Genomic DNA, 64493 nt, shown 5'->3' on the forward strand with positions numbered 1-64493 from the left:
TCTAAGCCTTTTATTTTGCCAGATTCTGACTGAGCAAACAATGATCCCTGTCACTTGCAAAGTAAGAATGTAATGTTGCATTTCCAGTTGAATGATTCAGTACCATGCCAAATTGAGACCACAGTAATGTCACACATTAACACCTACAGGGAACTTGACTACAGTAATTTGTTTCACTTTTTTACCAAGGACAGTTTGGGACAGTTAGATTTATGAAGCCATAATAAAATATTGACCACATCAGTGGTAGAATTACATTCATTTCACTTTCATGCTCTTTCTTTTTTTTTAGTGCTGTTCAAAACGTCTTCTTATATATTTCCACATAGCTGTAAAAGAAACTTACTGTCTTAAATTAATGATTTATAATGTAGTTTATAATATTCTCATAATTTCATATTATAGTAATATGTTTCCTCAGAGTTTTTACTCTGGATACTTACTCTCAGGATAAATAAAGGTTACATTTTGTTTTTCCCTCTCCTACCTGAAACTTATAAGTAATTCACTTCCAAAAGCCCATCTATAGCATCCAGGGAAATGTTCACTCCATGGTGACCCTATCCCCTGCTGGATTCTCTTCACTGCTTTTTCACTTTGTTGCAATGTTTGCCCTCCAGGGACAGGAATTTGTTGTTTGCTCTCTGCTGAACGTTGACACACAGGCATTCAGCAGGCATTCAGAACAACATCCGTAGTGGTGGTAGTGGACTTTCTGCAGCAAGGTGATGACTCTACCAGCACCCCACAAAAATGTCAGTCCTGACTTTTACGTGAAAGACACTTTAATTTACACTTTTTTTGTTGTTTGTTTGTTTGTTTTTTAAGGCTGGCTGCAAGACCACTGGCTGTGACCCATGTCCCCAGTGCATACCACTGTTTTCCCACCTGGACTGTGAGCTAAGCTGAAGATGGTGGTGGTGGCTTTTCCAGCCATGGGGTGCACCTCACTGTACAAAAGCTCAGCTGTGTGTCAGTACTTGACCCGGGGACCTGATATTAGCAGGAAAAGAGGAAGTAATTCCTATGTGAGGGTTGTTTATATCACTTCTGTGGCATGAAACTGAAATCCATTTTTCTCAAGGCTTCCTTGATGCATCCTCCTCTTCCTAACACTAAACCAACTTGTCAGCAAACCATATTTTTAGGTACATTCTGGGTGGGAAAGGATGCTCCAGGTCCAAATACAAGAGTATTTTGTGTATAAAAAAAGAAAGGCTGAAGAGGTTCATCATGGAAGAGAAAAACGTAGCTTCTTTCTGGTGAGAGAGAACACATTTCTTTCACACAAAGAAAAATTGAACAAATCTGTTTGTCTTCAGAATGAATTCAAAGAGAGACACAAACACGCAGAGAATGTTTCAAATGTCTTCATTATTATAGAAGACTAATAAACATGCTGTCTTAGCCTCAGACCTGGCATGAGGGTGGACTGTGGTTAGGAAAATGTACAAGCATTACTTTACAAAGTGCAAATACCGAGAAAGCTGTGGGTTTTTTTTCTGCTTTCTATTAGTGCTTTGGGGAAAGAGATATAGGTTCTGTAGCTCTATAATAATGTGCAGAATAGTTTCATTCAACTTTTTATTTTATGCCGGTTGTTTATGAGATATGTGCTGGAAGACATTATTTTCCCTATCATCACCTAGTGCTTCTGAGTGCCTTGCTTTTGAGGAGAAAGAAGACCCCTGTTTGTTCTGTGCAAATCCTTCAGTTTGAAGGAAAGCAGTCTCAGCCTGCATCACTTTGTATTTGACCTGTCTGTGAACCAGCCACAATGTACCTTAATTTTTGTGCCTGTTTTTGAAGTGTGCTGTGAATATTTGCTTTTACTGTACCTGCACTTATTATCATGTTGCCTCTCAACATGCAAGTCAAGTTCAAACCTTTGGAGCAGACCTTAGGGCAAGCCAGCCGCTGATGCTCACACATTTCCCCAGCTGAATGAATCTTCAGTTCTGTTCACCATAAAGCATTTTCAGCTCATTGAAATGCATAATGCAGGAAAGTTCAGCAATGAACAGAGTTTGAGGGGGAAAATGGTGTTGAGGTTTTATATAATTGCTGGGTTGAGAAATAACTATCTTCCCTAACATCAGCCTTGTCCCTACTCTGGACAGACCCTTGCCCTCAGCTGTGTGGACAGAACAGAGCAGAACAACTTAGTGGGACCTCACCCCAGCTCCATCACCAGGAGACCCACTGGAGTTTTCTGTACATGTAACTGTGAGTCTGCCCCTTTCCTTGGAGCCATACCATACCTTGATAGAAATAAATTACATGTGTTACTTCTAGAAACACTACTTGTGTTATTAGGTAAACTACTCTGAAAATATGGAGATGAGTGCTGGCAGTGAGATGAAGATTTGACTGAGTATGAATACATCACTTTTGCTTCATCTAACTGCAAAAAAAATATACATTAAATTTAAATGTAAGATACAGGGATTCAATTTGTCACAGAAACAGGGGAGGTCAGAAAAGAATGGCAAATGTGATGACCTACAACCTCACACACAAAATAGGGTTGGGTTTCCATCAAAATGAAGTGTCCTGCACTGGAAAATAGTATCCAGCATGCATGCTCAGACATGGTTTTATTTATATATATATTAATATATACATATATATTATTATTATTTTGGGGGGGGGGAGTATTTCTGGGCATAATTCATTTTACATATAAATCAACAGATTATTCACTAGTTTCATCTCTGATCAGCTTTTAGAAATATCTTTTGTGAAGTGTCATGCTGAAGGCTTGAAAAGGTCTCTTCAAACTACACCTGACAGATTTTAGGCATCCAAATAAGAGCCTCTCTGAATCTTGTGGATTCAGAGAGCTGCACAGCTCCATCCCTTCAGGCAGGTGTTTCTGCTCTTTCCAGCTGAAATGAAGACAGATGGAATTTGACAGTGTTTCCCCTTCAGTCGCGTCCTAAGGAAAATTAGCTAGCCTTCTTTTAGTTGATGCATGCACAAATGACAAACAATCGCCAGCTAGGGGTATTTTCCCATGCTAAATCCAGAGATCTGACAGAAAACACTTCTAAAACAAAAGCAATAATAAGGAAGCAAATTTTCATCGGCCTGTGAAATTGGAATGTTTTGTAAGAATGTCTGCAATTTTTATCTTCCTTATTAATGGCAGATGCAAAGTTAATCATGCTATTGATACAAATGATGAAGTTAATAACAGGGAGCCCATAGGGCCTTATTGCTAATATTGCTGTGCCTCAGCTATGTTTGAGCTAGACAATAAAAGAGCTTAATTGCAACTGCATAAATGGTGAGTGAGTTCACAAAGCTGTAGCATGTGGATGAAATGAGTGAGTTATTCAAGGACCTTCCTAGAGCAAGTCCAACTGTCTCAAGGATTCCAGGAGTTTATAGGAAGAGTGCTACAGGGGAAAATGTCACAGAAATCAATCAGAAAAATCAGGGAGCAAAGTTTGTCGGTAATACTTCTATGCCCAAGAAATCCACCACTTGTAATATTTATATTACATATATTTAATATTTAAATTAGTGTAGTGTAATGGAAAATGTATATTCAGACTGGCTTAAGAGACTGCTAATATAACTTTCATGCCAGTCCTTCCACTGCCACAGTACCTAGTAACACCATCTTCTTCTAGCTGCACTTAAAGAATAATATACCCCCCACAGAGTTTCTCTCCTGACCTCCAGCAGTGAATAAAGGAGTTTATATTCCTTTCCATACTCCCGAGTTTGGGAGCATTTGTAGCACATCTCTTTGCTTTTACTCTTGTCCTCATGTATTTCTCTCTCCAATTTCTTTAGCCCACGTCAAAGGAAAACAGCAACTCAGCCCTATTATCGCAAATGTCTATTGATATAAGGTCCTTGGGGATGAACCTTGCAAGCACAATGATGCTATCTCCTTTCAGCTCTGCTTTCTGAGGTCTAAGGGCAGACCTCAGATTGAGGGCAGAATGCAGCTTTGCACAAGTATTTTAGTGTGACAGTTTATCACCATATGACTATTAAAAAGAAAACAGTCTAAAGCCAACCCCCAACAAAATAAAACCCATCAAGGATATTTGTCTTTCTTTTTTTCATTCTAGTTTGCCACATTTTATTTATTTATTTATTTCTATTTAAATGCCTTTAAGTTCAAAACAAGATTAAAAAAAAAAATCATACAGGTACATTTCACAAGTCCACCAATATCAGTACTGAGGGTAGACTCCCTATGCATCAAAAAATTGAGTCAGAACAAGACTAATAGTTTACTGCTTGCATGGATTTCAGACACCCCACTGAATGTCCTGAATTCACAGCAGTATTTTCAGGCCTTCAAAAAACTAAAATACCATCTACAGTTGTACAGATCTTTCTCTTCATTAGAAGTTGAGTTGTTAATAACTTGCAAGATCCAAATGTCATTAGAAATCCATTGAATGGATGGTTTCTTACCACATTGTATAAAAATCACTCCTTTAAGAGAGAAGACTTTCAGCTTGCCCACCCCCTTCCACATAATTTTAGTGCAGTATATGCTGGAACCATTGGTTATGGAGTGAGATCGTTACAAAGGTAATTTCTTTCTGCAGCATGACTCAAAGCTATAATAAAACTTTTATTGGATCAATACCTGCTCAAGTATTGAAAGTAGTCGTAAATTTTCATGGCATTAACAGAATTCAGTAATTTGTCACTCAAATGGTTCCAGACGAACAGGGCCTATGAAACTCTATTTGACAGCTACTAAAGCTATTGAAATAACACAGGTAATTTGAAAAAAATGGTTGGGTAGTTATGTTTCAAACTGTAATTTGTACATCAGTAAGATCAGAGAATAACTTTCTGCAAAAGACTGACAGGCTCGTTTCCTGACTGCCACATTGCCCCATAGTCCTGTTCCTCTGTGGATTAAATTCAAGCAAAAACGCTCTGCTGCTGGACGAAATACAATGTTCTCTGCTTTCTTTGAAACTTTTATGGCTGTTAGCCTTCCAAAAAGTGGAAGTTTTGACCATCAATGAGATTGTCTCTCCTTCTCAGGAAAAAGCTAAGGGAGAGAAAATATCAAGCAGGTTTTCCCTCAGTTTGCTTTGTGAGTGTTGTGGTGCGCTACTCTTGAGCTTCTCATCTGCTTTTGTCTTAGGCCTTTACATAAAATTGTGATTTAACAATCAACAACGAAACAGTATAAAAACAAACAAGTTTTATTTACTTTAAAATGCTTGCCTTTAGATCTACAACATTTTCTTTTATGAGTCTTCTTTCTTTAGGTTTTGTTGCTGTTTTTGTGGTTGTTTCTGTTGTTGTCATTGTTGTTTATTTGTAATAAGAAAAATAGAGATGATGCCATGGAAGGAAGAATTATCAAAAAAACCTTCCACCAGTATCTAATTAACTTATTCAAGTAAGCGGGTTTTTTTGTTTGTTTGTTTGTTTTGTTTTGTTTTGTTTTGCTTTACCTGAGTAAATACATTTCTTTAATTGCAGGCAATTGTAAAATTTTTTCATTTTAAAAAATACTGATAATTATTTCTGGATTATTTGATATCTTTTTTTTTTCATAAATTTTAAAAAAAAGTCTTTTTTGGTTTTTTTTGTTTGTTTGTTTGTTTTGTTTTGTTTTGCTTTAAATGATCATGTTACTTCAGGCTTCTGTTACGCTTTAAGCCTTTCTCTGGCAGAATAGACACCAGAGGGAAACACGACTGAACACATAATCTGTTACCAGAAGGTTTTGTGATACTGTCATTTGTCTTCATGTCGAAGCAGGAAGACCAGCACGAGAGCCCATTTTGTAACATGGCTTCTATTAGCACCATTGGTGTGAACACGGCCAATAATCAAATTCATCCTTGAACACGCACAAACAGAAAAAAGACAATATGACCTTGGCTCTCCAGCTCAGCAAGCCTGATCTGCATCAGCCCTCCAGAGCATCACATTGAACTCTTGTACCACATCACACAGGCTGCATCCCCTGATGCCAGTCTGTCATCAATTTTCCTCACCCTTGATATCTACAGAGCAGAAGGTTAATCAAGGCATTGTCCCAGCAACACCATCTGCCACAATGGCTCTGGAAGCCATCGATCCATCACTGTGCTCTGGACCAACACCCATTTGCCCCAGTATCGTGGGGCTTTATAGAGAGTTTATGCCACTGTTACTTGCTACTAATGCCTCAGTCCTCATGATAAAAGAAATACATGCTACCTTTATTCAGGTTGAATTTTTAATTATTTTCCACTCTAAAATACATGCATATGACAACAAAATCTTTACATGTGTGGGGGATCTCATGTTTCAAAATGGCAGGGAGACAGGAACATGATCTGTATAAGCTTTGCTCTGGTACTTGCGGACTAATATCAGGACCACAAAGCAAAAGATGTTCTCAAAAGTTATATTAGTTATCCGAGCCCAAAGACCCGTGGATGATCTCAAAGGGCTTTCTGTACAATCTAGATTGAAACAATATTCTAAATCTTACACATGACCTCAGATGAATGTGAAATTAACTGTGAAAGATGAATAATTTATGTTAGTATCTCTTTTTATTTATAGAAACAAAAAATCATAGAAGAATAAATTTGCTTGATTTACTAAGCAACTCTGCATGAATTAAAGCTACTCTGTCGGTAATATTAAGGAAACAAGTTTAACCAGAGAGAATGACCATTTTCCTACCACTAGCATAACAAATAATCTCCAGTAAAATAAGGGATGAGGTTTTCTCTCATCTTTTCAGATCTTTTCAAAATACCATTTCCTTTAACAGATATTTTTCCCACTCTGTTCTCCAAAGTACATTTCTACTGTTTTTGAAAATGTAATTCAATTATCATGAATCACTGTATTTGTTAAAATGATACTTGTATCAAGTGTATTTCTTTGCATCTAGCATTTTGAACACTGCTTTATTAAACTCTCTGGATCTACAAATAAAATTAATTTGAAAACATTAAAAATCAATATTTAAAAAGTTTCTGAGATTCATTCTAATATGTATGCTCAGGGAACATATTCTTATAGTTGCATCTGAGATGGGCGTCTTTAAATCTTTTCAATATATTTCATGATTTTTAATTAAATGAGAAGACAACCATTTAAGGACAGAACATTAGACTAATTCCTAATACAATGCACTGAAGCATATGAATATAAATATGCTGTACTGATTCTTGCCTTACATAACACGCCTCATATGAAAAGTCATGTCTAGCCTTTTGTGAACTTCAGTAATATAAATTATTTTCTAAAACTCAGAAAAATGGCTGAATCAAGTTAAAATAGTTTTGGTTTCTGAAAACAGATTTAGAGCTAGATATAAGAAATATAAATGTCCATTACTGAATGAAATCCTTTCCACTTTTTCTATTTTATTATGATATTTTCTTTAGCTAAGAGCTAAATTTATGATAAAATTTTCCTTTTATTTACTTTAATATTTAATCATTGCATTCTGCTAAAGACTTCAGCAGAGATTAATCTTAAGAATGCAATATGGAGGAACAACTCTTAGCAATAGAAATAAAAGTATTAAGCAAACATATAAGTAATACTCAGTTACTGAAAGTATCTCTCCTTCATCCCCATTTCTACTGCCCTTAAAAGAACAACATAACAGATATTTACAGAGCACCAAGAGTTAGTTTAACTAAGACTAAAAAACTATTAAGTGTACCTTCAAACAACTGTATAAAGATGAACTCCACAAATAAGCACACATCTGAAAACAAGTTATTTAATGCTTGAGAAGAACCAGGATCTTGCCTACCACGTTGATTCATGTGAAAACAATTAAGACTTCAAGTATTATCTTCAGGTTAACATAATATTACTCTAGCGAAAATAAAAAATAACATTCTCAAGTTAATCTCATATTCAGAGAAGGTACACAAAGTATTTTTCAAAGATAAGTTTAGGAGTTAAGATACCTCGTCATAGTGCTGTAAAAATCAATGACAGAAAAAAAAAAAAAAAAAAGTAAAAAAATATATATATATATTTACCAAATATTACAGTTCTTTTCTTTCTCTACCTATTCTAGACTTTAAAACCCAGAATATATGACATGCCTATGAGATCACACCAATGTATATGGAACTATACTGTAAAATACAGAATGAGTGGTTCCCCTCCTCCAGGCCAACCCCTTCCCTTAAGAACAGAAGATAGAGCACCAGTAAAGGACGCAGAGACATTTCTGGGTGTCATGTCAATTTGTAACATGCCCTGAAAAATTTTAGCTCTGTTTCAGTTCCAAAGTGGTCAAAGAAAAGTGTCTGTTTGTGGGTGTGTTTGTTTTCTTTTTCTTAAATGGTTATTGCTCAGTGTGATCAGCTTTTTTTTGAATACGAATTCCTTCCATAACAGATTTGTATTCTGATCCTCTGCTGTAAGATGTGTAAGCAGAGTTCAAGAGGTCCCTGCAGCTTCTGGTTTTGAGAAGGCTCATATTTATTTTTTGCTTTCTTGCAGTGAGATATATTAGAGCCAGGAGACTGTGACTACCTCAGAGTTGCCTACCAGGTTACCAGCTGCTGACAGGAAGATGCAGCGCATGGCTCTCCCCAAGCACAGGGTTCTCTCCCAGGCAAGATACCTGCAGCCCAGCTTTCCAGGAGCTGCCATCCCACAGGCTGTGCCAGGCACCAGCTAGCCAAGTGCTCTTTGGCCCAGTCCAAAGCCATTTCAGGGAGCATGACAGATGTTAAACTATGGACAGGCACAGGCCAGAACTGGTCCATGTGTTGGCCCAGTTTCATTACATTAGACACAGCATCTGTGCCATCCATACCCCCATGACAAAATATTTTTTGGTCTGTGTGTGTTAATAACCCTCCCCCTGCACCTAATGCTGGCGTGCTCACTGCTATACCTCCTACAGTCCAATACAGGATTTTCTTCTAGTTGCAGGATATTTGGTAGGACTGGGTGACTACATGCACCAGGGCTGCAGTGAAGCACAAGGGCTTGGGTGGGAGTGAGGAGATTATGACTGACAAGCAAAGGAAGGAAGAAAAGGGGACAATGCCCAAGAGCAAGGGTTGAGTGACTGTGAAAAAAAGCAAAAGGTCACAGAAAGGAAAGGAATGAATTGAAAAAGAAAGCAAAGAGGAACAAAAAGAATTTTAAAAAATGGGGAGAAGGCAGCTCAGGGGGAATGAGTCGTAAATAAGGCAAGCCTTAAAGCAGGACAGGATAAAAATAATACGTTCAAAAGACCTGGACCTGCAGAACTTTACTGAGCTGAATTTAGTATTTCCAGTCCCTGAGGTGGGAATAGCCCTGGTTAAGAGAGGAAGTGAGACGTGGTGAGTTCGCCTGTGCTGCTATTCAGATAGATGGTGCTGGCTACATCACTCTGTATTCCTTTTTAGGATTACTGCTGAGCCCTTAAATTCAGCAAAATGCCATTCTTCTCATCCATAGCCAGAAAAGGCCAACAGCAGTGTAAGCAGTGTGCTTTGCTGCATGAAGGCATCACACAAAAACTGAGATCCTGTGCTCAGAGGGAAGACATTACAGGGTGGCAGCATAGAACCCGCTTTTAAACCACTCGCTGTACTGCTCCCCTGGCCAACCCCATCGATGCAGACTGGTGTCCCTGGTGAACAAGCTGCAAGGACAACAGCCCACTGGTTTTCATAGGGCCACGTGATTTCTGCATGAAATTATGTGTTACTTACTCTTTCCTGAGCTTCAAGAAGTAGGTAACAATATGAAGTGGGGCTTTCCTTCTGATACACCATACACAGAGTTTCAGTACATGCAAATTCACAGGTTATTCCTCAGTTAGAACTAAATCAAGGATTTATTGCTGTTATGCCCTCATCTAATGCTTTCACTTCCTGCATTGCTCACTTGAGTTTCTGACTAATTACCAAAACTGGCTGCAGGCATGAGTGCTTTAACACAACCTGATTAACCAGTCAAAAAGGATATAATGATTTTTCACTAAAGTGAACTTTTCTAATTGGGCTCATGGTCTTTTTTCTCCACGTGATGTGTCATGAAAAAATATCTAATCAGTTTAAAACCCTTCCTTATTGAATAGCACACTTCTTCCTACCCTTATCATTATGAAAGTTACAGTACAGAAAAAGCAACTCACAGTGGTGCAGAGATCTTTTACATAAGTTTGTCTTAAATACAAATGTGCTTTTTGTCACTGCTGGATGGCATCACCTGCAACCTGAAGATCCAAGTAGAAACACCTTTGAGCCTTAGATAGGCCCTTGCCATTCTTTAACATGCTCTGTAGTCCTGACCACTTATGGAGACAAGATTTTGTTAAATCTTTGCTTTTTTGAATAAAATACACACATACATAGCTGCAGACTTTTCTACACTGATGGAACCAATGAAAATCAGCTCGGGCAGACATGAGAAGGTTTGGAGTAAAATCTGAAGCTTTCTTCAAAAGCAAGTTGTGTCCAAATATCATCTCTGGATTGAAAGAAAGGGCCTTATTAACCAGAAAACATGCATTCTACCTTTTCTGATGTGTTTATTAAAAAAGGAAACATATCTTCACCATACGGTTATTTTGAGATGCTGAGACAATGACTCCCTGTTTGACCACTGGTCCCTTACTGCATATGTATACATCATATTTAGGTTGTGTTAATGAAGTATTTAATGAAGTTTTGGTATTCCTGCTTGAACAGGTCAAATTGCATCTTTATTTGTTGAATACTTTGCTTTAAGGGAGACGTTTGCCTTTTCCTGAAGTACTGAGGATTGGTCACAGAGACAGAGTAGAGATAAAGAAGCGTACAGATGCTCCTCACAGTATTAAGGTCTTAGAAACTTTTGGCCAGTGTATCTTATTTATCACCACTGTCAGATTTGGGGTCAGGAGAGTTTTTCCCCCAAAGAGGATTGTCAGGAACTATTTTTGCCTTTCCCTAAAGACAAGGGCATGGCCTATTTCTATTTTTCCTATTTTCTATTGCATGATTTCACCCCACAAATGCCACATGATTTTTTTTTTTCCTGTAGCACAAAACAGCTGTGGCTTTCAACCTCATAGTTTAGGTCTAAGTCAGCCCCAGGCTACAGGGAGTGTTTTGTGGCCTGTGCTGAAAAGGGCTGTGAGGAAGAGATGTTCTGCAGGGCTTTTGATCTGAACATAGCTGCATGGCTGTCTGTGATATGAGGGGGAAATCAGGCCTTGCGTATGCTGGTTTGTGGTAAACTTTTTTCCTCCAAGTGCCTCGAGTGACGCGCTTCCATCGCACAGGAAGCAGAGGGGACACAGAACAGCACATGAGAAATTTGGCCATGTACAACTATTTTAACAACAACAACAATATAAATGAGTGGGGTCCAGCACTTGGGAAATCACACCTTTGGGAAGCACTTGAAGCACTTTGGCTATAAAAGAGCAAAATCCAACTCAGATGTCCAGGAGAACTGAAGGCATCTCACCTACTCGAAAGCTGTGACTTGCAAACCATCTGTTTTCCTGCCCTGGTCTCTGACCCCAAGACAGGTCCAAGGAGATCTCTTCTCTTCAAGTGGATGAAATGTTCAGCCTCCAATCCTTGGTGCTGCCTTCCCACCTCTGCAGCAGGAACCGGTAGCTGCAGTAAGAAGCTGGGCTGCTGCCTGGTGTGTGCAGACCAAGCAGCTGGCGGGAGGGCTGGGGGAGCCCCCCTCATGCTTGGAAAGCAGCAACATTACAGAGTTGTGGCATATTGTTTTTCTTTCTCTTTCTTCCCATTATTTCAGTGCAACTTACTACTTCTTGCATCAGAAAAGGCTCTTCTACCCACACACCTCTTCTTCAGAGACAGAATAAGAGTAAATAGGTGGTGAGGCAGGAGAAGGCAGCAGACAAATGCCAGCGATGTCCTGTGAGGGCCAAGAGGAGTCATGCTGAATCCTGTTCCCACAGCCTGCCACATTTGTGTGAATGCAACAGTCCATCAGGCCTGGATTTTTATTTATTTATTTTTCCCCCTGAGCATTTTGTGTTCATTTAGGAAATTTGGTCAGGAGAGGCTTCATAGCCACATCAAAAACATAACAGATGAGGAGATTAAAATGGAGTATTATTTTATTAACAGATAGCCTGAGGCTACTGTCTTCCTGCAAGGCAATACGGGAATCCATGGAATAAGCCTCAGTGAGCACAACAGAGGGATTCATTAGCCAGGAAAGTGTCATCATCCAGTTACCGGAAAGTTGTTCTGCCACTGAATTTTGTAATGAAATGTTCAAACTTTTAAATCAATTGAAAAGAAAAGGCGATGAAGACAGCAAGCAGTCTGCCAGATCCCTGAAAGGCAAATTGTATTAAACATGCACATATGAACATAAAATACATTATTTCTCCATTTTTCATCTCTCCTTTGCAGCTTCATTTCTCTTCTGCCTGCTATGTGATCTCCTCCAGACCAGTGTCACCAGCTCAGACCAGTACCATGGCCAGACAGAGGCTTTGGCTTTGAAGAGCTGCAGATGGGCACTGGGCAGCCATGTCCCTGGGCCCCACACACCCTGGGGTGCACCCATGCGGTTGCACCCCACAGGCAGCACCCCAACAGGCCAGGCACTCACTGAAAGGGCGTGCAAGAGGGCTATGTACCGGGCGGAAGACCACAGAGCTATGCTTCGGTGCCTGTCCTCTGATCCACCTGAAACCACCCCATTTCAGAGAAATACATTTGAACAGCATGAGTAAAACCATAACTTAGTCTTTCTCACAGGAGAATTACATACATACATTCATTTTTAGTTTACCCTCAGGCGAAAAGATGATAGCACTGAAAAGAAAAAAAATATATAAATAAATGTGAACACGCCTCTGTAACATTAATCCTCTTAGGAGAACATTACTGCAAACAACAAGAAAAAATAGAAATAATTCAGATTTCATTAAGACCATTAAGAAAATACGTGTTGCACTAAAACACGTCCGTATGCTTATACCTACATACTGCTGTTTTTCTTATTTCTGTAGGAAATGTTACCCTTACCTACCCTTGCATAATACCTGCTGCCAGAGCTTATGCAACGACAGCCAGAGGCCCACACAGACTTTAGCTGATCATATCTTTATCCCTAATGCAGAAGTGAAAAGTACGCCATTCCAACTTGCTGCTGGCAGGTAAAAAGGCAAACCTAGATGTAGATATAAATCTTTCTGTTAGCAGAGGACAGGTACACTTCTTGAAAAAAAAAAAAAAAAAAAACAACAAAAAAACCACTTTATTTCCTAACCACATATTATTTAACTTTCTATCAGTCTATAGCACTGCAGAAAACATTTCACTAAGACTGTGAATTGTTGAATTCTTACTCTCTCTATGTCAACACAAAAAGGGTTATGCAGTCTGAAGAGCCCAGAAGTGAGCTAAGCACAGGTAACATTAATACAGATACCACAAACAAGCTTGAAAAACCTGAGAATGGAATTTTAAAGAACAGATCAGTTGCTAGCTTGGCTGCCTGAAACATATGCCTGGAGTGCTAATGGGACAACTATTATTGTGTGTGAGGGAAGGCCACAAGCAAGCTCTGTCACCACTCAGCAAATGTGAGCCATGACGTATGGGGCATCGTCGTACATGAAGGGAGCCATGATGACTTTGGACTCAGGGCACAAAACAGGTAACAGGAGTGAGCCTGATCTCTGTGTGCTGATACTTTGTTCCTTGATATACTGCTGGAGCAAAGCAAGGCAGAGAACTAATTTGAGTATTAGTTTGACTCTATGACTTAGTGGTCATGTTCTCTGGACTGTAAAAAAGGCAGACCTTGAAAATAAAAAGCAAATAGGAGTTTTTGAAAGCTGGAGAAATTATTTTTATCAGCTTTTACCCAGTCTTGTTTTTAACATTATTAAGAAGAAATATTAATCTTATTTGGAGAATTGATCGTCCATCAAGAAACGTGATTTATTTCAATGGCCAAAAATATTGTAATCATTTCTTTACTATGTTGAAAGGGCTGCTCTGATTAATTGGGATTCATCGACCAGAGATGTCCTCATCACTGCTATCAGGGAAATGTATCTCCTTACCCAGTCTGGTTGTAAGGAAAAAAATGTCAATTTCAGGAAACTCCAGACTGCTAATGACCCCCTAACTCTATTTTACTTCACTAAATGGTTTGAATTTGGCCTTCTTCATCATTCCTGTCATCAAATACCTTGTGTCCTTGGGCCTGCAGAGTGAAACTTCTTTCAAGAAGACAAGATAGGTGATATGAATATCTCCAGGTCAACAACCAAGTGATATTTCAGCAGATGCAGATCCAAAAACAAGTGTATCTAGTGACTGGTGAAAGAAAAGAGGCTAGCAAACCTGAGCCTATCTCTGGTTCACAAACTGAGTATTTACGTACCCTTATAGCAATTTGGAAAACAAGAGTATCTTTCCTGATGTTCAGAGATACTCAGGCCAGTGAGGGCTGTATGTCCATACTAAATGAAACTCCAGTTTCAGCAGCACGTGCTGGGTCCTGACATAACCACTGGGCAGTCAGTGGGAACCTATAAATCCTGTGAAACAGCACAGTGAGACCTGGCCTTAATGGATTAGTAAAACACATCACGTATATTGACTGTATTGCCTATATTGGAGTTCAATTTATGCATCCATCTCTTCAGTGTAAGGTATTGGGACACACAGGACTTGGGTCTTGATTAGTTACAAATTTCTTTTTAACGGAGATTTTGGCTCTATCTATCTCTTACCTGTTAAGCTTTGAAGCCATCACCATTTTTGGATCTTCATCTTTCTTTAGAAAAAACATGTTTTGCTCTCATCACAATAAGATTTTTAGCAGATTTCATTTTGTAAGAACTAGAATACGCTTTAACTTGCTTCTGAATGTATTCAGTCAGTGCCTTTTGGTTGAAGCATAAAGAGAATTCAAATCATTATCAGTTTTGCTGCAGATAAAAGGAGCATATGACAAGCATTTTATTCCATAAAAAATTTGGAGCAATAGCACAACAATTACATGATAATAAAAATACTTAATTCTCCAGAACTGATACAGAGTCATGTTTACTCATTATGAACAGTTTATTTTTCAACAGGAATATAGTGAAAGACATTTTTAACTGCTCTTCCAGATTAGACAGGTCATCACTGTATTATTTAAAAATAAAAACTTACTCAGCATTCTATTTCTTTTTTCTTTCTAAATTTTGCTGAGTAGAACTACAGTAATTGAATTCCTTCACTCTTCCTCCTACATCATGCTGGGTCAAAAAAACTTGGCCGATTAAAATGGAATGGAACAAGTAATGGATAAAGCATTAGTATCAGCACAAAGATAGTGATCTGGACACTTTCACTGTGCAGTGTATCCCTCCCACCACTGCAGGAGTGCTTGAAGTCTGATATTGTACAGAACAGTTATGAAATTTGGCTTCTGAGACAATTATGCTTCAAACACGGTGTGCATTTAATTTACCCACGATGGATAGTACCATTCATAAGCAAGAGAAGGGCCTTTTCCAGGTGAGAAATTAGGTGAGTTGCAATGTTCAAGGCACAATGTTAAGGACTTTTTCAAAGTATTTAACATGCAAAAAGGTGTTCTTAACCCACCCTTTGCTAGAATAGTGGCTTGTGTCTCTCTGTGGTGGTTTTCAGTCCCTTGATATGAGGCTCAGATTCACTCAGACTGGGGCTCCAGAGACGTTCTCCTGAACAGGCTTGGATTCTTGTACTTTGAGCAAAGCGTGCCTTCATAAGAGCTTTATAAGAAGTTCATGAATGTCAATGTGTAAAAAATGTAAAAACCTATTGGTTCAGGTCATCTTCAAATATTTTCATTTTCAATTTCAATTTGCAGGTTCCAGCCAGTATTGTGTGCTTTAGAGCAGGTAAGCCTGCAGCAGCAGCAGCTGGAGCAGACACCACCACCTTCAGAGGCTCTCCAGGACAGTCCAGCCACTGTATTCCCCAGCAGTCACTGCTGCCAGTCAGTGGATTAGAATGTTTCTGTAGCTTCAAACTGGGATTAACACAAATGTCACAGGTCTTGCCCCTCTCTGCGTACAAATTGTGCTCAGCATAATCCCTGTATTATGTACAGCTGCTCTGGTCCCAGATCTGGCCAAGAGAAGCATTGGGTCTGACAACTAGAGTGGGAAAAAATATATATCATAATATCAGAGTACTTTGATACGGGTCTGCTTTTCTGTTATTTCTTTCTCATTCTGTCTCTCTGCAGCTCCACTGGCTATGCAGGATAGCATCTCTTAGTGCTGATTTATCACTGTCTCACTTCTACTGGGGAAAAAAAAAAAGAAAAAGAAAAAAAAAAAAAAGCTTCCCAAAAGCTCAAGTCTCGATTTACCTTTAGTTTTCAAACTATAGAAAATGACTGCTTAGCAATTTAGTTTGTTCTTTTGATCCACTAACAGGATCTTTCCAGGACACATGCCAGTTCCTCTTTATCTGCATTCTTCTATTTGTGACAGCCTTGTGACCTTGGCTGTTTCAGGACTGAGAGTACTTCTGTGAAAACTTCACCTTTATTCAAGTGCTTTACCAACTCAGGATATCAAATAACATAACAAAGCACCAAAAATAGCACATCTCTCACATCACAGCCAGCATTTACTACGAGATGAATGCAGCTAAGCATTTTGGTGATCTCATCTGATAACTGATCACTTTATTTTGATCCAGTACCAGAAAATGTAACGAATAGGAATGTATCATAATGGGAGTCCTTGCTGATCAAAAGGTTATTTTGTCTGTATTTTATCTATTTGGTGTTCTCCCACAGGAAAAGGTATAAACACTAATGAGTGCAGATCACAAGCCACAAGAAATCCAAGTTCTGTTTTTGGATGAGCAGGTCAAAGCTCAACTCCAAAAGCTCAAAACAGTAAGAAATGTATTTCTCACCCAAAAGGTATATCTAAGTACTTCTCTTTTCAAAAATAAAATAAAATAAAATAAAATAAAATAAATAAAATAATAAAATAAAATAAAATAAAATAAAATAAAATAAAATAAAATAAATAAAATAAAATAAAATAATAAAATAAAATAAATAAAATAAAAATAAAAAGAGAAAATCCTTAGGTGCACAAAGGTTTAAGCATGCCCAGAAGAAATTCTGTGCTTCCATTTTTGTATTATAGCCGTGAAAAAAAAAATCATTTAAGTGATTCCTAAATATAAGGCCCGTAAACATTAATAGGAGCAGGCACTGAAGCCCAGGTCTCATCACTTCCAAATGAGTGCCCAAACCAAAAAAACCTGTGCCCCTTGCTTTTTGCATCCCTTGCATCCACACACGTGATGTGTGGTAATCCATGGTACATGAAGCAATTCAGAAGGAGAGGAGCCTGAGAGAGGTCTGTAATGCTGCTGTTAGAGAATGCTTTTGGAAGATGGTAACTAAGAGATCAAATCCTAATGCAGTAATGGAAATCCCACATCCTAGATGCATAAAGTCATGCCTGACCTGTTAGCTTGAAAAGAGGCACCACCAGGCTGGAAGTAAAGCCCTAGGAACCCAACTTTGTGGGGTCTTATGAGACTTGAGTGATGGGAGATGCCAGAATAAAGGCCCATATATTGTACTAACATCCACTTCTCTCCACACATCTCCTCCTCTCCAGCTAATGCAGCCCTGTACGCCTGCGCTGGCTCCCCTGAGACACCCCCAGCTTTGGGCACTCTGCACAGGGTGGGTGCCCTCAGCACAGCGGGCACCTTGGGTGCTGCTGCAGGGCCAAGTGGTTATAAACTGGGTGCTGCAACACCAAGTGCTGCCAGCTCCATTTCTCTTTATGGATGGAGCTCTTAGTTGCAGATCCCAAATCTCCAGGTATTTCAGCACCTTAGTAAATTCAAGCACCATTTCTGAGCACTGGCACGAGTGCTGCAATTGTAAAAGAATTTCTCCTCAGGGAAAGAGAGAAATTGCCTCCCATTTATCAGGGGTGCCATATAAAAAGGATGAGGATACAAAAAAAAAAGTGTTACCAGCATCTTATTACCATAGCATAACTATTGGTATCTCAAAATCTTGATTTTAGGGTTTACAACAGAGATCAAAACAGTTTAGTCACTGAGATATTTACTTTTCCATTTTCAGGGAACATGTGCAAACTGAGAACCTTCAGATCTGCCAGCAGTGAAGCCTAAGACTTCAATCTTAAGAATAAATGACTTTCCAAATGTATTATTGCACTGAGAGTTTTCAAATTATGGGCTCCAATGAATCTGGATTTTCTTGTAAAGCTCATTGGGGTATATCAGTTTTCATCACAAAAAGAAAACACAGGGAATCCAGAATTTGAGGCATTTTTCAAATTTAATATCACTGTGGAATGAAAAAAATCTGTCCTCTGACCAAGACCTGAATTATCTATTACCTTTATACTGGATTCAGCTCTTTATAAATGTTTATAATATTATTTTAGTGGGCAAGATTTGAAGGAACATGAAATGTAGGAAAATGATACTTTTATAAAGTATCTGAAGAGATAAAAAGACACACCTATATCTGTTTTATGTGTTTGTACGCACAGTTATATTGTTAACATCCAAGTAATAAATACACACAATCACATTGAGTATTATATATGTTAGGATTTAGAAGGAAAATAAATTATTTTTGACCTTGGCAACTTTATCTATCCATCCAGATAAGAATGATTGTTATGTGCTAGGTTGAGCAAAGCCAACATGTTTTCTTAGACTGTTTTGCACTTCTTCATTTAAATTGGATTACTACATGAATGTGAGAACAGTGTCCCTTCTTCAGATCAACAGAGAGTATGGGCATTGCCAGAAGTTTAGATGAAGGGAGCACTCTTTTCAGGTATGTGACATGGAGCTCAGTTTTTTGCTAGTGCCCGCCTGAGTCCTGTCTTGCTGTCCCTGCCACACTGGGGGTCTCAGCATACCCACAAAGATGCCAGCTTCTTGAGCACTTCAGACCAGCTCTGGAGAGGGCTGTAGAGCTGTGAAGTGTTTGCACAGGGGTCCTACCCACCAGCCAATCCCCAAAAAAGGACTGAACCTGTAATTTAAAAAACGCATCAACACAGCAAAGACCTCTGCTGGTAGCAAGCCCATCTCTGCTCACCCTGCAGCAAGAGGAGCATTTCCAGGGCAGCCTCAAAGGTGAAGTGTGGCATCAAATCATCACTTCCCATAGGCTCTTGCGACACTCCAGGTGAGAAGGCAAGAAAAGAAGAGGAATCTTTTCCTGTCTTTCATCTCAAATCTGTTTTTCATTTTTCCCTCCCTTCGTTTTACTTCCCAAGTAAATTTAGTTGACATGCAGGGTTGGCAGCTTTTATTGCTGCATCACGGTTCAGTTTTCTGAACAAAGTTTGTGTCTCTTTCTGAGGCAGGTGTTACTACCCCTTGTGATAACCAAAGGCTGGAGCTTTTAGGAAAAGGAATATAAAAATATTTCTAATAATGTCTTCATTTTTTTCCCCTCAAAAATTAATGAAACTAATGACTTGTAATAAAAAAGAAGTCATTTGCATGCAGCATTCATAGCCATAATGATGGAGGTGAATTAATACTTCTTTTAGTGTTAAGTTTCCATTTGCTATGTCTGTTCTCATTCTTTTTCTTCAGAAGATTATTGGAATCTATGTCATTACAGATAATTTTACTTCATTTTCCTTCTAATTCTTTATCATCTGAAGCAAGTGAGCCTAGGAAATATCAAAAGAGAAATAACCAAGGAGGTTTATCTTTGTCTGAATATCTAGAATACATGAGTGTAGCTCTACAAAATTCAGCAGAGTTTTTCTGAACACTGTAAATGGAAACTTCAGTATTGTCTCTGGCCCTAAGTTCAGAAAATATTCCAACTTGCCCTTTCTAATGATCATCATGGCCTACATCATTTCACCACAGGATCTCCCTTCATCCACATCTTAGGGGTCGGGTTAGAGGTAGGACATTGTAAAGGTATATTTTCCCAGTTAGCCTCTGTATACAGCATTTTAAAGAAACAGCAGTGGAAGGAAACTAATGGGGATATTCCAGCTCTTGAAACCCAAGTGAAAAAATCAGCCTCTTACCACATGTGCCAAGAGCAAAAATTAATCATTCCATATTTTACTCTGTTTTAGGTGTCCTTCCAAAATTTGTTACAGCCCATTTACCATTCATATGCAAAGCTAAGAAACATAAAATACCATCAGGCACAACTAAGAGGATAACACCTGTGAGCTGAATCCAAAAACGGGAACTTGGCTGACTAACTTCAGACATCTAAATGCAGACCTCAGATCTTTATAGCACCTCTACCAGCTTCCGACAAGCCAGCAGCATGTGCGTTCACTAGGGAGTTGTTAGAGAAAACAGCAGTTACTTGGTATTGCTAGTGTCTTAATGATCCTTCCAGCCAGCTTTAGTAAGAAAAACTAATTCCCTGTCAATTTTTTTTTCTTTTTAAATACAGGCCTTTAAATTGCCTTTTCTAACTCCAGCAAGCCTTTCTGCACAATTAGTCTCAAAGGAATGGAGGAGAGGGGGTATTTTTTCTGCAGGTGCTTGTGATTTGAAAGGCTAAGGAGCAGAAAAGCACTCAAATGCTCTGCCATCCCCTGAGTCCTTCCCATTTACTGGCTCCAGCAGCTGTATTTTGTGAATTCCCGTTCACGGACCCTTACAGATGGGTCTCCAAGTGCTGTGTTGTGAGTCCTCCTAGGTGGCTACACAGCTAAAAGATACAGTGATGTGACACACCGCAACACTCAGGTCCCTCTGTGGATCTTCTTGCAACTTGTGTTGCAGCCTTCTAATGATTCAATGGTTCTACCTGCGTTGACACAAAATACCAAATCTATCAATGGTTTCTGCAATGTTATGGTTATTAGCCAGCCTAAGATGTGCTTATTGAGAAGCAGTCATATTTGTCATTGTTCTATTAGCTACTTCAGCTTAAGTATCCATCTTAATGGAGAATGAAGCAGGGTTGAGAAGGCCAAAATGTCCGGTTGAAATATGGGAATTTTTCTTGTGGATGGAGAGAGAACATAATGAACATAGACATTACTCTTAATTTCTCCTTTTATTTTTGCGAATCAACGTGTGCTGACTGGTCCAAAATGGACCCAGTAAGCAGTTCTGTCTCAGCTCCTTCTTCGAAGTAGCCACCATTAGAGACGTGATGCTGAGGCTGTAGGAACAAAAGTACAACCCACACAGATGCTATGAAGTCCCTTCCATAAGTAACCTCACCATACAAAGGTGGTTTCCCAAAAAGGAATTCAGCTGTCATGGAAGAGCAGTGAAGGTACAGGAGAAATTTGATAGGGCCTTGTGAGAGCTAAGGAAATAAAACTGAGGCAGGACTGCATTCAGAATACTTTTAGGCATTCAAGGACAAGTGAAGAGCCTAAACAGGTCTTTGGATCTGGGCCACAGAGTATTGAAAACAAAGGTGATGAAGGACATCGGATTGTAAGTGGGCAGGCTGAATAAAGGAGGCTTATTCTGATGTAGAGTATGCAGGAGCATGCTTGCAAGCATTGGGACAGGAGCCAGCACAGATGAAGGTGAGGCTGAGATAATAAGAACAGAAATAAATGAGGAAAAGAAGCTTGAGACAGCAGGATCTGAAGGAGTGAGAGGCAGATGATAGTCCTTAGACCTCAGAACTAGAGACAGGCTGTGACACAGAAGGGGAAATCAATAGTGAGGCAGAAGAAGAATGGGGAGAGAGAGAAACTTTAGTTAGACTCTTTTTTTGTAAGAGATGACGAAGTAGTGTGAAGACGTGGCAATACAGTCTAGCAGCAACGCTAGGAATATTGTCAAGGAAAATAATATGGAGTGACTCTTGTCAGATAAATTTTCTCATAAGTTACATTACCAAAATAAAATCTCTATCATCATTAGAATCAACAGTGGAAAACAATTCACCTCTGACTACATGACAATCAAATCTGTACTTCAAGAATGCATTCCCAAAGGTGTTCATCCACACAACAAATTGCAAAGTTTTCTTGTCATTTGAAAAGAATGAAATTACTTGAAATATGAAAATTGCTGCTTTACTGTCAACATTTGCAGCCTTTTTTACACTGATTTTATATTTCTAATGTTTCAACATTTTAATGTCATTTCATCATTAAATTTTAGTTTCATAAAGGAAAAAGGACACGTGCAATCAGAAAAGGGGAAGGAATCATACAATCAGTATTGGTCATTATGGCCTGCACATCAGACTGGATTGTTGTAAAAGGTGGAGTAGAAGAAAGGTTAAGGTATTTTTGTTTGTTTATTTGTTTTGTTTGTTTGTTTGTTCCTTATGCAAGTAAAACTATGCCTGAAAATCCATTAAATGAAACTATTTTGAAACATCTTACAGAAAAATAGGTTGAAGGTAGTCATAGACAAATTAAAAAAAAAAATCCAAATAACTACTATTTATTTGGGAAAAAAAAAATCAATTTTCTCTTGAAGAAGGAGGCAAATTTTTAGGGAACATAATGCATTTGCTTCTGGAGAGATAGAGGGAAGAAGAAAAAAAAAAAAAAGACAGACTTTTCTGCAATTATCACATTCAAAATCATTGATTTCTTCCCAGTGTCCCAGGGTCAAGGCTATGGCCTCGAGGGAGGATGTGCTGCAAAGATTGTTATGGGTCACCCACACACTATGCTATTGAGAAGCAGTCTGGGAAAGCCTGTCACCACCAGGGTGAAAACACTGCCAAAGCAACAGCTTTTCCACTGTGGATGTAGCCTGGTTCCCATTGCTCCCTGCTCCTGGGACTTCTTCCCCAGCAAAACAAATAAAGGAAACACAGAAAGCTCCTTAAAGTTACAGCCATCTTTCCAGCATTCCACAAGGATTCCTGAACAAAGACCTACTGTCTTCCAGGCTAAATTATCGAATGCAAACCTGCATTATTTTCTGAGTAATCCTCCTCTGCTCTGAAGCACCTCTCAGCTGGAGAAACTTCTCTGAATATGGTGAAAAAACATCAAGCTTGAGTAACTTTGCTGCAGGCCTTTTAATAGTGAGAATAACAAGCAATACAATCCCATTCATTCTCCCTGCTGTACAGGTAACTTGCTATATACACACATTTTCTACATATTAAGAGAGAGGCCTCAGATTTTGGGACAATAGTGAAGCAATTGCTGTTCATTTCCATGAATGAAAGAAGATCCACAAAGGCCTGTAAGATCTACCTAATATCTATAAGCAAGTTTCAGAAGACAGATTCTTTAATCCCATGTGAAAATTTTTTTTACCTTTCAGAAATTGATACAGATTGCTCTCTGCAGTTATAGGACACCATGACAAAATGATTATGCTTGGGTATGATTAGAGCAGGAATTCCTTTTCAATTATATTCTGTGATCAGAAATGAGCTGAGGACGTGTGTTCCCACCCACTAAAAGCAGGAAGCACAAGGGCTTCTTTATGTATTTAGCATTACATGAGACACAAAAGCAGTCTCTGTGAGAGGGAGACATCACTTGCCATCACCATTCCAGTAGGTTTTCTCAGACTCAGTTTTTTCTTACCAAAATTTAAGACTTTACTTTTTTACTGTTGCTATAGTCTTTGTAGCTGTTCTTCTATCTACACTCTACCCTCTTCCTTCTCTCTAAGCGTCTCATGAAACACTTTCAGAGGTTATCCCTCCCTTACCATCACCAACTCATGTTGTTCCATCCAGTGTTGTTTTTCCATAGTAAAAATCCCTCAAAAGTACCTTAGGACCAACTATACAGGACTGTTGTTCACACTGAGATGGTAGCAGATGACTAGGTGATTTTGATAACCCCATAACCTACTTGTCTGCATTTAGTGGCTAAGCATCTCATTACAAACTTGTCTTGGGATCATATGGGCATATCTGTACTGAGCAGCTTGATGCGGCATGGAGGATCCTTGCCAAGATGAAGTTGTTTTGATAAACACTTTCATAGCAGAGCAGCTCCACTCAGGTGAACTACCTCAGGCCCTGGAGATGATAACCCCTTGAGCATGGCACTGAACCAGGCTCTTGGTGCAGCTATAGAGCCTCCAGCCTGAGAGACTGCACCAGATACCCACCCAGGGATGACAGCCCAGTGCTGCCTGACATACGGCAGACTTCCCAAATCATCATTCAGGTGCAGTGGTGCTCAGGATCATCATTCACTCAGGCACTTCAAAAAACCAAATGTCCCCTTCTTTGCCCATCAGTATTCATGTTGTGGTGCTTCCAAATGCTTCTGAAAACATTCAGTTCTTTTCTTTGTATTTGATATCTTTAAGGACAATGATTCTTCCATTGACTTTATGTACAAACTTCACTTCCTTTAAACACAGAAAATCATATGAATAGGATAAGCACATTTGGGTTGTGTCATTTTTCCCCTTCAAGAATTCCCTGTTCCCAGGCATAGAGATGTTTAAACTTCTCAGTTAAATAGATGCCATTTTTTCCCTTAACATTAGCAAAACAAACATTTTTCACTATTTCTTCATTTATGAAATATTAACAGTGCTTCTCTGATCCTTTTTCCAAATAAGGTAAATAATAATAATAAAATAGCAAACATTACATGGAAGAGTTGAACATAAAAGGCTAAAGTCTGGTGAAATTATAAGCCTTGAAAAAAAATATTAACAAGTTAAAGCATAAATTAGATTTTGCCAGACCAAGAGTCACGGCCCCAGATGAGACCATGACAGCTAAATGAGCTTTCGGAAGCTAAACAGAAAAATAACTCTTGGAGGTCGCAAGCCTGATGAAAACAGGGCTTATGTGCAGAAGATCCATCTTACTCCCAGGAAAGATCAGGAACTGTGGTAAAGAGCAAAGTGAGTTCCCTTGGCTGTGAAAGTAATGTGGAATGAGAGAAAAAAAATGTGTGGGAAATGTAGCAGCTCTGACAGAAGCCAGAAATTAAAACACTAGAGGTGAAATCCTGGCTCCTGTCAGGTTGGATACTGACTTCAGTGACTTGAGGCTATGTTGTGCATCTGTATACCACAAGGTAGGAAAAAAAAAAAAGCATCTGCTTGATTCCTTGAATTGTACTCTTTCAAGTTGTGTTTTGCTCAGTTCTGTTTTGATCTTTGCATCGGCTTTGTGTTCAACGGAAGCTGCTTCTCTGTTGTTTTGCTTCATCATCAGTGGTGCCCTGTTGCTGCGGGGCTTGGCGGAGAGGGGGAGAGCAGTGATGGCAGCTCGGTGCCTGCTCCTTCTGGGCTCCGTGGAGAGCTCAGAAAAGCTTTTGAGGCTTCCGTAGCCATGTGGAGGAAAGATAAACATTAGGTAACTCTTATCATAGAAAAAGAGGCTCGAGGAGATTACAGAGAACAAACAGAATAACACAGCACTACTTCAAAAAAACACTAACCAAAAGTGCATTTTCCCGTGAAACACCCGTACAAGAAAGCCTCTTTTGTTCTGGGGTGTGCAGGAAGCGCAGCAGCTGTATTATCATCTTGTACCACCTTGCATGGAAGAAATCCAGGTCTGAGAGTCCCAGCTATGCTCAAACAGAGCCACATGGCACCTGGCAGCTCCCCTGGAAAGAGGATGCTGCACCCGGAGATGTGGAGGGATCTATGCCAGCTCTTCCAAGTCCTGAAAATGTGGAAGTGCATGGAAAATGGCCACAGCCAGGGAGTGATGCAGGGCTGCACCTCCGAGGTCCCCAGGAGGAGGTGGGGTGAGGTGCTGTGCCGTCTGAGGATAGGCATCAGGAATGGGGTAACAAGGGACGAAACATGCACCTTGCCTTTGAAAACAGAGTTCACCTGGGTGAACTCTGGCCTCAGTGAAAATCAGCAGGAGTTTGTTATGCATTTCTACACACCTCTGTCCTAACACAATAGCACTGGCTAAAATATTCCAATCCCTATTTAGTCTTTACATGACAATGAGCCTAGATAGACAATCTGGTATTTACCCAAAGCTCCCACTGATTTCAGTGGCAGCTGGGATTGCTCAGCAGCTCTGAAAATTTGGCTTCTTATATTTAGATATATAAATATGGAGTTAGGAACCTAATTTTAGATACTCAGACTGGAAAATTTTGGCCCTAATATTCTATATTGGCTCCTTTTCCACCACATTCAAAAAAAAATTTGAGGAAAATCATTATAAATCTTCATACCATCTAAGAGCATTATGGATAAATGGTGATATCATATTTTTTTTTCTCAAAATATTTTGTTTATATATACCTTTGCTGTCTTTACAAATAGCTGTAACTTCCAAACCAGTGCTTTAGAATTAACTTCAACCATATAAATGTGGCTATATTAAGAAAAGAAGAAAACAAAAATCCACATCACTACGGCTTTATTTCATAAGGTTTAATTTCAGAATATTTTATTTTCTGGAGTAGCAAAATTTCTCTGGGCCTTGAGGCAATGGATGCATATCTACTAACTTTCAAAGAGGAAATATATCACTGTGATTTTTTTTTCCTAGAAGGTACAACACCAGTCATACTGTGATGCATGTCCTTTGCCTAATTCTCCTTTTATTTTTTTACTTTTTTTTCTTCTGGTAAATTCTCTGTATTATATTTTAAATAATATTTTTAATATAACAATCCAACTGAATTATTGAGGCCTACTTCTTCATACCTGTAACTTCACATGGATTTCTTATAAAGACCCTGAGACATAGACATCCTTCATTATATACATCAGCTGTGCAGCAGTACAATTTTCATTTAATTCTCCTGTGCTTTGCAAACAGAGGATAAAAACCCATGTTTTTTCTTGATTTTTTTTCTTAATACATAAATACAAAAATTGATAACTTCCTGAAAAGTTGTCTCAGTGAAGAAATACCTTATTTATTTGGCTGGAACACCTGATCTGACCAAACAGACACATGTTGAGCTGTTACTGCTGTTGGAAGAGAGCTGTGACATTGCAAAAACACTTTACCAGCTCTCTCTGCTCTGCTGCAGGTCCCCACAGGGCCTGCTGATGGGACTGTGCGCATGGACCTATCTACCTTACTGAGTCTGCATGGACCCATTCTGCTCCACTGATTACATGCACAGACAACTTTTGCTTTAGTTACTGTGTGCATGGACCATATCTGCTTTAGTGACAAGTCAGACAGTTCAATCCACCCATCAGCTAAAGGGGAGAGGGGTGCCCACACCTGCCATCCTTTCTGCTCTGCTGGGGGAGGCTGGGCTGGGTGACCTCCAACAGAAGATGGCTACCCAAGGCAGTAATTATTCCTTTGCTCTTTGTTCCTCTTTTAAATTTTCTGTTCTGCTTACAGGGACTGTTGATTTTTTTTTTCTCCCTTCTCTTTTTCCTTTATTTATTTATTTATTGCTTATGTCTGATCCATGAGCAATTCTTCTAGTTCCTTCACCTTCTTCCTCTCTCTCAAACAGATTTCCATTTCTTCATAAAAAACTGATCCCCATCTCATCATCCCTCTTATTCATCTAAGTCTAAGATTTCTGTAGGGCTTCCTTACGTGACGAGCATGAAAGCCACCCTCCCTGCCTGACTTTCTTTAGAAGTTATAAATTTGCAAGCACAACCTACCCTGGCTGTAAACCCCTGGGTATCTTTGTAAACTGAATGCTGATCAGAGCCGTCCACGGAGCCCTGAAAATATGCTCAGTCACGCAGTAGCAGGGGTACAAGTGGTGCATGAACGAATTGAGAAGGTGAGAGGTGGCCATGGCTGGAGGAGAGATGGGAATTGTGGGAGGGATGTGGGCTCTACGATAAGAGCCTTGGCTGCCTGTTGGAAGAAGTGAGAGAGTCTAAAGGATTTCTTGCAGGATGGAAAGAAATAAAAGCAGAGACAGGATGAATTAAGCAAAGATACGTTGCAGTTATATATCCAAATACACATGGATGCTCACCTAAACTAAGCAGAGGTCCAGGATCCTTGGTAGTTCTGCAGTCACTCTAATCACCAGGTTCACACTTCCAAGGTCACATTTTAAAGGAATAGTTAACATATTTTCTGTAGGGGTACAGTCAGGGAGAAGTTCACCTTTTAACTTACAGCAAAGGTAATTCCTCTATATGGAGTCTTCTGGGAGAAACTGAGTTTTTTATGAGCTACTCAGGTGTTTCATATACAAAATGCTTTTCATTTTTCAAATTGGCTCTCTCCTTCACTGCCTTTTGCATGTTTTCTGAGTTAGAATTGTTTGGGATCTTTGACATTAATTTGTTTAACAAATATAGAGAGCTCTGACCTCTCTGCTTAGCATATTTAAGAGGCAATCTTGATAAAAGATTGGCACAGGAACTGAAGTTACACAAAAGCTGTTTATACTGAAACCAAACTGGGAGAAGCATAGACATCATGCTGATGTTTGGCAATGGGACCACTCAAACGATTAGGAAGGGGCACACAACTGTTTCCCAAACACATTGAATATAGGTTTATCAAAAGTAGAAAACATTTCCCAGTACAAGTGGTTCTTCTATGATTCCTTTTCTCATGGAAAGGAACATATTTAATCTCATTTATTATTTTGGACAACAGTGTTGTTGTTTAATAGGTACGTATGATCACATAGCTTGTAATTTAAAAAAAAAAAAAAGAAAAAAGAAAAAGGAAAAGGAAGCAAAAACCAGAATTCACATAAAGTTGCTCTACTTTGATAGGTATATATGTTATTATTTATGGGAACCAGACAAAGTATTCATGCAGTATGAGGCAGTTTGCACTGCAGATCCATGTGATCACAATACTGCTGAAGAGGGAATATAACAGGACAAAACTTCTGGCTGCCTACAGGAAAGAAATTGATAGCAGACCTGCAGAAGCCTTACACTGGAGCTCTAGGACTACTCAAAGACCTTAATTTTTCCTTTTCTATTTACAGAAAGTCAAAAGTCACCCACTCAGCTACTCCCTACAGCATTTTCTGCCTTCTCTAAGCTGCCAGACAGCAGCAAACTGCCAGCAGGATAACTGACAAAAGCATTTATTTCCTCAACCTCAGGCTGAGATTGCACACTCGGACTACGAGTTCCCCAGACACATTGATTACAGCCACAAAGCCTGAGTGGTTTTCAGCTAACAAAGCACTGCAAGAGCAGCAAGGGCTGCTCTGCTGCTCCTCCACCCCTGCATCTCCGCAGGCAGGTGTAACTAAGGGCAGAACCAGCCATGGGGGCAATCAAAGTTTTACTTATACCCATCTTCAGGATGCAGCTGAACAAAGGTGAGGCAGCAAAACAACTCCATTTTTATCGCTATGTCAGGTATGTGTGTGAAGCTCTAGTTTCGTTTCTCTGGTGTTGTCTACAGAGGCACCCATCAAGCAATGCCAGACTCAGTGACCTGATTTTTAACCCAGGCACAGCCTCTAGTCTCTGTCAGTTCAAGTGTGACCAGGTGCTGAAAGAGCAAACATGAGGAAAATAATGATCTGGCACAGTTTCTGAAAGTGTAGAAGTAATCTGTTTCTAAAGAGGAACCCTGCAGCCTGGAGCATTTAACAGGGTTTTGTCTTTTGTGCACGCAGACAGGACCAATATTTAGCTGAGGATAAGACTACCGGAGAACTTTAGCTTTACTTCTTAAACAACCTATAAATCTGCCTGTTTACCCTGAAAACTCTTAAAACAAAAGATGAGGGTGCAGAAACACAAACTACCAAGCCTCCAGAAATAATTTTCTCGACAACAAACCACTTCAGACCATTCCTTCTTCTATAACTCAACAAGTTATAACACAAAGTAACTCCAATTTTACCCCTTAATGCCAGAGCAGCAGAGGACCAGGCAGCACCCTACCTTCCTGTGCTGTCCACCCAACAGAGCTTCCCAAGCTGCCTCACAATGTTTTAAGAGTCGCTTTGGCACAGGCGGTGGTTTTGCAGAAGATGACAGCAGGGGTGGGGCACCACCAGCACCATCCTTTCAAAGATTTCCAGCCAGCAGCAAAGTTTCATCCTATCAGCTGTTCCTCCTTGGAACAAAAAGGGGATGGTTTGCTGACAAGCCAAATTATGGCTGTAGTGGCTGCTGCCGGGAGCTTTTACAATGGAATTGATTGTGTGCGGTGAAAAGGGTTTGAATGTGAGCAGATAGGAACCAAGATGCGTAAGAATGCTAGTGTTAGGCTTTCTGCTATTGAAACGGCAGCTAGTGAGGAGCAGCTGTGGTTATCTAAAAACACTCGTGCATGGAAGAACAATTTTTCTTCAAAAATCTGAAAGAAACTCTAATGATGAATCATAGGCCAGGCTATAAATAAAACATGACTATGGATTTGCAGACCCAGAAACATTCTCATTAGAGAATGTTTTTTTAGGGCCAAATTGCCTCATTTTTTTTTTTTTTTAATCTATCAGAATCGTTTTGGAATAATTACTTCCATGATGTCAAATCCCTTGTAATGCACAGTGGAGTTTGTTGCATGACATGTGATGAGCATTAAGGTTAAGCAAATGAGCCTGGCTAATTATCTGCTAATCAGCATGACTCACCAGCATAATACATTCATAAGTTTACATCCTTTTTCTATAGATACTAAATGAGGGTAGGGAAGAGCTGCCCCTCCTCAGACTTCCTTGTGCTGAAGAGCTGAATGCTTTCCTGAATGTTTTTCCTTATCTTTCAGACAAAAAGGTTTTCTTTGTCTAGTGAAAAAGAAGGATCAGGGTCAAGATCAATAGTGTAGCGACAAGTACTGGTAATAATTATAGGTAGTTATAGTTACCAGTAGTACCCATTCTTGCTAAAGAACACAAAATTATCCCAGAAGAAAACTGAAAAATCTGTGAAGGATTATAAAAGTTAGGATAGAAGGAACCTGCCATTCATCAGACTTTGTACAATTTGGTACCTAGATGGCAAACTTCTGAAATCTCATCTTCTGCACATATACTGTGTCTGGTATGGGACTCAGAAACCAGGACTCAGAAAGAGTTTAATAATGTTTTGAAGGCAGATCTTCATTATTGTCTTGTACCATAATCAGCATAGACAGACTTTATTGTCCTCAAAGTCCCACTGAATTCTGCAAGACAGCATACAGGTATGGCTAACTGCATATTCACGTCTCATTCAGGTCTCATGGTTTGAAGTAATGAGAAATATGTTCAGACATCACTTTCATTTGAAAGTGTGAATTTAAGCCTGGCAAGAAATTTCAGTTGGTTCTCAATTTGTTTTTTATACCAGTCTTATTTTAACTGGTTCAACCAGTTATGGCATGTAGCAATAAAAGCATACCAGATTATTGGATCGTCAGCCTTCCTGATGTTTCTGCAGGTGAGCATTGATAAGCTTTTTATCCTGAGAAGTTCTTTAATGTTATCTTCAAACTTCTCTCTTGCCCTGGTTCCAAAGATGATGTTGTCTGTATAAAAGATCATTAAGAGATTGTCAGGCTGAATTGAAAATATGGATATCCACGAAAGTGTTAATATGTAAACCATGTTTAGCCAGCCATTCCACCAAAAGTATAGATAAACACATTTATTTAGGTTAGAGATAGTTAAATTGGGCTCTTTCTATTACAAGATATTTCTGGTTTGTTTGGTTTTTTTTATATATGTATTTTAAAAAGTGAAGTATTTTTCAACATTTCACATGTCAATAAGCAAATGAGATTCATTGAACCTGTCAGCAACATCTTGCAATAAAATTTTCATTAAAACGAAGATATTTTACATTGATATATTTACTTTCTTTTCTTTCAAGCATCATAGCCTCACTACATGTCGTTTCAAAGGGTTTGGATATTTTCTGGTTTGAAATCAATGGTGCAAATATCTTCTGAATTTTCTTCATATGTAAAATTGGCTTCTTCCCAGTTCTCCAGTACCATCATACAGCCAAGCAGGTTTGCTTCTGCTCAAGGAGTGTAATCCCTGTGCCACGTCAGGTAATACGTTCTCAACTACAACCTTTCCTTTATGCCTGGAATATCTCAGCTGAGAATTTGCAGCTGAGGAGCAACAACCAGCACATAAGCTGAATGCTTAAGTGCCTATCAGGGATGAAAAGGCAAAGGATGTGGTTATTCTGATTTAGAAATCTTCTGTATCTGGATAGTCTATGTACCTTGTTACAGAAATTCTGTGTCCCCAGCTGCTTTCACCTTGACCAAGTCAGAATTTTTGGTACTGCATTTGTCAAGACAACACCGAATGTGAAGGAAAAGGAGCAGACCTCTTCAGTTAATGAGCTATTGCTGGGTAGCCGGCAGATGCAGTAATGGCAATTTTGTCTTAGTCAACAATTCAATTCTGCTGTTTATGAAAGCTGCTTATCTAGTTTTTGAATGCCATTTTTTTTTATTGTTCTTGTCTATTTATTCAAACCTTCCCCCAGAGAGTTTTGAAACTCCCTGGTAAGTTCATGTTTCTTCATCTCTCTCCCCCTCTCTCTCATTACTTGTACCTGCTACCAGAAACTGATAGCACAAAACTGCTTATATTGTCATCTGAAGCATAAGTAAGATATATAGCGTATGCTCTCTGAGTCAAAAAATCCGGGTTTTGTTCCACTGGGATCCAATACAGTGTTCAAATTCAATCTACTAGCTTGCCATATGGATAAGCCCTGCTTAAAGAGATGCCATCTGTCTAGCTATATGCAGACGTGTTCATACTTTCTATTTTAAGCTTTTTCTCCCAGTTCTTAAAGTTGTTTCTGTTTCAGCAGTTGATTGGTCACCTGATCGGTTATAGTAGGTTTTATGAATTAGTCAGATACTGTGCATGTGTTTTGCCAGAAACCCTGTTGCATGCTGATGACAGAAAGCTTTCTCAGAAGGCACTGCCAGCTATCAACTCTCCATCTCATAGCAACCCTCAGGTGGCCACAGGGTGCACTGTGCTGTGTTCCTGGGGTATCCCTAAGGAGGTACAACACCACGGTCATGCGCTGCCTGCTGGCACCCACACATCTTGGATACCAGGATTCCATGAGACCGAGAAAATGGCCAGATTAGTGGTTTAGGTTGAGAACATATGTTGCATCAACCAAAGTAAATATTTTGTAGATGAATGGGAAGCAGCCTCTTTTTCCTATAGTTGCGAGAATTTATTTATTTTAAGAAAAACATTTACTTATTCTAAAATTTATGAGAGTGTCTTTTTTGTTGTTGTTAGCTAATAAAATACTATCAAATCACTGAAATTAATAAAGCGGCCATAAGTGATTCCCAGCATGGATAAGTTCAGAAAGCTGACGACACAAGCCAAACCTTCAGTATTGGTTTTTCCATTGAATTAACTCCTGGGCTTAGTAATCACTATTGAGAAACTTCCAGTGATTTAAAAAGGAATCAGCATTCTACCTGGTATTTTATCAAAATTATCAGAAAAAATAGTGGCCTTCTACTGTTATGAAAGTATTATTTAACTCAGTTTCCAAATGTCCCATGACAGAATTTCTATTACACCACAGGCAGAGCAGGACAGGTTTTAGGACAAGCTTTTCATGCTTTTTCATGTTGCTATTTTTAGTGAATAGACTCTGAATTAGAACATTGCATTCTCTCCGTGATTCTTGGAGGAGGCTGTCAATGGAAGAATTGATGACCATGGAAGAAATTCAAAGGTAATTAAATGATAAAGAAAAGCATTTTGTTTGATAGACCCATTCCTCTGCCACCAGCAGGAAGATGAAATAAAGGATATCTATTGTAAATATCAAAAGCTAGGTCACAGAGACACAGATAGCTGCACTACAAAGATCTCCAGTAACAAACTTATATACTGATCACTCATATATACTGATCACAAACATAAACAAGCAACTCACTTGAAAAATTCTGAACAGATTTCCCCCACAAGAAAATATATATATATATATAACTGCATGCATAATTGTCTCTCAATAGCTGCACAGACAAACCTAAAAAAAATAAATATCTCAAATCATCCACACTGCACTGAATTTCAAGTCACTTAGCACTGAATATACTTGGATACTCTGAATGACAACAATGCTGCTAGACTAATAGTAAGTAACAGGATATCAGTTCCTGTTTTAGGGTGAACATAGTTTTGATGGAGTAACTGGGATCTTTAGGAATCTTCATGGAATGGAAACAAAATATTAATAGGAAAGTTTAAATTTCAAAATGCATTTTTAATTAAAATGGATGATTTTCTGATTCTCTTAACCTGAGTGAAAACATTAGGTGATTTACTAGCTCAAATATTACTAGAAAAAAAAAAAAAACCACACACACACAGTAAAATGTTCTTTGTTTTGTATTTCAGGTGTATGATTATCCAAAATGCTTGTGTTAAAAACAAAATAAATTAACCAACATTCTCTTGATTTTTCAGTTGGAAGTCTGTAATTTTAAAATATTATAAGCAAACATTTTCCTAAAAAATCTAGCTCTTGGGTCTAATTAGTGGGATATCTTTTTTTAAATGGGCAATTTCATAATTGCTTTTGTTTCTCTCTCCTTGAACTACTGTATTTGCAGTGTCATGTTAAATGTTTCAGAAGCAGATAACCAGAGATCAAACACTTCAGTGTTTAGATACTTTGAGAAACAGTTTATCCAAAAAAAAATCCAAGATAGACCACTGATGTTAATAAAAAGCTTAGGGACCCTGTGACTAATTCTGGTTTGCAATATGACATTGAAATATTGCCAGCAGACAAGACTGTTGTGTGGTATTTCTGAGAGTAAAAGGTAACAAGACGCTGACAAATGTTATGCACAGCTCCATAAATTAAAACATGATAATTTTGCCTTGCTAGAATAATGATGATGATGAGAGGAATTAAGTGTATGATTAAGAATCAATTTCCTTACACTTGAGAAGTCTCAGGCAGGCACTTTAGCTTCCACCCAGTGGCAACTGCTCGTCTCTTTTTGGCACAGAGAAACCAGCCTGTGCAGAACTCAGGCCACCATGTGCCCTGTCACATCTCAGCCTGGACAAATCCCCCTCTGCTGTTGGAGATTGTTGCCAAATCCTAGAGGAGATCCTTGTTAGTCACTGAGAAGCCAGCCACTGCCACCAGTCTAGTATGAAATTGAAAATTCTGCCAAGGGAAAGGCAGAATTTTGAAAGAAAGACACAAAAGACATAATGGTGAATGAAAGGTCTTTAATAAAAAGGACCTGTCCTTTTAAAAGCAATAGACAAGTTTGGCAAATGCAGCTGGAGGGAAATCATGATTCTCTAAACTATGGAGATTTTTGTGCAGTGTAGCAAACAAGGATGCCCTCCACTCATGTCGTCACATCACCACCACCCCCCCAGCTGTTTCCCTATTCACTGCTCTCACTCAGCAGGTCCATCTTGTTCAGCATGTTGCTGCAATGCTGGCATTTGCCCATATCTTCCTTAAATTCTGACTTCAGGGACAGACCTGGCATTATTGTGATTTACTATGCAGGAATTTTGTACAGCACATTTGGGGCACAGTAGTCCTGTCTGTACATCTTCACCTCCATGCAGTTATTTCATGTAGATACTTGGCTCATGAGTACACACCTAAAATATTTCAGAGAAACAAACACATTCCTAAAATATTATGCGGTGTGAAATCTTGCAGCTTGCAAAAAGACACTTCCCCAGACCACAGGGAGTTCGTAGCGAAAAGATTAGTATATTTCAGACTTAACCCCTGCTCCTGGATTTTCTGCTCTTTCGATATGCACCCACCTGTTGCCATGGTTTCCAGTGCCAGTTGCATCTTTGTCTCATATTTGTCTTTTTCAGATATATACTTTCTATAACAGACATCTGGTTCCTTATTCTGGGTAGAGCTGTCTGGTCCAGACACTCTCTTTGACTCCTCCCCGGCCATGCTCAGCCAACTGAATTTGGCCTTAATGAGCTTTCTGTGCATAATGAGGCTGTATTTTTTTTTGCACTGTTTTCAATGGTGAAATGCATTTCTGAAATGGTAAATTTCACATCAATACAGCTCCATAAAATGCATTGGCCGTTGCCAAAAATACACATCTTGCTTGGACACAAAATGCTACTTCATTCCTTTATCTCAGAATCCTTGAAAAAAGCTTAAAGTAGAATGGCTTCTTTCTCCTTCTGAATTACTTCATCCTACATCACTTACCAAAAACTTACAGTGAGTCAAACCATCTTTTTTTTTGCCTTAAGAATTTTTTGCTTTAACTTCACACAGCATTAGGCCAGATGAATATCAAGATTTATTGGCAGAGGGATCTCAGCCTATGAATTCTCACTGAACAGATAATAAATCTTCCTGCTCACCAGAAAGATCTCAGATTCCCTATGGTTACCGGCTTTCAGTGTAAGCAAGGTCAAAATCCATCTGACTTTTTTTTCTTATTTTTTTTTTTAGAACCATCATAAATTAGAAATTGGATTATAAATCTCATAAAAGTGTTATTCACCTGCTGACAGGTAGCCTGGTCAGGATTTGCTATATTGCATTAGGATATTATTAATTCAGGAATTAGTGCTACAGAGATCTCACAGGCTGGAAACTCACAATATTTTCAAGTAGTTTCCAGAAAAAAAAAATCTCCTATTTTAAAATATATATAAGGGAAAGATTAAAAATTAACTATAAAGTAGACATAAAAGTATTGGGGAAAAAAAAAAAGATGAAAGATAAATTGCTGTTAATCCTGATAATGTATATTTTCACATCAGTTGCCTTTTCAGGGCAAAGAAACCTAAGATCCGTGTAGAGACAGATTTGTTCACAGCTTCAGACGGACAATTTTACCCAATCTAGGAAGTAAAATACTGACAATTAAATGAGGATTTGTCAATAGGCAAGAAAGTGGGAGAAGTAAAGTAGCAAAAAAGGTAAAGGGGGGTCAGAATTTTTTATGAAGACTACATCTTATGAAGTTCTGCTAAAAAAGCGTGGTTAAATAAAACAAGATTTTGACACAAACTTTCAGTAATGCTAAGCAAGAACAAGACGTTAGTCAATACAATATGCAACTGAAAACAAAACTGAGAAGTGGGTACAAATAATAACACAAGATTAGTCAAAAACAAACAACGAAAAAAAACGTATCTCATCTTCAAAGAAGCCTGATCTTGTGGAGAAGGGACAGATTTCTGAAAGACAGCATGACCGCTGTACCTACCTGATCTGTTCACAGTCAAAAGAAAATTGAATCCATGTGAGCACAATGATCTTCTCTACAAATGAAATCATTAATTAACATCCAAAGATTGCAAAGTTCTAAGGATATGCTGACATCTTTTTCTGAATTTATCATTGGAGTCAATGAGAAGAGCCATAGTCTTCTGAACAAATAGATAAGTGAATAGGCTAAAGGAACAGGGAATTAAAAAAAAAAAAAAAAAAAAAAGTCACACCATGTTCTGAATGCCTGTCAAAAACAGGCATTCTTCCAGGGCACGTTAACTTGTCTGGTGGAATGGATATTTTTGATTGACAGATCTGAAATAAAAAGGCTGAAGTGTTGTTGATACTTTTTGCAGTAAAACAGCTGTATTAAATTATGTGTTTCCCACTTTTTGTCAACAAGTTGGCAGGGTGTATGCAAAGTGTCAGCTCTGGAATGACAGGCACCACTTAAAACAGCAGTTGGAAGTGCCTAACATGAATGCTTGTTTTGTGTATAGGTACCTCTGACAAGGGAAAATATAACCAGTTGTGAAGAGAATCAGTGCGTAATGTGTGTCAGAGTGATGCTTCAGCCTTATAATATTCAATTTCCCTGTACAGATACTAATTGGCAAGGGGACATATCCACAGTCTGAGTCTCCTGCATTTAAAACAGCAGAAATCCCATTCCCGTAGTACTTTCAGGCGCATGCTCCATTCCCTGTCTCCTGTGTGGTTAATGACGGAAACAGCACACATACTATATGTTTGCTGCAGCACTTCACAATAACTCTGTTGGTCCTGGCCCAAAAAAAGAAAGGAAAAGCCATGCCAGAAGCATTAAAGAGCCACCAAAAATTTGGTTTAAAAGTTTGTTGACTTTAGTTTGATTTACTTCTGAAGCAAATTGTTGAGCTGGATCTCATGCAATTCCTGCATATCCTCTTCAGAGAGCTTTGTCCATTTTACTCTACCCTAATACATGAAAAACTGATTTCTTCTCCCTAGAGTACCCAGTTACAACTTTACCTGACTTAATGAATATGAGGCTTTGAAAACTATTTTCTCAGAGACCATTTGCAACACCCCATTATTAAGATGCAATCCCACACATTAAATACGCGCTTTGCACCTATCAGCTACCAGTGCATAGCTTCTGCAAGACGTTGCAGTTTTCAGAACCACATAAAAGAAAGGCAGAGCAAGGGTTTTTGCTCATCTTCAGTGAGAAAGGGATGAGGGAGCTTTCAAGCAACACAGCCCTGTCAGTTTGGTGAATGTTGTCCTGGTAGAAAGTGGAATAGGGACAGCTGAATAGAGAGCACGAAGGACAAATGCTGTTTTTGCCATGTAACCATAGTGACTACAGAGAAGGTGACAGCTGTGACACCAGCACAGAAGGTTATTGCATCTGTCTCCAAACAGAAAACCTGTTCCACCACCAAAGGCAAGGAGGAGTCAGAGAACGGGTTGGCCTGAGATAATAGGTCTGCCAGTCAGAATATTTTAGTCAGAGTTTTTTCCTGGGTGAGTAGCATTCACACCCACAATGAAATGTTTTTAGTATGTGTCAGTATTGACAGCCTTTCATTTAGGATGAAAATGCTGCAATATAGAAAAGCCCACTTTAAACATTTTGGAAAAACAATATTGAAAAGCTGCTTTGAAAGAAAAATTAATATCATTATACTTTCATGAAAAGGTGAAATTTGAAATGAAATATTTTGTCTCTCCAAATCAAAACCAAACAATCCAGATAATTTAATACAGTTTTTAGAATCACAGTTGTTATTCAGAACAAGCGGAACATTGAAAAAAATTAGAATTTTGAAGGGAAAATACATTCCCGATTCAATTATTCAGCTTACAAGTTCTATGCAAATCTGACAGACACTTGGTTTTGTGCATATATTAGCATAAGTTTGCACATATTCTGCACGTATATCTGGAAATATTTTGGTATTGCTAATGCCATTTCACCTTCTGATAGACTATTTTGATCTTCCCTCCTGAATTATCTGTGAAAGAAAGAAAATTCTCAAAAGAAAAAAGAATATTCTCAAAATAAAAGAAAGGAAATCTGGAGTCATTATCTGAATCTTCTCGTTAGCTGTATGTCCCGTGTATTAGATACCACATTTGGAATTTTGCTGCACTTTCCAAAGCAACTGTGTACACCTGGGGTCTCTTTTCAGTTCCTAGAAAAGGCACATGCAGTTGATGTACAACAACAAAGTGTAAATTGTGCCTACGGTGCACTAGCTGTGGATAACCACCAAACACCTACCCAGCTGCTCCCTCACTCCCCCTTTCTATGATATGGGGGAGAAAATAGGAAGAACGAGAGCAAGAAAGCTTGTTGGTAAATAAACACAGGTTGATTGCTACTGTCACTGGTAGAACAGACTCAACTTGGGGAAAATTAATTTATTTCCAATTAAATAAAAATGCAATTACTATTTGGTTGGTGGGAAACAAAATGAGAAACATTAAAACAGCACCTTTCCTCCCCACTTTTTCAGACTCAGCTTCAATGCTTCTCTCCAGCCTCCTCTCCCCCACCACACATGGTGCAGGACAGGGGCAGTTTGGGTCAGCACACTGCAGTTTCTCTCTGCCACTCTTTCTTCCTCATGCTTTTCCTCAGCTCCAGCACAGGTCCTCCATGACTCTACAGGGAACATCCACTCCAGGCCCAGGAGTAGCACCTTCTAAACTTCCTTCTCTGACCATGTTGTTCCCTCTGCTGTTTTTCTCTCTTTTTGTTCCTCCCCCTCCACTCTCTGTGGCATTTTCTGCTCTTCTTGCCACCCTGCAGCACCCAGCTGCCAAAGCCTGGACACTTGCACCCACTACAGTGCCTCATTTCAAAAAATGAGTAATCTGAGATATGAAGAAACTACAGAGGTCATACTTTTTGTTCAGTCTTGGTTGAGAAGAGTCCCTTCTCTCCCTCTTTCCAGAAGAGAACCTGAAAAAAAGTGGTTTGGGCCTCCAAATGAGGAAATTATCTCATTTCAGCTGCAGAATTATCTCATTTGTAGCCATCAAAAGCTCAGGCATGAAATAGAAGCTAATAGTCTGGCCTGCTCTACAGCTGATGAAGGAGAGTCAGGCAAGTTAAAGGGCAATTCAACCTACCAACTTTAAACCCTCATCTTTAAATTGAAGGCATCAGTCTCCAGAAGTGTGAACCATTTCTCTTGTCTGTAGAGGAGATCTTGGTGACTGACAAACATCTTTTCTTCAGACATCTCATCCTTAATAATCTTCAAGACCACATGCTGAAATTAATGTGCAGCTCTTTTTCTATATCAGTCCTTGTAGTTGTTCCTGAATGCTATTCTTTACAGAAGAGGCTGACAAGCAAAGAAGGAAGAAAAGTATTTAATATGAAAAAAAATATAAAATAAAATAAAATAAAATAAAATAAAATAAAATAAAATAAAAAATAATAAAATAGAAAAGGGAAGCCAGCTAAATAGCCTGTAATTTGCAGGCTATGGACTCACACAGCAAGCCATACTGCCCTCCTGCAAGTCCCTGTCACCAGTCAAGAAATATAGATGACAACAGCCATTCTTCTCCTTCAATACTGAGGTTTTGTACAAAACCCCAGCCTGGAGAACCTAAATAATTTACAGATTTTAGCTCTGTGTTTCCTTAATGACTAGTCTTTATGTGTAAAAGTTAAATTTATTTGGCAGCCTAGATTTTAGATATTCTGTCATCCTTTTGCAGTCAGTTGAATGTGTTTGACTGATGTTGGAGTGATACATAATCCCTAAATAAAAACACTGACATGTATCAGTGACAACAAGAACACCTGAAAGACCTTTTGCAAGGGATGCACTATTTAAAAAGACATAGAATCTATCACCAAGGTTCTTTCTCCCCCTATATACATATTCTACTGTCATATTTAATAACCTAAAACTTTGACGAGGGAGGGCATTAAATACTCTAAAGCTTTCTTGTCAGTGAACATTAAGGTCCTCTGTTGTGTTAGCCCAATACCTGATGACACAGCTTTCACAGTTTCAGAGTAAAGCACTGAGCTGCCCCAATTTCAATTACAGCTGATAATGATAAATGGCAATGTACTTCTTTCCAAATACTCCATTCTTTCTGAAGAGATAAATTCACAAAGCTTGTCATCCCAACTGCTGCTCAGTGAACGTTCATTCTTTTCTGTATTTCAAGAGAAGTTCATATGAATTGGCTTTCACGGTGTTTACTTACACTATATTTTGAGAAATTTATTTTTTTGTAATGTTCCTGTTATTTTCATCAGCTTTAATTTTATATTTTGTAACTTCAATCTCTTACAATTTGCTAGAGCTATAATTTAAACCACTGAAATTGTATTGAGTTTCTCTATGCTTAAATATTCTCTCAGCTGTAATATACCAGCAGTGTTTTCCCTATTGCTCTATAAATAGTTCTCCCACTATACCTCTGAGGTAATCAGACACGTTTAAGCTGCAGTAAGCTTTGCCCAACGAGCAGCTCCAGCTACTATAGTTTTGATGTTTCTTCTGTGCTGTTATCCTAATCAAACCCAAACAAGAATACTAATCAGAGTGTTTTTTTTTTTTTTTTTTTTAATGTAAACCAGTTCAGCAGGTGTGTAATTTCTCTCCTGTAATTTATTCTCTGCACTCTCCTGTGTTTGTCACTGGCTGCCTGGTCTGGTGAAATTAGTGTTCCCTCCTAGGTATCTGCTTTTGAAAAAACAACAAAAAACAAACAAACAAAAAACCCTTAGGCCTTACACCCTTTACAAATACCTTTTATTCAACAGCAAAATAATGTATCATTTCTCAAAATCTTGGCTTATGCTCTTGTTTTTTTTTTTTGTTGTTGTTGTTTGTTTGTTTGTTTGTTTCCATATTACACAATAATGTTCCCTGAAGAGATTTTCCAGGGTGATTCCTGTGCCTTAGTGCTCTGTGCCCACTGGTGAGCACTAAGACTGTACAAATCAAGGGTGGAAACTTAGTGACTGCTTTCTTTCTGTCTGACTCTGTGTCTACAGATAACCAGCAGGATGGCACAAATGAAGGGTGGAAGCCTAATGACTTTTTTATTTTATTTATTTTATTTATTTTATTTTATTTTATTTTATTTTATTTTATTTTATTTTATTTTATTTTATTCTGCTTGATAATGTTGCTTCTTGATTTACTCCATGGTTTCAGTGAGATGCACAATCTCTTTTTATTTCTTATTACACAGCATTTCTGTAGGCTGGTAAACAGCTGTTGGATATTTTCTATGCCAAAGAAGATCATAGCAGTGTTGGGGAGAGTGTAATTCTTACAAAATAAAGGAGACATTATGTAAATAAAAGACTTTTGAAGCCTTCAGGCTGTAAGGTGCTATCCAAATAAGACAGTATCGCCCACAGCCTCATGTGCTGCTTAAAAAAAATCAGGGTTAAGTCAGTTTTGATGTGCATTTCAATTAGGGTTAATAATTCCACAGTCTATGACTCATGCAAAAGCATTTGTTTGGGGGTGAGACAAGACTCACATGAATCTAGCCTCCAAGAGAGACATGTTTGGAGGGAATGTTTTGCGCATGAATCTGATGGTTGAACAAAAAGACAGAAATACTCTGTGTGTTTGAACAACTCACTGAAGCAGCAAGAGCTGATTTTAAACTGTTCCTCCAAAATACAAATAGAGTAAGGTGATAAAAACTATAGCTCAGGAGCTTATATAAAAACTACATTCAGGATTACAGGTAGGGCAGGGACAGATGACATTATAGTGGGGGCCTGCTACAGGCCACCTGATCAGGAAGACCAAGCAGATGAGGTCTGTAGACAGATAGAAGCAGCCTCGTGTTCACAAGCCCTGGTCCTCATGGTGGATTTCAACCACCCTGCAATCTGTTGGAGGGCCAACACAGCAGGGCATAGGCAATCCAGGAGGTTCCTGGAATGCATTGAAGAAAACTTCCTTCTCCAGGTGATAGAGGAGCCTATGAGGAGAGGTGCTGTGCTGGAACTCTTTCTGACAAACAGGGAGAGACTTATGGGGAATGTGAAGCTCAAGGGCAGCCTTGGCTGCAGTGACCATGAAATGGTGCAATTTTGGATCCAGAGGGGAGGAAAGAAGGAGCACAGCAAGCTGCCTACCCTGGACTTTGTGAGAGCAGACTTTGTCCTCTTCAGGGATCTGCTTGGTAGAGTACCATGGGACAAAGCCCCGGAGGGAAGAGGGGCTCAAGAAATCTGGTTAATATTCAAGGATCACCTCCTCCAAGCTCAGGAGCGATGCATCCCAACAAAGAGAAAGTCAGGAAAAACACCAGGAGGCCTGCATGGATGAACAAGAAGCTCCTGGCCAAATTCAAATGGGAAAAGGAGGTCTACAGAGAGTGGAAGCAAAGATGGATAGCCTGGGAGGAATACAGAGAAATTGCTTGAACAGCCAGGGATTAGGTTAGGAAAGCTAAAGCCCTATTAGAATTAAATTTGCCCAGAGGCATCAAGGGCAACAAGAAAGGCTTCTATAAGTACATCAGTGATAAAAGGAAGACTGTGGAGATTGTGGGCCATCTCCAGAAGGAAATGGGAGACCTAGTCACTTGAGATATGGAGAAGGCTAGTTTGCAGATGACACCAAGCTAAGTGCGTGTGTCGATCTGCTCGAGGGCAGGAAGGCTCTGCAGGAGGATCTGGATAGGCTGGAGCGATGGGCTGAGGTCAACTGTATGAAATTCAACAAGGCCAAGTGCCGGGTCCTGCACCTGGGGCGCAACAACCCCAAGCAGAGCTACAGGCTGGGAGATGAGTGGCTGGAAAGCTGCCTGGCCGAGAAGGACCTGGGAGTATTGGTTGATAGTCGGCTGAATATGAGCCAGCAGTGTGCTCAGGTGGCCAAGAAGGCCAACAGCATCCTGGCCTGTATAAGAAGCAGTGTGGCCAGCAGGTCTAGGGAAGTGATTGTGCCCCTGTACTCGGCTCTGGTGAGGCCGCACCTTGAGTACTGTGTTCAGTTTCGGGCCCCTCGCTACAGGAAGGACATGGACGTGCTCGAGCGAGTCCAGAGAAGGGCGACCAAGCTGGTGAGGGGTCTGGAGAACAAGTCTTACGAGGAGCGGCTGAGGGAGCTGGGCTTGTTCAGCCTGGAGAAGAGGAGGCTCAGGGGCGACCTTATCGCTCTCTACAGTTACCTTAAAGGAGGCTGTAGAGAGGTGGGGGTTGGTCTGTTCTCCTACGTGCCTAGTGACAGGACGAGCGGGAATGGGCGAAAGTTGCGACAGGGGAGTTTTAGGTTGGATGTTAGGAAGTACTTCTTTACCGAAAGGGTTATTAAGCATTGGAACGGGCTGCCCAGGGAGGTGGTGGAGTCACCATCCCTGGAGGTCTTTAAAAGACGTTTAGATGTAGAGCTTAGTGATATGGTTTAGTGGAGTACTTAGTGTTAGGTCGAAGGTTGGACTCGATGATCTTGAGGTCTCTTCCAACCTAGAAATCTGTGATACTGTGATACTGTGAAGGCTGAGGTAGCCCATGACTTTTTTTTAACCTCAGTCTTCACCAGCAAGAGCTCTAGCCGTATAGCCTAAGCCCCAGAAGACAAAGGAAGCCTACTGTTTTGTAGCATAGTGATTAAAGATGACACATAAGAATTCTAGAGACAGATTCTGGCAACCTAGGTCAGGTGGTTAAATGTATTTCAAGATGTGGGCCTTGATACCACTTGTTAGGTACCAATAACACACACTGTTTTACACATTCAAGTGTACCAAAGAAACCCCATACTCTGAAGGACTAGGAAAAGGAGACGTAGTCAGGATGAGGTTCTGACTGCTGAGTATCAGCTTGCAACAAAAGTCTTTCGTCCTTTCATTTTCTGACTAATACAAAGAGGTTGTTATGATGATGCAGGACTTAAATATACCTATTTTATAAATAAATGTCCATGGCACCAGTAGTCTTCAAAAGTGGTTGATATTTCTTCAAAGGAATCAAAAGTAAAATAGCATTCATTTCTATAAGTTACACAGAGTACAACTGCAAGGTATAGCAAAATGGAAAGTGGGTAACTGAAAGAGCACAGGAGTTGCACAAAAGGAGGAGATTAATGTTAAAGTAGTCATGAGCTAGAAGCAAAGGCAAATCTGTGCTCACCCTGAGTTCAGTGCTGCTCCCAGATAAAGAACTCATGAGGAAGTCCCACTCAAAAGAAAAAGACTCTAGCAATTAATCAGCAGTCATAGATTTTGTTATTGATGTTGTTTTGATGGAAATGTATTGGACAGAGACTTGAAATGGCTCTCCATGATCCTCTTCCCTTCTGTCATAGACAACTGCTTGGCTTTGATTCAAAGAGGACACTCTTACTGAAAGCAGGCAGTAGTGGGGCTGTTAGCATTTTCCCCTAGAAGAATATGATCTAGCCAAGTCTTTTTGCTAAGAAAGTATTGGATTTGTGAAAAATGTGCTGCTCTCCACCCAGCTGGAAAACAGCTTTGCAGAAAAGAACTTGGGGATTCTCCAGTGTCCCTGACATCAAACATTCTGTGATTCTATGAAAATGTAAGACAAAAAGAATTCAAAAATTGATTAAATTGATTGCATTGTTTTATTAAAAAAAAAAAAAAAAAGTGTTTTCTTTCCAGCATTAGTACCTGCATCTTGATCTTTATGTTCCATACGTAATCTCCACAGGATTCAGCACAGAATATCTGCCTCCTCCCTCCACCTGCACACATCTTCTGTTGCAAAAGCATAACACAACAGTTAAATAACCCTTGAACAGTAAAGAACTGTCAGTTAAATAGCTTCATCCAAAACCCATCTACTTCCTAACATCTCCACTGCATTTTGGGGGAGAATTAAAAATACTGTTTTCCTTAAAAATTTATACCAAGAAATAGGATTTTCAGACTCAAGAGCCACCAGATAGCCATGGAAGCACATAGAAAGCTAAAGAAGGCAAGTGTGATCAACTGGAGGAGTCATTAGTTTTGGTTAGGGTTTGATTATGGAGCAGTTGTGAAATGCAAAGGGGAAGTGGGCTCCTCGTCAAATTAGGGCAGCAGTTTTAGCATACCAGTCAGGGCTATGGCACACTGGCTCTCTGGTGCTGCTTTCTCAGCTCAAGGTCCCAAAGAAAAAAAGCATACCTAAGTTTCCAGGTTGCTTGTAGAAGCACAGATGCATCAAAAGAAACTTTTAATCTGTTCTGATGTTTGCTCCTCCTGGGAGAAGAAAGTACCTCATTCAGAGTTAGAAAATATGGCTGGAACCAAGCAGCTTCACTCTGCAGTTCTCCAAAACAATTACTAGTGCAGCTTGTTAGACAGCGACCTTAATTTCCAGGAGAAGGAACAACAGAGTAGAAGATTCACGCTGTGCTGTATTGATCTGCCTTGCAAATTCTAATTTTCTTTCTCATCACTTCATTTACATTGCCCATGTCTGCTGGTGCCTTCATTCATTAATGCTCCATTATAGCCCTGTCCATCTGTAAGGAAAACTGGTTATACAGACTGGACCGAATTCACTCACTGAAGACAGAAAAAAAGTCATAAATCCTTCATAAAAGGCTTCTTCCCATACTTTTAATTCTATCATAGCACTGAAAATAATTAATGCATGCATGCTGAGGGATTTTTTATTATTATTATTGGGGGAGGGGGGGTGGATCTTAGTAAGTGTCCTGGTTCCAGTTAGGACAGAGTTAATTTTTCCTCATAGTAGCTGGTAGGGTGCTATGTTTTGGATTAGGATGAGAAGAGCGCTGATAACATGCTGATGTTTTAATTGTTGCAGAGCAGTGTTTACACCAGGCCAAGGACTTTTCGGCTTCTCGCTCTGTCCTGCCAGCGAGCAGGCTGGGGGTGCAGCAGGAGCTGGGAGGGGACAGACCCAGGACAGCTGACCCAAACTGGCCAAAGGGGTATTCCATACCATATGGCGTCATGCTAAACAATATATAGGGGTGGCTGGCCGGGGTGGGGGGCCGGCTGCTCGGGGATAGGCTGGGCATCGGTCAGTGGGTGGTGAGCAATTGCATTGTGCATCACTTGTTTTCTTACACATTATTATTATTAATACTATTATCATTATCACTATTATTATTATTATTGTTATTATTATATTCCTGTCTTAATAAACTGTCTTTATCTCAACTCACAGGCTTCACTTTCCCGTTTCTCTCCCCTATCCCAGAGAGGGAGGGGGGAGGGTGACCGAACGGCTGTGTGGTGTTTAGCTGCCAGCCGGGTTAAACCACAACAGTAAGGAACTTGCAATTCAAATGGATTCATAAGTGTTTAGAAATTTACACAAATCACACACAAATTTAGCTACCTCTCTCTTGGCATTCTAGCTTGGGTTTGTAAACTGACATGAATAACTTGCTTCAAATAATTCAGCAATATCCAATTGCCTCACTCCTTTTCCATCTAAGTACCAAAGCTACAGATTTTTATATCATTAGCTCCATCTAGACATTCCTTCATTATTATTATTGTTATTGTTATTGTTATTATTACATTACATTTTACCTACTTACAACCACTAAAAATTAACCAACCAAAAATTTTTGGCCATAGAATTTTAATTAGTAATACCAACTCTTTCATATCAAGTATTATCAAATTTATGGATTATTTTATTTTATTCTAAAAGCTTGGTTAAGTGGCAAGTTCATTTAATAACATTTCAAATCAAAGCATTTTATTTCAGTAAAAAATAACTACATTCAAAACATCATATCTAACACTATGTAGATACAGCAATTAAACACCATTACTTCATTAAATCAAAATTATTTTATTCCATTCTCCATCAAAAGGAAAGATTTTCCCCTTTAACTCTAGGGTGCTTTCATCTGGTATAGGTAAAATAAATAAATAAATAAAATAAAATAAAGTCAGTTCATATCTCGCTAAGTTACTGCGAGAGGCAATGTAATGCTCAGTATAGTCTGCCTGTAAAGGGGCAATGTAATTTTGTGTGAGATTCTCTTTCTGAAGAAGAAGAATAATTCTCATAACGTTCAAAATATCAAAAAGTACATGCCCAACCTAATTTAACTATAGAATTCCCTATTGCCACTGGCCAGCTTGTTGAACAGCAGAGCAAACTATGTTGATGTTCAGGTTGCATTGCCTTTTGCCATGAGAAAGGTTTTACTTTTGAAAGCATTTATCCTCGGCATAGTTACAGTCTGACAGCTCTGATAAACCTGATATTGTATAACCTTCCACTGTTTAAATCTTCTGTTGTATTTGAATCAACAGCATGGAATTTGGTAGGTGTTCTTTAGTTAGAAGATGCTGGAAAAAAGAGTCAAGGGACAGGCCTTCATGGAGATTCTCCAGCCCATACCACAGCACCTCTCCCAGCACCAGACCAGACTTGAATTTGTGGGGTGGCTGGACATAAATATGCCCCATTACATATGCAGAGTATTCTTGCTTTTAATGGGGCAAAACAAACTCAAATCAGGAAAAAAATCTAAAAATTTCCTAGTAATTTTATAGTTTGTCAGCACACATCCTGTGGATTTCTTATCCCGCTCTGCATACAGTTTGGGAAGTTCCAAGAATTTCAGTAGACAGCTCCAGAATTCAAACCAAGGGCAAGGGTCTTTGGGGACCTTATAAAGCTCTGGATTCAAAAGCTGGATGTAGGAGTAGGATGACAATTTCAAGCCTGCTTGCTACCTTCTCCTCCCACATCAGCTGTACTGAATAATCAGTAAATTCTCTGCTAATAGAACATTTTTTCTCCATCGTTTAACCATATTTGCAGGTAGCAGGAATCAGTAGCCTCCTGGAAGGAAGCCAGCTGGTCCAGGGAATTCCAGTTAATTAACTGAATGAAGAAAAACCACTACGGATTATCGGACACGGTAGATTTTGGAGCAGAGATTAGTCATGGAACAAAATACATTTACGTGTTTTCTTTAAAGACTCTTTCTGATTTGGACTTTGCCTTTCTACTTGACATTAAAATCCACTCTGCATAAAGGCTTCTACATAGGTCACATTTTAATTACAGCAACACATTTGATACCCATTGAGGAAACCATATAACCATTGTGTTTTACTGGCTGACATATGACGTTATATTCCACAGAACAATCAATCCAGTACAGGAACAGGGCACAATGACAAAACATCAAAGGTCTGACACATCTTCTCATGCAGATAGCAATGGGGGCCTTACACTGCACTGCAGTACGTGATTTATTAGTTAAAGAAATGTTGCATCTGCTGCAGATCATCTTTATTACCCTTTGGTTTCTCAAAATGATGTCCTGCAGAGATTGAAAAATCAACCACTCAAATATCAACTTTATTAATATTATGTTTTTATTAATGATATTATATTGAAAAAGAACTCCACATACTTTTCAAGTCATTTTGATTATCTTTTATAGAGGAATAGAACTTTCACAAGACTTGACAGCTGTGAAAAGCAATAAAATAAAAGGACATTTCTCAATATATTACCTTCAATTTTGCTGTTAAAAGAAAAATTCAAATTTAAGAACTCTTGAGCCATCAGGCATAAAGATGTTACTTGTTTAGTAATTTTCTGAAGAAAGTTTCCTTTCTGTTTTGGAAACACAGGCTTTTACACATTACTACCAAACTTCAGCAGAAATCCAGTCATTTCCTTACACTGTCTTGCTTTTCTGCCTGCACAGACTTTGTTTCTCTTAATTATCTCAGCCTTTTTTTTTGATTTTATTTGTTTTGAAGCAATTGCCCTTTCATCTTCAAGACTGTTATCCTCGACATGTGTCTCTGGGAAAACCCATCTACTCACATCAAAATCAACAGAAATTTTGCCACACTTCCATGTCATTTTGAGCTTTTTTTGTTGTTGTTTTATTCTGCATTTTTTGTCTCACATTACTTTCTTTTCTCTACCCATGGCTCCTTTACTCTGTCATTAAGTCTTCTGAACAGCTTGTCATTGCTTAGTAAATGCTATATTGGTGCACTTTATTTTTGACATTACTGAGTCTCTAGGTTTTCTTTTCCCATTGTATTGTAAATAATTGTGAATCCATAGAGTTCACTTTCTGAGATGAAAAAAATACCTCCCTTTCACATCCTAGGGTTCATCTGTCAGGAAGAGACCAGAAAATATAGTGTGCTCAAGAGAAAAAAAAAACAGAAAACAAACAAAAAAAAAACCTGTGTGATCTGATTAAGTTGTTCATTCCTCAGTTATACTGATGTTCCAGGGTTGAAAATAAGCACTTGCATTTGGAAGTCTACATTTAGAAGCCTGAGCCTACAGCCTCAAGCTTTACTTTAATTAAATAAGGGCTGCTCTTGTCATTTGTTTCCACACTGGAAAGTATTTTATTCCTCAAAAAATGCAGGAAAAAGTATTAATATGTTCCATTCTGCAAGGGTAGCTTGCAGCAAATTTTCATTCATTGGTTAACACAAGTGCTGTCATTTGCTGGGGAATGAACATTTCCAGCTTTTCATACAAATATGCCAAGAGTGAAAAGAAAATAGTTGGAAAAATAAAGTGTCATAACAAAGAATGATGATGGATGGCCTGAAGAGATCAAAATATATGGACTAACATTCAAAGTAGTTGCAATTAGCTGAACTTAATTGCTGCATTTGAGCACCAGCCATCAGCCTTGTGTTAATAATATTGGTTTTCAGCCACCATCAGGAAGGGCATTTTAGCTTATTATTTTCATCTAATAGATAAATTGTGCAGAATAACCCTTTACATTTTTTTAAGGTATTAAAATATGTAGCAGCATTAAAATAATGTATGCATTAGCCTATTATATGCCATCCTTTCCTCTGTTTGAATACTGATAAACTTGGAGCACTATAGGAATTTCAGGTGTTTCAGAATTATAGGAAAAAACAAACAAACAAACAAAAAAAAACAAACTTTGTTCATCAGTTTCATCAGTTGGTATATAACCCAGGAGGAAAAAAAAAAAGAAAAAAAAAAGAAAAAAAAAGAAAAAAAAAGTCATGGTTTTGGCTTGGATAGAGTTAATTTTCTGCATAGAGGCTTGTATGATGTTGTGTTTTGGATTTTTTGATGAAAATAGTGGATAACAAACACACTGATGTTTTAGTTATTGCAGAGGAGCACTTGCACAGAGCCAAGGACTTTTTAATCTTCTCCTGCTGCCCTGCCAGCAAAGAGGCTGGAGGTGCACCAGGAGCTGGGAGGGGACTGAACCAGGACAGCTGCCCCAGGCTGGCCAAAGGGATGTCCCATACCGTGTGGTGTCGTGCTCAGCAATAAAGCTGGGATAAAGAAGGAGGAAAGGGGGAACGTTCAGAGTGATGGTTTTTGTATTCCCAAGAAAATGTTTTGTGTGCTGAGCCCTGCTTTCCTGGAAGTGGCTGAGCACCTGCCTGCTGATGGGAAGTAGTGAATAAATTCCTTGTTTGGCTTTGCTTCTGCGCATGGCTTTTGCTTTACCTAGTAAACTGTCTTTATCTCAACCCATGAACTCTCACACTTTTACCTTTCTGATTCTCTCCTGCATCCCAGTTGGGGAGAGTGAGTGAGTAGCTGTGTGGTATGTAGCTGTCTGCCAGGGCTAAACAACAACAAAAAATCATACTTAAATACTTTGAGTTAGCCCTGCATATAAAACCTGCATGCCTAGTTTGTTACTGCAGTCCCAAGATCTACTCTATCAAGATGCCTTTGTACCTGATGACAAGCTTCTCTTGTGTCCTGGTTCCAGTTAGGACAGAGTTAATTTTCCTCATACTAGCTGGTAGGGTGCTATGTTTTGGATTAGGATGAGAAGAGCGCTGATAACATGCTGATGTTTTAATTGTTGCAGAGCAGTGTTTACACCAGGCCAAGGACTTTTCGGCTTCTCGCTCTGTCCTGCCAGCGAGCAGGCTGGGGGTGCAGCAGGAGCTGGGAGGGGACAGACCCAGGACAGCTGACCCAAACTGGCCAAAGGGGTATTCCATACCATCTGACGTCATGCTAAACAATATATAGGGGTGGCTGGCCAGGGTGGGGGGCCGGCTGCTCAGGGATAGGCTGGGCATCGGTCAGCGGGTGGTGAGCAATTGCATTGTGCATCACTTGTTTCTTACACACTATTATTATTATTAATACTATTATCATTATCACTATTATTATTATTGTTATTATTATATTCCTGTCTTAATAAGCTGTCTTTATCTCAACTCACCGGCTTCACTTTCCCGTTTCTCTCCCCCATCCCAGAGAGGGAGGGGGGAGGGTGAGCGAACGGCTGTGTGGTGTTTAGCTGCCAGCCGGGTTAAACCACAACATCTTGTAAGGTTGTACTGGCAGTATGGAAGTGCTTTAAATTAAAAAGGAGTAAAAAAGGGATTTGTATTTATAAGAAAGACACTTTGATTATGAACACAGGAAAGACAGTAACATAAATATCATGAGGAAGCACTTAATGAATATGCATGCTGGAGCTAAAATAAAACAGTGTCTGTGATGCCTTTTGGAGCTGGTCCTCTAGAGACTACTGCTGTGGTTGTTGTTTGTCTTGTTTCTTACAGAAAAGGCATATAAGAATCCTCTTTTGCTCTTAGAAATCATCTTGATGATAGCAGTGAAGACTGCTAACTTGTAGGGCACTCTGCTTGGACACTTTGCTTCCAGAAGAGAGAAAAAAGATGGAAGATGAATCCTAGGACAACGAAACTCTTGCATTTTGAACAGCTACACAGCATGAGACAAACTCCTCAAATCATTTTTAGAGAAAGAGAGATTTACCTAGAAATGCTCTTCCACAGTATCAAGATCCTAGATCTCCTTGAAGAAGAAAAGTGAAATTTCAACAAAGCATCTTGGAACCATCTTCAATATAAGAACAGGTAAACATCAGTTAGATTTTTGCAGACTACTCTGTAACTTAATGAACTTTAGGAAAAATACATACATCCTTGCTGAGTTTTTCTGAATAACATATAAAAGATGTGAAAGGACGCTATGTGTCAAAAATACAAACTTAAAATACTACCTTGTAAGAAAATGCACTTTGATTCACAATATAAACATGTCACCAGTTCCTACTTTTAACCTAAACATACAGAGCATCTCATCATTGAGTTATAATATCCCACTTTAACATTTGGGGTGTTTTCTGGTACTGCCTGCTTCTGAAATCACTTGGGTAACCACAGTCTCCATTTTGTCTTCCAGAGTTCATGGTTGCAAAGAAAACCAGGAAAATCCTTGAATGCTAAACAGGAAGAGGAAAAAAAATAGAAATGAATGCATTTATTATTTTAAGTCATCATTTTTAAGACAACCTTAAAATGGTTAGGATTCTGATGTATGGTTTCTGAATATCCCTCTGAGTTAACTCTGGGGCTTAAACAAACATTCACATGACAATAGGCAATGATGATTTAAGATGTTATTGCTCCTCTCTTTCATCTGTTTTATTCCAGCAAGACAGTAGACGGTAGAAGAGATATATGACTCCTCCTTAGCAAAGTCAAACACCTCAGAGGACAGCTCAGGCCACTAGACTTTGCAAATAAATGATTGACAAGAGCTCACATAGCGACAGACTGGCTAGCAGAGCAATATGCTGCAGGGTGCAAGTGTCAGAAAGCACCTCTTTCCTTTGCTGTGTTGGTGTGGTTGTAAATTCAGGGACAAGCATGAAAGCATGCACAGAAATCAAAGCACGGTATCAGAATTTGTGTGAGGTTTGTTTATCCTGGCACTGACCTACTCATCATTAGCTGCTTAAGGGTATATCAAACACTATTCAGAACACATCTGAGAACATTGTAGTTGTATATGCTCCTCCAGCTAGTGAGATTCCTGTTTAACACTATGTACTGTACCATCATAGCTACATGGCAGTAGACAAGTCTGAATCTCTGAATGCACATAAGAGAAGCAGTGGAAATTTTAACATCTCAACCTGCACTGAGCGGTTTCACTGTCCCCAGCTGCAGTTCGGTGATGGACAACAAGTGCTGTTTCTGCTACCACAGAGGTATATTCTTCATCTCGTTCCAAGCAATCACTGACTGAGTGATCTGGAAAAGTTTATTAGAAAGCATTTAATTCCTCCTTCATGATTTATATTGCCATTTTCAGTCAGCTTTGTAAGGTTGATTTCCCATTGCAGCAGGACAGATAGATTGACATACATGATAGGATCCAACAATTGCATACAGCGAGCATAGGAAGCTCTTTGCCAATATCAGCATGTCTTCAGTGTCACTGCCATAAGCTTTCAGTGACTTACTCTGTTTTAGAGTCTTTCCCATGAATGTAATGAACTGCAATGATGGTTAATAAAGTTGGACTCCTAACTGTGACCATTTAAAGTCAGACATCTGGTCTAAGGTAGGCACCTGTGCTCTCTACATTCAATAAAATTAACTTTGAAAGCAAGTCATCCCATTTAGCTTGTCTTAGGGGTGGCACTAGTTGCCCACAGAAGGTGTGTATCTCTCTCCATTGCCTCCAAGAAAAGTCTTGGTAAGTGGCTTAGACAATTACACTTTCTTTCTCCTTCTTCTAGTATTATTTAATTCACAAAGGTAGATTGGTTTATTTGCTTGTTTTCAAATATTCAAGCTCAGTGGCTTGCTTTGCTTTGTTTTAAGTCACATTTATGGTGTTTTTTACTTCAGAAACACACAGTCAAATGTTGCTGGAATTGAATATAATGATGTCCTTCAATAATGGGAAACACTTTCTCTAATAGACAGCAATGAAATGTAACTTAAGTAGCTGCTGAAAATATAGGGACTGAAAAATGACTGTAATTAGCTGAACAACTTCATTGCTGTGTGAACACTATTACCTATGTACTATTATTGTGATCTCAGATTAAGGCTAAATAAAACTCTTGAATGAGGAAACAGGTGAAAAAACTGCTTGACTGGAACAATCAGCTTAACAGAGGAGCTGAAAAGAAATACAAAAATAGGGTTAGAAAGTTCAGAATAAGAACTGCCAGCTGTCTCATATTTTGTCATAAAGAACAGTTCTGTGAAGCAAAACTGCTGTTGAGTTTCAAGAGCCACAACTCAGCCACCAGAAACCTGCCCAAGTCTGACACAGGTTTAAAATTCAGAGGCATCGTTGCACAGCATGGATTGAAATTTGGTAAACTAGAAGCAATCTGTCATATTCCTTCTCGTTATGGATGTTTCTGCTGGGACTTCATAAGCATGATGAATGTTTGATTAGTAATGAAGTGAAAGATTTACTCTGTAGCCACTCTAACTTAGGCTTGACATACTACAATCTCAAACCCAATTTATTTTCTGTAGATTGCAAGTATGAGCTATACAAGAAGCTATCCCAACTCAGTCCTCACCTTCTCTTCGTAAATGTTTTCTTTTACCCCAGGAAACTTAGAACTTCCTCTCATAGATGAATTGCTGCATTATGACCAAAAAGTGTTTAGCGAAGTTAGCAAAAAAGGTCAGCAGCTGAATAACAGGCTGACATCAGTGTTTTGGGCTACATTAAGGGAGTTGTAAGTACAGAAGTACAAGTGAAGATCTTCAACTGTGCCTTTTGGCGTTGAGGCTATGAGAAGGGCGCCTTGCAGTCCCTAGGTTGAGAGCTGGCCAGGATGACTGGCCAGCACAGTGACCATTGCAGTGACTATGGCTCTGCTTGCCCACATCTCATGGTGCTCCATCCTACAAACCTTAGCCCAGACAGGCTGTGGCCTGGATTCTCTTCACATCAAAACAGCTCCCAGCTGGGGATAAAGGTACCTAGTCAAATGTTGGGCTCACAAAGGAAGAAAAAGAAGAGAAAATGTGGACAATGAACCAAAATTTAAGAAGAGAATAAAAAAAAAAAAAGAAAAGATGATTAACAAGGAGCAGTATGGATAGCTCTACAGACAGAATAGACAGAGAAGCAAGGCTAGAGAAAGCCTTACTAACATCCATTGGAAGAAGAGGACATATGGACAAAGGATGCAGAGGAAAACAAGCTTTCCATCACCACCAATTGAGAAAAACATCAAAGTTCATCTTCAAATACAGGTTCATTTTCATTTCTGTCCATCTTCAGGTCTTCAAATACCAGAAGTCACAAGAGCTCTCTGGATTGTGGGGCCAAGCAGAGGAAGAAAGGAAGAAAGAAGGAGCCTCGCTTTGCAAGATGGGAAGGAACATGTCTTTGAGAGGCATCTGATAGACAATCTGAAAGATAATTTATCTTGACCTTTACTGGCTTGGGAAGAAGACTTCTAAGTAAATATTACATGATGGGGACTGTACTCTGGCATCCAGTGACCTCTCAAATGTGTAAATGAATTCTTTAAAGCATGCGAGCACTTTTAAAGGGAAGTGTCACCACTGATGGTCACTGATGCCTTCTATCTTTGAAAGGGTTGGCCAGAGTCAGGAACCACTGTGTGGAAGAACATACCATTATATCATTTAACGCTTGACGAAAGAACACCAGAAAAAAAGAAAAAGAAAAAGAAAAAAAAAAAGCATCATGCATAGAAAAACAATTATTTATTGAGTGTCAGAAGTCCAGTGCATTAACCTCTCTTTCAGTGCAACTGGCATTTACAAGGTGCCATTAGAATTATCATGGGAATTTCAGAGTTTGGTGCAAGAGAACAAATTCTACAATTAGTATTTCACTGGCCAAGTAAGCTTGATGGAGGTTAGAGATAGTAAAATAACATCCTGAAATATTAATATAACCATTATAAATCCACGGTCCCTAAATAATGTAACCAAAATGTATATGACTTCATATAGTGTGTGATCTCTTCAGCAACGCTCTCTGATGTGTATTTGGAAACCAATAGTTGCTATTAGCTCCTTTTATTAGACTATTTTTGCCTTTTTTGTTTTATAGTTATGATTCCATCTTGAAAGATATAAACTCAGAAAAGTTCAGCTAATTTGTTTTCAACCAGATGCCGTATTTTTTCTTTTCAAACCTGCAGGCTTGTTGTGACTTACCAATGAAATAGTATGTGATACTCCTTCATAATATAAAATTTTAGCACAGACTGTTTATCATTACAGTCTGTCTTCTGCTTAATGGCACCCAGGTGAGTGAGGACTCCCCATCTAGACACAGAAGAATGAATTTTTTTCCTGTGACTTTGCTTCTCTAAGTTGTCCCAATAGTCTTGCTGTGAAATTAGAAACTATAGATCTAGCAAGAAGCTCAATTTTAAGTCCAACTTCTTCCACTTGTAAAGAAATCCAAAGAACGTTTATTTTACAGTTTCCTAAATCAAATAGCTACAGAAGTTACGCCATTATCTCAGGTACCCCCATGCTGACATCTGGAAGAGAATGAAGCTGAGGACTTCTGGCAGTGCTCCCACAAGGTGGTAGCTCTCTGTTCACCAAATTTTTGCAGTTTTCTTGTAAAATTACGTTTTACCTACTACAAACTGGTATTAACCCTTTCTTTCTTTCATTCTTTCATTCTTTCGTTCTTTCGTTCTTTCCTTCCTTTGTAATGACAAATTCACTCCCTTTCTTATCCTGTCACTTCTAGCAAGATTCAGCTCCAGACACCTAAATGAAGTGTCTGCATATAAGCTGGGCACCTTAGCTCCCAGTACAGACTATGGAGCAAAGACAGTAGAGCCTAGGCCAGAGGACAGCTTTTAAGATGGATTTGACTGCTTCAACTTAGCTTGCTGGTGCCATCAGAGAAGCTCTTGGGTGTCAGCCTCACTTCCAGCAGCTACCACAGGATGCCTGAGGTGTCCGATAGCTCCTGTGGTATATCTGACAGTGCCACGGAGCCCCATTAGCTTTCACATTTGGTAAGTTTATGTGGCTCCTTTCCATTCCCTGCTCCTGGATGCAGATGCTACTACCTGCACCAGTAACTAAGTCTTTGAAATTCTCAGGGGCACAATGGAGACCACACCACCATTTTTGACCATCATGACATGAAGGTTTTGCTCCATGACAGAGTTCTGATAATAGGGCTGAGGCAGAGACAAGAGATGACAATGTTAGTGTTAATAACCCTCCCACCTCCAGTTTGAGTCATTTTCTTCTGGCAAATTCTGCAAAGGTTCAGTACATTGTTTATTTTGTTTATCAGCTAAGTAAATTACTTTTCTTAACATGGAAGGAGTGTTTTCTTCCCTGACTGCCCCCTAAGTATCTACATACCTAAGCACATTCAAGAATCCAGAACTCATATTCAGTCCTGGGTCTCTGACTCTGACTCCTGGTGTTACATCAGAATTACAGCTTTCATTAAAAATAAATAAGTAAATAAATAAATAATGACAAATACACACCCACAAACAACAAAAAAAAGTGTCTTAGTCATGACAGGTTCTAGGCAAGGAATTTGGACATATAATCCCCATGTAATCAGTGCAGAAATCCAAGTTAGCCAAAGACAGGTCAAGCCCCAGCTAGAGAAAGTACCCTAAGGAGAGCAGGAATCATCCTCCTGCTCTCATCCATCCTGATTCTCCTCCTGCACCCAGCTCCAGCATACGGGTAACATTTCAGAAACAAAAAATATTCCTTATAATGGGGAAAACATCCTCCCTGCTCAGCCTTTTCAGCAGTAACTTAGGGAAGGAAACCCAGAGTTGGACCCTTTTTGAGTCTGGTGATGATCCCGACGCTTGGTACCTCCAGGGACTCTCAGAATGATGAGGGAGCTGCCCTTTCCCCGGTCTCTTCTCCTGTCTGTTCTAAATTTAGGGAAGGAGAAAGGCACTGAAGTGTGGGCAGGTGTCCCAGTCATTGCTGAGGGCCCAAATCCACCATCATGTCCCTGACAAGAAGCCAAAGGGGTGTTCTGCGTGTGTGAAGTATCCACACCTGAAAGAAGGGATGTTCAAAGGCAAACCCAGTCCTTCGGGTTCCTCAAGCTCTTTCTCAACAGAAAAGCCTTTCTGTGGGAAGAAAAGGACTAAAAGTTGTGTTCAATAGTAAAAGGCATCAAAAGACTGTTCTTGTCTCTCTGCAGGGAGAGAGGACCTCTACTATACCTTTCAAGGAGGAAATGGCACATTTCTTTCTGAAAGAGGCAGTGCTGCTACCCAGAAGCTCTGGGGCCGCCTGATTTGCTGCTGGGACACAGAGCTGAATTACAAAGGCTGGGGAGAAGCAAAGAGGTCTTGTACTTAGAAGAAGAATTTTAATTTAGCTGAGGAGTTATCAGCTCTTGCCCTCTATCATAAGCAAATCTCCCCTTTTCCTCTAGAGTACCAGATGTCTGTCCCCTGCTACCAGTTCTGCTGTCTCCAGGGAGTAGAGCACGTTAAACCCACATGTGACACTCTGCAACAGGAAAGGGGTTGTACAGAGTTGTGTGAATGGAGGGAGATATTAAGGGTCAGACGTGCTGATCTGTAAGATCAGGACATGTGCTACTGTGACTAGACCCCAGTTCTACCTCTACCTGCCTCCTAATTGAAGGATTAAACAGAAGGGACTTGAGAAATCCCTCTGTATATATACTTGCAACCCGTCATCCTTAAGCTCATAAATGAGTATTCAGAAAGCTTCCACTGCTTCATGTATTTTTTATAAGATAAGTGGGTTGGGTTTCTGGGAACAATGTGACTTCAGTGAGAGGTTTCTATGCCCAGCAACAATAAATTTCCCTTTAAAATCTTCAAACATACTCCCTGTGATTTTTGGACTTATAAACTGAAGCAAATATTTTATTCTTTCTCTCACCAAAAAGATTGGTAAGATCTGTCTTTGTGGTCAGAGGTGGGAATATAGAGTGTAGCTGAGATCCCTGTGATATATCCTGTATGAGCCCTGCCGTTGTTCATGAATATTGCTCAACACCATTTACAAGAGAAATGACAGTAATCTGCATTTCCTTTAAAACTAATATCATTCTGCTATGGCACTAAAATTCAGCTGCCCTCAATAAATGCTTCAATAGGAACCACCATATATAATACATGTGTTCAATTTATTATTAATGCACTTCAATCTGAATCGCAAATTCAACATGATGTCTGAATTTTTTCATGCTCATTCTGTTCTGTGTCAGCTCTTATAACATGTTCATTGCCATAGCATGAACAACAGACCCATAGTGCATTAAGCAATGGACTTAAAAATCAGTCACACAGTGCTTAGCTTCTCAGCTTTGCCCCAGAGGTCTGGACTTCTTGATAGGGCTTTTATTTAGTGTGGTCTGATGCAGGTTTTTTTAACATGTTTGCATCTGCACCAGTCAAAGCAACAACCCTCACTGTCAGAGGACATGATGGTCCTCAGGTCCCACACACTTAGTTTTGTGGTTTAGGTTCAGCCCTCAGGAAAGGCTGATGCCCTAGACAGACAGGCCTCACCTCTGTGAGAAAGTGCCAGTTGTCACTTGGCAGCTGTCAGCTTTGGTCTCGATCCCAGCACGTCAGGACATTATGCAGATACTCTGGGCCCAGGTTCAAAATAAAGATTAAAGCCTAGCAATTAGCTACAAATCCTACGGCCTAATCCCATCTGTGCACTGAGCTGTGGCGGTGGCGGCCTGTGCCTGGCTGCAGTGCCAGGCTGACGGAGCAGTGTCACCTGCGTGCTGCTATCACAGTAGCTAAATGGTTACCCAACGGCCAGGTGATCGATTTTGGGGGAAATCCATTGGTGAGGGATCCCGCAGTGATGACAGTGTCCTGAATCTGATCACTTCATATACACCCTGAGGAGAGATGCAGACATTGTTGGTAGCACCTTGCCTGGATCCCTATTTTAGACAGCAGAGCGCCATCCCAGGGGCACAAAGCACTTCCACAACTGTACCCCGATGAGCCAGCGTCAGGCAGTTTTGGCTGGAAAGTTAAGCTTTCTCACCAGGCACAACTGCTTCTAAAGCTTCTTGGGTCTTTTCCCAGCACTACCCGCTTGCCTCCTGTGGAGAGGAGTTTTAATAACCTTGTTACCGCCTGGTGGGGATAACAACTGTGCCACTAGGCACACGGAGCCAGCAGGACCATTAAGCTCAGATCCACATGCTGATCACTGGGATTTCATCATGTCTGTTTGGGAAGCTTGGGGAAAGTTAAGAGAGAATGAAGCCAGAAGCAACTCAGATGCTACACGCTGACATTTTCCTTTGTAGAAATCTAAAGAGCAGCTACATGGAAGTGTAGATTTTATATGCAGCTAGCTTTTTCCAGGAGCACAGAGTATTTTGCTGTCAATGTAAATATTGCATTTATGACTGTCATCTTGTTATCTGTTTCCTGTATGTTTTTCAAAAGGCACCCCTCAGTATGCTTCTTCTGGCAGTTGCTAAAATATTAAAACTCCCACAAGTCAAGTTATGCTCTGCTACAAAAGCACAGACACTATGTGCTATACACCAGCTGGATAAAGTCCATAAGTACATTAAAGTGTCCCTTTTGATGTTCTTTGAGAACATGAATGGCAAGCTAGTAATGAAATGATACTAGTGAACAACTTCGTATCCAACCATGCCAAATGTGAGATTGCCTTACTTGAAAGGAACAATCTAGCCAAATTATCTTTCAAATCTCTGAAAAGAAAAAAAAATCTTTCATGCAAGTAAGCATTTCAGAAGAATGTGGCTGAGCCAAATAATCATCATTTTGACATTTATAAAACTCACTTTGATAACGACCTCAGTGCACATTGCAATATTAATGCAGTTATAAGCACTGAGGCACAGGCTGAGCTTTACCTCTGCCAGAAAGTCAGAGGCAAACCTGGGAAAACAATTTAACTACTCTGACTTGCAGGCTTCCTCTGTGTCAGGCCACATCTCCCTTTCTGAAGATCTCCATTGTCATTTCTTTGTTATATCCTGTGGTGTCTCAAAGCATGCTACAAGCCCCATAAGTCAGAGAGAAGAGAAGTTTGTATCCTAAGAACCTGATCCTGCAAAGGAGATGCATGCATCTCTTTCTGTGTAGGTGTGCAGTTGGTGGCACAGTTCCCAGCCCACCAAACCACGGCCAGTCTGTATCTGCCTGCAGGACAGGAACCTCCCAGGTCCAAGTCCTGCTCTACACAACCAAAGCATTCCCTGAGCCAAGATCTCACCTGAGGAGAGTCATCAGGAGAAGACAGGATGTCAAACTGAAAAGGAAGGAGGAGAAAGTGATACCAGTACGATGATAATATACACATTACTAAAATCGATTGAGATGGGGTATGCAGGAAATTGGTTCTTGGTCAACAGATCTTTGACATATGCTGAAAAAAAAGAGTAATTTTTAAGAAGCTGTATTCCATGAGCACAGCTTAATTCAGAAGGACTCTGTACGAGATGGAGAAAGCACAGCAGCAGCTCTTAGCTGCTGCAAAAATGAAGTTTATCAGGAAAGAGATGGATCAGTGACCATGGCAGCAATACTAAGAGCCTATGAGTTTTCCTTGTGCCTGTCTGGGTGTTACATGCCCCCTGTGCCTGCAAATCCCTTGTGCTAGACAGGCAGCCGCTGCCCAGAATAGGTCAGCCTTCTGATTGTTTCTTTCCTCTCTGAGTTGAATTCCCTCTCATGAAAGCCAGCTGTCACTCAGGTGTTCCTATTAAATTTGTAGTCCAGAGTGGTCTGAGTGTTTTAAAAATTTACCAATGCTCCATTTGTGTGAAATAGCTCTATGATATTCTAAGGAATTATATTGTAGTTTATAAATATTTGATTAATTCAGTTGCTAAAATAATACCTTATCAGCTCCTCTCTGTGTTACTCTCATATAAAGAGTTTGAGACTAATGTGCATGGATGTTGCGAGGCCCTGCTTTGGGGACCATAATTTGGGGATGAGGAAGCTCACAAAAGGCTGAGGTGACAGGGGAACAAGGATGTGGTGACTCATTTCCAAGTACACGGAGACATCTTGTCCTCAAGATTTGACAGCTGCACCTCCAACACCAATGCTGAGCACAAGAAGGCATCATCACAAACCTGTGGAAGGGCTCCTGCCTCCCAGATGCTGATCTGCCCAAGACAGGGAAATCGGCCATCATGCCAGGCGCAGGCAGCCATGAGGATTTACTGCTGGTAGTGGAACATCAGACCCTTTCGGCATTGGACTCCCCTAAGTAGTGTCTTGGAGGCGCTGTGTGTTGAGTGTAAGCGGTAGCAGTGGAGGAAGAGAGTCAGGTGAGTGTCTGAGTCCTTTTGTACACTCTGCTACGAATGGTACCAGGAAGGGGCACGGAACAACACACCAAAACGGTTTGATAGTCCACAGTTCTGGTACAAATGGCAACACATAGAGAATAGTTACTTTGTCCTTAATTTTAAGATACTCTTGGAAATACTTCCAGTGTGCCTCATGTCTCTGAAATCTTTATTCTTAAAATACTCTACAAAACTGATTTATTAGGAACTTCAGAAAGGACCTATGAGAAATAGGCTTACTTCTTATGTGCCACCTTGGACATGGGAAAATCCCCAAGTCTTTGTATATCAGCTTTTACTGATTTTGTCATGTAGAAGTATAAAGGTATGAAATTTCCCAAAGAAAAATCTTGTTGGACAGAACAGTACATATAATTATGTTAATGAATATCCCAAAGATGTGCAGTCTCCAGAGCCATTAAACATTTAATGCTGCTATTTCCAGGTTAATTTATGCTTGACATTTTTTTTTCCTGATGTCTGATTATTAGTAAGCAGAAGCTACAGTCACCCTTGAAAGAGAGATTAAGTTTGAAGCTGCCGGAATTTTCCTGACCGTGTTAAACATTTCCAGCAGATATTTGTGAATGATCAGAAAGATCTGAGTCACCTGACTGAAAAATTAGAAAAGGAAGCAGTCATTAAACAATGTCGCACAACAATAGCTTACAAGATCTTTATCTGTTCAAAGGGCATTATTTTGCAGTCTAGATTCTGATCTTTTTGGCAGAAAAGTACTGTGTAAAGAACTTACACATTCAACGCTAGAAATAGATCACCTCAAGTCAGAGGTTGTTTAAAAAAAAGACATGGAAAATTTTGAATAAAAGATGAAGCAGCCATTGGCAATTACCTTCGCTATGAGTAGCTGATAAACACTGAGTAAGGAGTGCTGTGAACAAACACAAAATTCTTAGTGGAAAAATATGGAAGTTAACATTTCCCTTAGAGATTTTTCATCTCCTCTGGGAACTCATGCTGGTGCCTTCACCAGATTGGTTGTTTCCCAGGTGAGGAAGGATGCCAAAGACTCTAAACAGAGAACTGGGTGAGAAGCTTGTGGCTGATCTTCTTGCCAAGATCAATAGCATAAGAGCAATTACTAGGTAAAGGCATGTGGTGGAGTTGGGATGAAAATCAAAGCAAAAGGTCAAGAAGTTGAAGAGTCCTGAATTTTTATGACAGCAGAAGACAATGATTATAGCTATGTGGCAGAAGAAAAGATAATAAAGAGGCTGCACAAGTTATCTCAGGTGCTGGGAGATTTAAGTGCATTCAATGCATTATGCCTGTCCCCTGCACAGGCTAATCACTTCATGCTGACTTATTTTAGTAGATCTTGTGAGTGTCAGCTGGACCCTTTAGCACCAACGTGCTCTTTGCATCTGTACTCCATGGAGAAT

At 39.5% G+C, this 64493-nt stretch overlaps 2 long non-coding RNA genes across 4 annotated transcripts; one reads left to right on the forward strand and one right to left on the reverse strand.

Moving 5' to 3' along the window:
• Nucleotides 1-21255: 21255 nt before the first annotated feature.
• On the reverse strand, nucleotides 21256-30243 carry LOC310892487. 3 transcript variants are annotated; one of them, XR_014578175.1, is made up of 3 exons: nucleotides 29718-30243; nucleotides 27824-27927; nucleotides 21256-25204 (listed from the first exon to the last, which is right to left on the reverse strand). It is a non-coding gene; the product is annotated as an uncharacterized lncRNA (long non-coding RNA). The 3 variants fall into 3 exon arrangements; XR_014578176.1 differs by having other exon boundaries at nucleotides 29677-30243; XR_014578177.1 differs by lacking the exon at nucleotides 29718-30243 and adding an exon at nucleotides 29263-29321.
• A 21759-nt stretch (nucleotides 30244-52002) lies between these two features.
• On the forward strand, nucleotides 52003-58305 carry LOC310886075. Its single transcript, XR_014575162.1, has 3 exons — nucleotides 52003-52047; nucleotides 52527-52844; nucleotides 53173-58305. It is a non-coding gene; the product is annotated as an uncharacterized lncRNA (long non-coding RNA).
• The last annotated feature ends 6188 nt before the right edge of the window (nucleotides 58306-64493 follow it).

This window comes from Anser anser (genome assembly GCF_964211835.1).
Source record: "Anser anser genome assembly, chromosome: 1".
In the NCBI taxonomy this organism is placed as follows: domain Eukaryota; kingdom Metazoa; phylum Chordata; class Aves; order Anseriformes; family Anatidae; genus Anser; species Anser anser.